At 45.4% G+C, this 71,940-nt stretch overlaps 2 protein-coding genes and 1 pseudogene across 4 annotated transcripts; 1 reads left to right on the forward strand and 2 right to left on the reverse strand.

Moving 5' to 3' along the window:
- The first annotated feature begins 7,905 nt into the window (after window positions 1-7,905).
- Window positions 7,906-8,491, forward strand: LOC123048938 (dirigent protein 5-like; annotated as a pseudogene).
- Window positions 8,492-16,106: 7,615 nt separating this feature from the next.
- On the reverse strand, window positions 16,107-19,253 carry LOC123048939 (uncharacterized). Of its 2 annotated transcripts, none has more exons than XM_044471953.1 (8): window positions 19,032-19,253; window positions 18,858-18,921; window positions 18,211-18,308; window positions 18,036-18,095; window positions 17,897-17,954; window positions 17,630-17,767; window positions 16,795-16,962; window positions 16,107-16,706 (listed from the first exon to the last, which is right to left on the reverse strand). In XM_044471953.1, exons 3-8 carry the CDS (start codon window positions 18,270-18,272, stop codon window positions 16,629-16,631), a joined length of 564 nt encoding a protein of 187 aa, XP_044327888.1. In that variant the 5' UTR covers window positions 18,273-18,308; window positions 18,858-18,921; window positions 19,032-19,253; the 3' UTR covers window positions 16,107-16,628. The 2 variants fall into 2 exon arrangements, with proteins under 2 accessions (XP_044327888.1, XP_044327887.1); XM_044471952.1 differs by having other exon boundaries at window positions 18,211-18,295; window positions 19,032-19,230.
- A 1,667-nt stretch (window positions 19,254-20,920) lies between these two features.
- On the reverse strand, window positions 20,921-36,569 carry LOC123051939 (SWI/SNF-related matrix-associated actin-dependent regulator of chromatin subfamily A-like protein 1). 2 transcript variants are annotated; one of them, XM_044474952.1, is made up of 28 exons: window positions 36,177-36,569; window positions 35,456-35,541; window positions 34,922-34,964; window positions 34,748-34,839; window positions 34,561-34,616; window positions 34,365-34,440; window positions 33,533-33,599; window positions 33,112-33,178; window positions 32,552-32,618; window positions 32,117-32,200; window positions 31,976-32,017; window positions 30,980-31,135; window positions 29,244-29,321; window positions 28,567-28,635; window positions 28,414-28,479; window positions 28,208-28,336; window positions 27,869-27,925; window positions 26,319-26,408; window positions 25,413-25,478; window positions 24,231-24,299; window positions 24,032-24,136; window positions 23,544-23,669; window positions 23,371-23,429; window positions 23,248-23,284; window positions 22,867-23,006; window positions 22,756-22,801; window positions 21,935-21,959; window positions 20,921-21,619 (listed from the first exon to the last, which is right to left on the reverse strand). In XM_044474952.1, exons 1-28 carry the CDS (start codon window positions 36,472-36,474, stop codon window positions 20,952-20,954), a joined length of 2,964 nt encoding a protein of 987 aa, XP_044330887.1. In that variant the 5' UTR covers window positions 36,475-36,569; the 3' UTR covers window positions 20,921-20,951. The 2 variants fall into 2 exon arrangements, with proteins under 2 accessions (XP_044330887.1, XP_044330888.1); XM_044474953.1 differs by lacking the exons at window positions 20,921-21,619; window positions 21,935-21,959; window positions 35,456-35,541 and having other exon boundaries at window positions 22,411-23,006; window positions 36,214-36,565.
- Window positions 36,570-71,940: the final 35,371 nt, after the last annotated feature.

Here is a 71,940-nt window from a genome sequence, read left to right on the forward strand (position 1 = left end):
ATCTGCTTCATATCCAATTGTGGTTTTATATGTGACAACATTGCCGGTAGTAGCAATAGATATTCCATAATGGCCGAGCCTGAATGGTCAACGATGATAGCTTCATTAATAGTATCGAGCATTCCCAGCTTGCTCCACAACTCCTTGGCATGCGTACATTCGAACAGGAGGTGCCGAACATCCTCAGCAGCTTGATGGCAGATTGGACAAGCTCCATTAGATCCAATATGTCTATTAGTAAGTATAGCTTTTAAAGGGATAATTCCATGCAGGACCCGCCAACAAAATATTTGGACTTTACGTGGGATTTGTAATTTCCATAGAGAACTCCATATAGCCGGGATTTGGGACCCTCCTGGCTGCGCCATAGTGTTTGCATGGGCCCTGTATTTTTGTATCCACTGAACATGATATGCTAATCGAACTGTGAATAGTCCCTTTCGGTCTGGATGCCATGCAATGAAGTCTTCAAAGGCTTGAAGATTAACAGGAATTTGCATGATTCTGCGAACATCTACCGGTATGAATATAGACCTGATTAACTCCTCATCCCACGTACCTGTTATAGGGTCTATCAATTCACTAACCCGTGCCACAATCGTTTGTCCTCTGACAGTGATAATTCTTCTATTCGGACTAGCTGGGACCCATGGGTCATTCCAAATATTGACCATCTCGCCAGTTCCGATCCTCCAGATATAGCCAAGCTTAAAAGTTTCAAGTCCCTTCAGTATACTCTGCCAGGTGAAAGAAGAACCATTCTTTGGAGTAGCCTGCAGAAGGGTTCCATTAGGGAAATACTTGGCCTTAAGAACTCTCGCACAAAGGGAGTCTGGATTAGTAATAAGTCTCCAACTTTGTTTTGCGAGCATCGCAAGATTAAAGATTGGAGGTCCCTGAATCCCATACCCCCCTCATTTTTTGGATAGCACAATTTCCACCAAGAGAACCAATGCATCTTCCTATGTTCCTCATCATCACCCCACCAGAACTGAGCAATTAAATTTGTGATCTCCTTACAAATACCCAAAGGTAAGCTAAATACTGACATAGCAAAAACTGGGATAGCCTGAGCCACAGACTTTAATAGAATTTCCTTACCGCCAACGGACAGCTGCTTCTCCATCCATCCCCCGAGTCTTTCCTTTATCCTTTCACAAAAGTGTCTGAAACAATCGCTCCTATCCGCCCCCACCATGGCTGGCAGGCCAAGATATTTATCAGATAGAGCCTCCGTATCAATATGAAGCAACTGGCAAATTTCAGTCCTAGATACCACAGGTGTATTAGGACTAAAAAATATACTTGATTCTGATAGACTCACCATTTGACCTGAACTTTGGCAGTAGGAATCTAGCACATGCTGTAAGGAAGCTGCATTTAGAACATCTGCGCTCATGAGAATTAGAGAGTCGTCAGCAAATAAAAGGTGTGATACCGATGGTGCATTTCCGCACACTCTAATTCCCTCAATGCCACCAGCCTCTTCTTCAAACTGCAATAGACTAGAAAGCCCTTCCGCACAAAGGAGAAAGAGGTAAGGGGAGAGGGGACCCCCCTGCCTAATCCCCCTAGTAGGAGTAAAAATATCTGTTTCCTGAGAATTGTATACCTCACTGAGTTGACGCACGCCATCATCATATCAATCCAATGCTCATGAAAGCCGAGTTTTGTGCATCATATCCCCCAGAAAATTCCATTCAACTAGGTCATATGCTTTGTGCATGTCAAGCTTAACCGCACATAATCCCGTTTTGCCCGACCTCTTGTTTTTGATCTTATGAATACATTCATATGCTATCAAGATGTTATCCGTAATCATTCTACCCGGGACAAAAGCACTTTGCGTTGGGGATATAATTTCCGGCAGAATGTTTTTCAAGCGTAGTGCTAACATCTTTGAAACAATTTTATAAAGGACATTGCATAAGCTAATAGGACGAAACTGAGTAACTAGTTCAGAGGATTCAACCTTGGGGATCATGACAATTGTTGTATCATTCCACTCATCCGGAATTTTCCTAGAAATTATTGCAACCAGTACCTCCTGAGTTATTTCCTCTCCAAGAATATGCCAATACTTTTTGAAAAATATAGCATGCAATTCATCAGGCCCGGGTGCCTTCAAATCTCCAATATTATAAACAGCCTTGCGAACATCTTCTGCGGTGAAAGGTGCCATCAACATATCATCCATTTGATTTGTGACTTTCGGTTGCACTTTAGCTAGCACTTCCGGACTTGTTTGCTGCACTTCTTGTGTGAAAAGGTTAGAAAAATAATTCTGGACATGGGGATTAAGGGCTGTGTTACCTTCTAACACTAGTAGAAAACAGGGCATAGGTCACAGGGCAGTTTTCACATTAGCCCCGGTTCAGTCACGAACCGGGACCCATGGGGGCATTCGTCCCGGTTCATGAGCCCAGGGGGCCGGCCGGGGCCTCGTGGGCATTGGTCCCGGTTCGTATGGAACCATTTGTCCCGGTTCGAGCCACGAACCGGGACTAATGGTCCTCGCTCCTGGCCCACAACCATTTGTCTCGGTTCTTGGCATGAACCGGGACAGAAGGCCCGGATTTAGTACCGGTTCATGCCACGAACCGGGACCAATGAGGTGCCTATATATACCCCTCGCCCGCGAGCAGAGCACTCCAGTGCTCTGTTTTTCTCTGGCCGGCGAGGGGAGGGCTTTGTGGTGCTCTAGACACCCGAAAGCCCCGGGACTGCCGAACCAGCTGCAATTTAGACACCCGAAAGTAAGTACTATAGTAGCATGTTCCGCGCATCTCCTAGTGATTCAAGCGCTAGTTTGATCAATACCATTTAGCATGCTTGCTTATCAGTTTGATTGACCTCTATTTCTTGTAAAGTGGTTGTGGCAGCAACCCGGGAATAATTACTGTGGATACTACGTTTGCGAGTCCATCCGCTATCATACCTGTGAGCGGGGCTACACTGAAGAACAATATGAAGTGCGTAAGCAATAATATTCACAATTTTATTTTATTACCATCATTTGTGTTGAGTTTCATTTATTCATATATATATATGTATTGACCCCCTTCTTCAAATTAGATTTTTCGGAAGCGGGATCAACTCCTAGCAGAAGATCGTATGCGAGGAATTCAAGAGGAATTGGCGGCATTCTTCCTTGACCACGTGATCGCTGAAAACGGAGAATACTATGTGGACCCTGTGTTCCTACAATATAATTAGGAGATTGTATTGTAAGAGATAATTATTGTATATATGTAGCCGGTAGTGTCGGATAGATATACGAGAACTTGTTGTTCGACCAATATCTCGGAGAAGGAGAGGTGGTCGATATCACTTCTCTCTGTCTGCATATGTTCATGACGATCTTCTGTTTCCTTCATTTGATTACTAGCTAGCGTGTCTACTCCTCTCCATACGTATATAGTACGTAGCGTCGACCAAGCACGGAGATAAGAGAGGACACTTCTCTCTATTAATTAGCTAGCTAACACAATATATGAAACACCTAAATTAACCCCCCAAAACCCCTAAACCACCCCCTTTCAAAAAAAACAAAAACCTCAGCTCCTGCTAGGGGCTGACGCGTGGATGCCTATTGGTCCCGGTTGGTGGCACCAACCGGGACCAAAGGCCCTCCTGCCTGGGCTCCCCGCACCGGCCACGTGGACGGCCTTTAGTCCCGGTTCGTGTAAGAACCGGGACTAAAGGGCTAGGGCATTAGTAACGACCCTTTAGTCCCGGTTCCAGAACCGGGACTAAAGGCCCTTATGAACCGGGGTAAAAGCCCCTTTTCCTACTAGTGTAACCAATTTCCACCTTCACTTTTAAGTTTCTTGATGAAATTTCTTTTCCTTCTATCAGATGCGAACGCCTGAAAGAACGCGGTATTCCGGTCACTGCTAGTTAGCCAGGTCGCCCGTGAAATCTGCCTTGCTTGGATCTCCTCTAATTCCAATAAGTATTCTATTAGTTCTTCCAGCTCTTTCTTTTTCTCCTCATTTTCCGCATTCATCGGCCCGGACAATACTTTTTCCATGTCTCGCTGAGCTTTACGCAAACGCTTTTTTGTTTTTTTAAGACCCGCTGGTCCCAATCATGAAACTGGGTGTGCATCATATTAAGCTTTTTATAAATATTTGTTGCCATTGGATCAGAGCCAACCTTCGCCCAAGCCTCTAGTACCGTCTCATTAAACTTCTCTTCCCGTAACCAGCGAGCTTCAAACTTTTTCTGTTGGCCACTTCCACCTGCAACCGGCTGGGAATAATACTCCGTGTTAACTAACAATGGCCGGTGGTCTGAATGGTTAAATTCCAAGTTCTCTAATGCCGCCTGTGGGAACAATCTTGACCAAGCCTCATTTACTAATCCTCTTTCGAGTCTTTCTCTGATCCTTCCTCTTCGCCAGGTAAATGGGTCTCCCACAAAACCCATGTCACACAAATTACAGTCATCAATAACTTGTTGGAAGGCCTGCATGTACTGCTGGGGTCTCGGATTACCCCCCTCTTTCTCATGCAAAAATTGTATCTCATTAAGATCACCAATTAGAAGCCACGGCAGATCATAACTATGCTGGAGCTGTCTTATGCGGTCCCAAGTTTTATGTTTGTTCTCCCATCTAAACTCTCCATGCATGCCAGTGAGACGCCATTCTCTAGCATCCGCATCCATTATTCTTACATCAATGAACATAGGATCCAAAGCGAGACGATGAATAGACACTTCCTTTTTCCACATCAACAGTAAACCACCTTTCCTTCCGTCACTTATGCACACAAATTTCTGGTCCATCTTCGTCCTCTTCCTCAAGCATTCAGCCGGATAGCTATCTAAGTGAGTCTCCGACAAAAACATCACATCAGGATTGGTTCTTCGCTGGACATCCAGCAAAGCTCGAACTGCCTGGGCGTTTCCGAGCCCGTGACAGTTCCATGCTAATATCTTCATGGCAGTGAAGCGATGAAAAAACTCTCGGTCGGCGGCGCCGTCGGAGGACAGAAAACCCTAGCTTTTATTTGCTAGGGGACGGCAAATTGGAGACGGAGCCCCCTCCAGGGAGGGTTATGAGCACAGTCTCAAAACCTCAAAAAATCCATGAGCAAGCTGCAGATCCGAACTAGATAGACAGGGAAGAAAAGCTACACCAGCCCATCCTCATCAGCCATGCAACTCGTGTTGGAGAAGGAGACCAGCGACGACGCTCCAAAGCGCCGCCCTGGGATAGCAACCACGCCGGCCACCGCGCGGAGGAGGCGGCCGGCGGCTGACCAGCCGAAGCCCTAGTCGCTTGGTGAGTCGCCTCTTACGGAAAAAACGTTTACGCAGGATCGCAATGGCTCATTACCGAGGGCTACTTCTACTTCCGCCTCAAGATGGACATCAAGCTCTACGAGTGCTACGTCTGATGATCTGTCAGGTTATCAAGAATTCAAGATGGTTATAACACGCACGTACGCGTGTACCTATCAGTATTGAAGGGTGATGTGCCGCTGTTGTTTTTGCTTGCGTGATGAGTTGCATGCATGGGCATGTGGATTGCGTGTTATTCGTGTATGTTGTATGCCGACAAGAGCTTTAATTGTATGGTGCTTTTATTCTGTTTATTTATGAATTTGTTTTGCGGGGTTATGAAATTCTATTTGTACCTTCAGTATTTTATTTTATTTTTTGAAAAGGGGGGCAAACCCCAGCCTTTGCATCTGCATCGGCTCATGCACACAACCATCTATATCTATACCTACTAATACTAATAATGATATACTAATACTAATCTAATACTAATACTATATTGATTACTGATTACTAATATTATTACTATTTTTTATTTTTATTTTTATTTTTATTTTAATAATAATAAAGTAAAGGTGTGTTTCTTCGATTGTTTCATCCGTTCACCCATTTTCTTCTATGAGATTTTTTACTATCCGAGGTTGTACTATTTTAATAATTTTTTATTTTGTTATTGGGCTCTGAAAAAATTGTTCGGTGCTGATATTGGGCCATATTTATGTTACTGGGCGCAGATAAAAAAAATCAGTGCTGCCTCAAGAAAACTGCTATTAAATAAATTCTATGAGCTAAAAATTAAAAGAGGGAACAAATTTGGCAGGAAAGAAAGGAATTATAGAAGAAGGAAATAAGAGGAAGGAATTAGAAAAACGAATAAATTCCATGGTCTATCTCTGATGAGAGAGAGGACCCATTAAATAGGGGTTCATCGCACATGCACATAATGCTTTTATGCTTGGCCATGTTTATATATACTATAGCAATGATATGAATTATTTAGGGTACTGTGAAAGTCAACTTTCTTTTCTGGAGATGTGAAAGCAAAGTTAGCAATTGATTGATTTGCAGCCAATGGGAATGAACCACGTGAATATTAATTTTCACTTTTTTCATGCATTTTTTGTCGGTTTGAAACTGCTTTTACCACGCTTACCGTGTGGTCGCTTTTTTCATACTTGATGGTTAGAACAATAAGTTTACTCTCACATTGCTTTGTCATGGAGTTATCATCATGTAATAATAATGATTCCTATGTATGTGAGAGCCTGGTGCGACAAGACCAAAATTATAGTGTTGGAGAATCAGTGTTGACATCAGGCATATATAAGTTAGGGATGCTCACCGTTCATTTTTTAAACTATGGATCGATGGGTAAGGCGGAAGAACACAATATAGTTCGCTTTCGGAAACATGCCCAAGTTCATGGTAGAGATGAAGAAGGTGAACGGTAGCGACGGTGAAGTATATGCAACTTATATTCAGTCAAGAGGTTGAAAGCCTCACACCTTAACACAATTTGCATTAAGAATTATTATTGTATGCAGTCAATAAGGAAATGCATCGCCTGATATGCCAAGACATGATTGATGTTCAACCACGTGAAGATGAATGTGGCAGTTGCAACGCACAAGGAATTACAAGTCAATGCAGGAAGGGGCTCGAGACATCGGCATGGTAGAATGTGATGACCAAGCTCACCACCTAGGGATTGATCACATTTGTCGTAAATAGGTAGACGGGTGACCACCATCAACGATGATGACAAAGAGGAGAAGTGACAACACAGATGACTTGTTAGGGGTGTGCTAGTTTATTTCTTCCATCGCAACACACGGACATCTTTATCAGTTATACCCTAAAATACACTACTAAACGTTAAGAGTTGTCAAAGAGTCAGTTTTTCCAAGATCGTGCGTCTAGTTTTGGAAAAGCACGGGGCCTAGTTGGTTGCTTTTTTTTTGTAAGTATAAGATGCCGTAGCAGCCTGTGTCGATCAACAGTGTCTAGCTACCGCGGATAGGGCACTCTGTAGGACTACAGTACTATCAAAGCCACCACTAACTGTGTACTTTGTACAGGGAGTCCATATCGGTCCCTATGGCGTACCCACCGTTGCTTCCATTTTAGGTGAATCAACTAACTTTATCCATTATTAAGATATAATAATATATAACTGTAATAGGGTTTGTTATCTAGACGAGTAGTTGCTACTACTTCGTCCCAAGCTGCTTGCAAAAACGTCTTATATTATGTGACGAAGGAAGACTATAGCTAGTACAGCAAATTTGTGTATAGTTTGCAAAAATGTCTTATATTATACTTCCTCCGTTCCGAATTACTTGTCGCAGGTATGAATGTATCTAGATGTATTTTAGTTCTATAGTTCTAGATACATCCATTTCTGTGACGAGTAATTTGGAACGGAGGGAGACTAGTTAGTACAGCAAGTTAGTGTATTCCTACAAGAGATTTGAACATGATCCACCCACACACTCACCTCCATGTATATATAGCATGCGCAAGTCGAGTTCTCAACACCACAACAACAGGAGCTGCACAGTTAGCTGCACACTTCTGGCATAACATATACACTCAGCAAGAGTTGCACTGACAACAATGCAAGGCCTCGCGGCATCTTCCAAGCTGTCGCTGACCGTAGTGGTCGTCGCGGTGTTTCTGCTCGGCTTGGCGGGCGCCGCCCACGGCAGGAGGAAGCTCGTCTCCAGCGCCAACGACGAGCCGTGCAAGAAGATGACGCTCTACTACCACGACATCCTCTACGACGGCGGCAACAACACGGCGAACGCCACGTCGGCAGCGGCCACGGAGCCGACGGCGCTGAGCAATAGCACCTACTTCGGCATGCTGGTGGTGTTCGACGACCCCATGACCAAAAGGAAGGCGCTGCCCGTTGGAAATGAGCTGCCCACGGCGCGCGCGCAGGGGTTCTACTTCTACGACAAGAAAGGGTCCTTGAACTCGTGGTTCGCTTTCTCACTCGTGTTCAACTCCACGGCGTACAAGGGCACCCTCAACCTCATGGGCGCCGACCTCATGGGCGAGAGAACGCGGGACATCTCCGTCGTGGGCGGCACCGGCGACTTCTTCATGGCGCGCGGCATCGCCACGCTCCGCACCGACGCCATGGAGGGCTTGTACTACTTCCGCTATGGACATCAAACTCTACGAGTGCTATGTCTGATGTCGGCAAGAAGGTGGGATATATATCTGCGAGCGTGTGCCAATAAGGAGTGATGTGCTGCTGCTACGGTGTTTGGTGTGGTGTAGAGAGTTGCATGCAGAGGCCTATGTGTGTCATTCCCCAAGTTTGACTTCACTGTATGTTTATTCTGTTTTTGAAGGATCTACAATATATAAAAGTTCATTGAAAGTACAAAGCATCTCAAATATAATAAAATTACATTAAGATTATGAGACCACCGAACAATCACTATTGCCGTCAGAACGAGTCGCCGACGCGCCGCTATCTCTACTCCCTTACAGTCGATGACTGACAGGAAGTCTTCGTGCACGTGCCGCTAAGTACTAGGTTAGGGTTGACCTTGTCGATGACTGACAGGAAGTCTTAATCGTGCACGTGCCGCTAAGTACTAGCGCCCAGGAACCACAGTCGTGGCCGTTGAACCCTTGCACAGCTATGAAGCACGTGACATCAAATCTCGCCGCATGACGAAAAACTCTAACCTCACCATCCAAAGGAGATGGCAAGAATCTACGTCGGAGCTCCGTCGACTACGTCCAGACAGATGAACTCGAGGAGGATCGAAGCTCAGAAGACAAACTAGAAGAAAAAACGTCGCCATCCGCGCATGCCGCACCTGCGAGAACTAAAAAACCCTAACCTAAACTACTAACCGGAGCAAAGGCACCGGGATTTCTCTCCCGGCCATCGGCCGCCGGAGCGACAGACAAAGAGGAGGCGAATCCATTGGCGTGGCGGTACATATTCGCCTAGCGCAAGGACAGAGGGCTAGGGTCGGGGCGTGCTCAGTGGTGGCCATCGGCAGTCACTGGTTTGTGCCCCCCCCCCCCCACCACCCCAATCCACGAGGACTGGGTGGGGATACAGGCGTGGGCGCTTCCTACCGTGGAGGCGCCGCCCCAGATCCCAGATCCAGTGATTGACGTCGGACTAAGAGTGGATGGAGATGCCTTCCGCTCTTTCTACCGTGTTTAATGTGAGGGGATGCGGGCGTTGGCGGCGTTTCGGGATATGGTTGCCAGGGTCGCGGCCCCATATGGCGGTCTGCATAGTTGGCTCCCTGGGGTACCATAGCGGCGATGGTGGCTATGCATCTTGGTCGTTTGAGCGGCAAGCGTGTATGGTGGGTGGCTCAGGCTCGTTCTCTGTCGTCGACCGTGGCGAGGTGCAAATCTGGATCTCATGGTGGATATCCTGGCAGCCTCGTGGTGGCACGGGTGAGCTGTGGAGTGAAATTTCTGCGTTTTGGCACCGACGGCGGCAACACCCGGGATGCCGCTATCCTCCTAAGGACGTAGTTGCAGTTCTCATGCCCGTGTCTGGGTTCCGGGTGAAGACCCTTTTCTGTCTCGAACTCGGCAATGGCGATGCTTTGCACCGGTACCCTTCGGGGTGTTGTCGTGGAACTTAGGTGTCATAGGGCATGTCATGGCATAGTTTTCAAGCCTACTTGTGTTATATTTCGGCAATGAGTCGCTTGCGTTTATGTGGTTATCCCAGGATCGGCTTTGTAAGTGAGCTTCCTCACTATCTTATATTGTTCGGTCATGTACTTTGCTTTGTGCTTTACTTATAAAGTGGAGTGAGAGCCTCTTGAGCTTAATCATAATGCACAAAGATCAAAACACAATCGCTTCCCCTTTGTTCTACAATCTTTCAAACTTTTTCTTTCAATGAATTATCATTACTTTTTTACGTTATGATTTACAGTACACAATATGCATAAACCTCATAACACAAGCACTTCTCCCTTGTTCTAGAATATTCCATATTTCAATTATCTAAGAAAATCTTGTAGATGAATTATCATTCCATTTTCACTTTATGTTTATAATCACAAATCAAACCCCCATCATAGTCTTCATAAACATTTTTTATATGTTCTAAACTCTTCCATACTTTAACTTGTTCATGTTTTTTCTTCTAAAAGAATCATCATTCATTTTTTACTTTACTAATTTTTTGTTCAAGGCTACGACAACACGTTCATATATTCCATTTTTATTTGAAGATGCAATAGTAACTACTCAAAACTGCAACGAAAACTAGAGGTGAAAAGCCTCACGCCCGCGTCGCTCCTGTGGCGGCTAGGGCGGAACCCTAGCCCATCGCCGCCGCCACCTCCTCCCTGCGCCTCCTTCCCCCTCGCCGCCGCCAAAAGATGTCGGTGGGTTAAGCCCGCCGACGGATGACGGCGGCGGGGAGCTCCTTGTTGGGGAACGTAACAGAAATTCAAAATTTTCCTACGTGTCACCAAGATCAATCTAGGAGATGCTAGCAACGAGAGGGGAGGAGTGCATCTACATACCCTTTTAGATCGCGAGCGGAAGCGTTCAAGAGAACGGGGTTGATGGAGTCGTACTCGTCGTGATCCAAATCACCGATGATCCTAGCGCCGAACGGACGGCACCTCCGCGTTCAACACACGTACGGAGCGGGGACGTCTCCTCCTTCTTGATCCAGCAAGGGGGGAGGAGAAGTTGATGGAGATCCAGCAGCACGACGGCGTGGTGGTGGAAGTAGCGGGATCCCGGCAGGGCTTCGCCAAGCGCAAGCGGGGAGGAAGAGGTGTCACGGGAGGGAGGGAGGCGCCAGGGCTTGGGGTGCTGCTCCCATGCGCCTCCCCACTATATATAGGGGTGGAGGGGGCTGGTTTCTTGCCCTCCAAGTCCATTGGGGCGTTGGCAAAGGTGGGGGAAAGAAATCCCATCATTTCCCTTCCCCACCGATTGTTATCCCCTTTTTTAAGGATCTTGATCTTATCCCTTCGGGATATGATCTTATTCCTTCTAAGATGGGATCTTGGTGCGCCTTGACCAGGGGTGTGGGGCCTTGCCCCCACTACCCACGTTCATGTGGGTCCCCCCATGCAGGTGGGCCCCACTTCGGAACCTTCTAGAACCTTCCTGGTACAATACCGAAAAATCCCGAACATTTTCCGGTGGCCAAAATAGGACTTCCCATATATAAATCTTTACCTCCGGACCATTCCGGAACTCCTCATGACGTCCGGGATCTCATCCGGGACTCTGAACGACTTTCGGATTTCCGCATACTAATATCTCTACAACCCTAGCGTCACCGAACCTTAAGTGTGTAGACCCTACGGGTTCGGGAGACATGCAGACATGACCGAGACGACTCTCCGGTCAATAACCAACAGCGGGATATGGATACTCATGTTGGCTCCCACATGTTCCACGATGATCTCATCGGATGAACCACGATGTCGAGGATTCAATCAATCCCGTATACAATTCCCTTTGTCAATCGGTACGTTACTTGCCCGAGATTCGATCGTCGGTATCCCAATACCTTGTTCAATCTCGTTACCGGCAAGTCACTTTACTCGTACCGTAATGCATGATCCCGTGACCAAACACTTGGTCACATTGAGCTCATTATGATTATGCATTACCGAGTGGGCCCAGAGATACCTCTCCGTCATACGGAGTGACAAATCCCAGTCTCGATTCGTGCCAACCCAACAGACACTTTCGGAGATACCTGTAGTGCACCTTTATAGCCACCCAGTTACGTTGTGACGTTTGGTACACCCAAAGCATTCCTACGGTATCCGGGAGTTGCACAATCTCATGGTCTAAGGAAATGATACTTGACATTAGAAAAGCTCTAGCAAACGAACTACACGATCTTGTGCTATGCTTAGGATTGGGTCTTGTCCATCACATCATTCTCCTAATGATGTGATCCCGTTATCAATGACATCCAATGTCCATGGTCAGGAAACCATAACCATCTATTGATCAACGAGCTAGTCAACTAGAGGCTTACTAGGGACATGTTGTGGTCTATGTATTCACACATGTATTACGGTTTCCAGTTAATACAATTATAGCATGAACAACAGACAATTATCATGAACAAGGAAATACAATAATAACCATTTTATTATTGCCTCTAGGGCATATTTCCAACACTCCTTTGTGCGCCCGTGCGTCCTGTGGTGGGAGAGGCTCCACCCTCCCGATCTGCTCCACTCCGGCAACCAGCGTCTCCCCTAGCGCGATTCGACGGCCCCTCGACGGCGTGCTCCTGTGGATCTGGCGTCCCCCTGGCACAGTCCTGTGGAGGTGGCCTCGGGTGCTTTCGGCTGTGACATCGCCTCTGCCCTCCGGATCCAGCCGGGCGGGCGGGGCGGGGCGGTGGCCAGGGTTGCACTAGCTAGCTGGTGTGCGCCCTTTAGCTACTGACAGTGGCCGGCTGCGAGGGTCTTGTGGTGCGGATTCTGGAGGTTGCTGGTTCCGATCGGGTGGCTGAATCTAGCCTGACGATGTTGGTTGGCGGTGAGAAAGAGGTTGTGGTGGCTCTCGCAGGCAATCGGCGCAGTGGCTTCGCTGGAGGTGTGCGGGCTAGCGGAGGCATGGTGCGTGGGGGTGTGGTGTTGGGCGATGCTTCGGGCGAAAGCTTGCCGGCCGACGGCGGTGGCCGCCGCGGACGTCATTGCACGTTCTTGGAGGCGTCGTCATGAAGTTCACCCTCTGCTCACTCTCGGATTCAGTTCTTCAGGTGAAAGCCTATGGCTCGGTCAGGGCGGGCGACGGCGTCGGCATCGTCGCTTCCCTCTTTGGGGTGTTGTCTGGAAGACCTTTGGATCTCGTTCGTGTTTTCCATGTCATAGACGCTCATGACATTGCGGTCGGCAGGTGCCCAACCGGCAGTGTGGTGGTGTGACGTCCAGTTTGAAAACGATGATGGTGGCCAGCGGTGCAGGGTCGCAGCAGGGCTTCGGTTGTCGGTTCTTCCCCGACGTGCTCGATAGGTCTCTTCTATGTCTCGCCATGCCGTCGCGGAGTCGGAGCTGCCCTGGAGTGCTAGATGGTGACGATGACAAGTGGCTGGTAGTCTTCGAGGAGGTGCTGGTTGGCGCCAACTCTGGCCATTTCTCCTGTCTTCTGGTGGTCTTCTCAGTCGGAGATGTCTGGCGCCTGCATCGGCGGTCTATTGTTTGCCATGGGCCGGCATGGGTTTCGGCGCTTGTGGCGACGAGGGCTTCGTTGGCGGAAGTCGATGGTGAAGACGGAGTCACTGGCTCATGGAGGAGTGATGACAATGACGCTTGGTGACGACCTCGACTTTGTGGTTCTTCTCTACGGTGTTTGTGTATCTCCGTGTGGGTGGCCAGGTCGGCCGCTTTTGAACTCCGTGGGTTGTTGTAACATTTTTAGCCCGGTTTTTCATTAATTAACCGGGCGACCCTCTTCTTTTTTAATGAAATCGAGATTGTTAGGGGCGGATTTTAAAAAACTGCAACAGAAGATACATAAAAAAAAGTTGTGTTAGATATATTTAACATTAATTTCATGTAGTATTAGACCATGCAATTCTTAATATTTTATAGGTATAATATGATTTTTAATGAGATGAACTACAAGAATTAAATCTACATTTATGTCATGCATGCATGACTTCAAATTAAAATGTTTACCAGAAATCCAATTTGGCTCCCAGGTGCACGTGCTCCTGGTCGCGAAAATAATTTTTGAAATCTCAAAAAAATCTCAATTTTTTTATGTATTCAGTCACATCCAAATGCTATCCGCAAATTTTTAGGCGAAAATGTTAAGCATTTTGGCACGTGCAAAAAAACAAATTGAACACCAAATGTCACCTTAATTTTTTTCACCGACAAAACACCGTTGCTTCGTTTCGCATGAAAATTATCAAGCATGCTTGTGACACTAACATGAACATCAACAAAAAAAAACAGAAGTTTTAAAAACATTTTTACTACTTTTTCTGAATTATTGTTCATCCGGGAGCAAATGTTCCCGGGAATCAAAACGCCTCCCATGTTTATATATTATATTGTGGTATGTAAATATTCAGCATACTTTGGTTATCTTAGCTCCTACGTGCAATGCATGTGTACCTTACTAAGTACTCACTCCGTTCCTAAGAGCATCTGTAGCAGACCCCGTATAAAGCCGACCTGCATAACGCGTTTACAGTTCAAGGAAGAACTGTTTTGCTGTGCAAAATCGTGCGCTGCAGAATAGACCCCGTATATGAAACTGCATAATTTAAAGAAGAAGAAAACTTTCATGGCAGAAATTGCAACCACACTGATCATTCATAGTTCATCACAAAGTACATGATCATACATACATTGTACTACTACTACTAGAGGGAGGTGGGGGATCTGCGGGCTCGAGGCGGCTACCAAAATGGACGAGCTCGTGCCGGCGAGGCTGACACGGTGGAGGAGCTCAATCCGAGCCGTCCTTGTCCTTCGCGGCGAGCTTGGCCGCGGCCGCCTGCTTGAAAAGGAGGTCTTCGAGCTCCTCGTCATGGCGGCGGCGCTCCTCCTACTCTTGCAAGATCCGTTCGGCAATGCCGGACACGACCGCGTCGACATCGGCCACGAAATCTTCGGGCCCGACGACGCCTCGGTGCGCGATCTCCTCCGGCTCCTGCTTGACGGGGACGAGCTCGCCCTCCTCCGGCTCCTGCTTGACGGCGACGAGCTCCGCCCACTCCCTCTTCACGGGGAGAAGCGCCGCGCCGGAAGAGGAAGAGGCCGCGGTGGAGGTGAGCCACGCGGCAGAGGAAGATCCCTCGGCCGAGGAGGGCGTCCGCCCGTGTTGGCGGTCGTACTCCTCCGTCTCGCGACTAAGGAGCCTTGCCGGCGGCTCGAGGCCTTGGTTGGTCCACTTCCTAGCCGCGCGCTTCCTCGCGCTGTCCGCGCGGACACACCGCTCGCGCTCGGGGTCGCCGCCTCCGCCGGAGCTCCACATACGGCCCCACATGGCGGCTGGAGGCGGAAGTGGGATCACCGGCGGCGAGAAATGCGAGGGTGGGAGTGGGGAATTGCAGCGAAACGCGGCGGCGGGGGGATAGGGTTTCAACCTGTATCTGCCCCGCAAACCCGTAGTTATACGGCTTCAGGGGTGAGGTTTGCGGGTCGTATAAAAAAATTACGGGCGGGCGAGTATACGGGCTCTGTTCTGGCCAGAAAATTGGGCCAAGCCCGTATACTCGCCGGAATTATGCGGGCTCGCGCGTTATATGGGGTCTGCTAGAGATGCTCTAAATATATATATTTTTTAGAAATTTCAATAAAGGACTACATATGGAGCAAAATGATTGAATCTATACTTTAAAATATGTCTATATACATCTGTACGTAGTTTGTATTGAAATCTTTAAAAAAGACTTATATTTAAAACAGAGGGAGTAGATCTGAGCGACATGAGTCGTGCATAATGCCAGAGTCGTCCAGCAGTGGCACGCTGATAATCGATTGAGGTCGTGTAGCGGGAACACACGGCTACAAGCCTGCAACTCGATTAAGTGACAGAGCCTTGGAGCGACGGCCGCCGGCTAGCTACCGTGGGTGATCGACCGAACCGTTGTATGCATATCTCTACTATATAAAGGAGAGTTTGTTGGTTTCACTTTTATCGTTTTCACCAGTCCAACGGATCAGTACTGCCACCGATACATGCTCCTCCCCCACCATTTTCTTTTAAATCATGCAATAAACCCTATTACTTCTCCGACCACCCCCCCCCCCCCCCCCCCCCAACCTCCTCGTTTCCGGGGAAATAAATCCCTTGCAAATCAATCAACAGAAATCAAACAAATCGCCAATTGTAAGAAATTTCCGGGGAAATAAATTCACATTGTCAGAAAATCATCCCATCCTAATATACAACTTAACATGAAACTGGATTAATCGGCAACTCCACAAAGAACAAAAATGATTTCCGCGAATAGCTTTGCTTCGCGTAATTCATACGGAAAAACTCAGCATCAGCGACCAATAAAACAGCATTGTGGTATAGTGCAGTGTTATAGAAAATGCTGTTCCAGGCACATCATCTTCTTCAACCGAACTGCACCAACCCGACAGACCAGCCACAGGCCACAGGCCACAAGCCTACTCTTCATGAGTTTTGCCAGCAAAAGATGTCACCCAAAAGTCGAGATTAGACCAATGCGCTACAATTCGACAACACTTGATCTCCTTCGGAGACCTCTCCCGTATCCCCGCAAAATGGGAAAGCTTCCTCTTCGAGATGTTCTTGTAATGTTGAGCACACAGAGTTAAGATCTAGCTTATCATGGTACTGGACTGGGAATGGGGGATAATTTACTGTTCATCGGCCACTGGCTTATAATAATCCTTCAGTACTTCATCAACAGTCTTATTGATTATGCTGTCTCTGGCCTAATATCAGTTGAAACAAAGATTTCATGAGTGACTTTAAGAGACAGTATAGGGCACTGCGGTCAGTGAGAGAAGAAAGAAAGGTGACCTTTATCCCGATGGCCAGCGCAGTTCGGACATTCGCCACTTGACCTAACCTCAGTGAGCTTCCCTTGTTGTCCTTGAGGCACAATACAGGGACTTGCCGTGTGCTTGCCAGGGTTGGAATGTGCTTCGTTAGCCATTTGGGATTGCAATCAGCAGCTATAATGACAGCCTACACAGCAACATGAAGCAAGATGTGAGATACTTCTTTTTTTTGCTCTTGAATAAACCTGACAGTAAAATATCCCAAATTGAACCAATTAATTGTTGACATGACATTCAGAACTGAGTCAGTTTAACTGTTGGTTGCACAGCTGAAAGAACATTAGTGTTCTATAGAAGACAACATTTTCACTTTGCAGCTGACAGCATACTAAGGCCTTACATCCCCGTATCGGTGGTATGTAATCCTGACTATAGTATTTTAGCCATTTATGAATATCTGACCAGATAAGCAGTAAAGCATTCATGCCTTTCTTTATATTGAAAGTAACAGCTAGAGATGTTGTAATTAGACCTAATATACTTTTTCAATAATGGAGACTTTACATCCACAGCTAGAGATGTACTCCATCCATCCCATAATATAAGATCTTATTACATCCAATACGTGAGTATTTTGGATGTAATAAGATCTTATATTATGGGATGGAGAGAGTAGTAATTAGGTGCGCATTGAAATGTAGACAGACATCATTATACCAGATACATGCTGCGCTTAGTCGTTTTGACCTAACAGATGTACATAATGGAGCTCCAAGTCCATAAGAAGACAATGGTTGTCTCTACTCTCTAAACTCTTAAGCCAGAGCTATAGCAAGTTAAGAAACAAAATTAACCTGAAGTGGCACCAAAGGAGCTCTCCGCCTAGCTGTGCTGGTCGGTGCTTCAGTGGAACAGACAGAATGAGAAGCAGCAGCCGCGGGCATCCGCTCCAGAACCCTTGTCACGTCGTTGACCCCAACAGAAAATTGTTGCTACAAGGGCAAAAATCATGAGTGCAAAAGAACATCAGAATATTCTGAATTCACTCATGATAACAGAAGTACTCTATCTGCAGTAAATAACTCTATAAACTTCATGAAATTAAACAAGGATGGCAATACCTTCATCCATATCTTCTCTGGCAAACCTCCCCTTGAAGCCTTGGCAGCCTCCACGCTCCTACAATAGTAACTCTTTTCAATATTGGAATAATGCAACACAAAGAAATGTTGGGAGAGTAAAAGGTATTTGCCTACTAACCTGATAAGTTTCGACAATAGTTCATCAAGGGAATCTCCTGTGATGTAATCTGAAGTTACTCTGTTCAGGGGGAAATACCGAGTGATGAGTGAACTGAACTACCTTAACTTGAATAAGAAGAAAAATAAAAACAGCTACAAAGATCACTAAAAATACAACAGGGCAAAGAGTGTACGTTTGTTCAGCATCTTTCAGCAACTTGATTGACTTTTCAGGTTTGTTCTTCTTCTTGCTCATCGACACCAAAAGAGTGCTACCAACTGAGGAGAAGACCTATTAAATGAAGCAGTAACATAACCAAACTATAATTTCACTTATTTCTACCTTCACTACGTAGCAAACACAGTACATGCAAGAAAGGAACATCCGAAATGGGATAAATATAAAGAACTTCAAACATACTTAAACGTGACATACATCAGCACCGTTTACATTGTAAAATTGAAGTTCAGTGCTAACAGAGCATTTTCTGATGGTATTATACTAGATGTACAATAATTTCTACATTCATCTACCAACAGTGGCAGATCCCGAAATGGAGTACGTCCAGCGCAAACTTATACAGACTAAACTTATTCCAAAAACTGCCACGAACTATTTAACACACTTACATTCAAGATTACAAAACAACATATTGGCGGGGGCAAGATTTATGATTTGGGTACACGGAGTTACAAAAAAGAAGATTCTGCTACAGCATATATACAAAACATAAAGAACAACCGTAATGACAATTAAAGAAAAAATTGTACTCCGTACTTCATAGCGATAATGCCTAGACTACTTTAGTGCAGTTATTACAAATATCAGAAGAAAATTCACCTTCCACCTGCAGCGAATTGGTTGCTGTACTGATGCTCCCAGCCTCCTCTGGTCAGCTGCTGACCTGCCATATCAGTATGAAAACACATTGGCATGAGAGAAGAGTCTCAGTTGAAATGAGTGGATGCAGTCGTGAATGGAGACATGGAGGGAAACTGAGGAAGGGCCGAGCACCGGCACGAGACGGCGTGCCGCGGGGGTGACGCTGCACCCGCAGAACAGACAGCTGCTTAGGGGCGCGAAGTGGTCCTTCGGGGAGCGCGGCACGGGGCGGCGGCAGGTATTGCGTCCGGTGGCGGTGGCCGGCGAAGTGACGGCGTCGGAGTCAGGGGGGCTAGGGCGTCGGCGCGGCAGGGGATATGCGTTCGGGAAGTCAGTGCTTTCTCGGGGTTTTTTAGGGCCGCTCTCTCGGTGTGTCGGCCTGTTGGGTAAGCCAATTATGGGCCAAGAGCCCAAGACATTCTGCATAGGAAGATTAAACCCAATGATCCAACTGCCCCAGCGATAGAGAGAGTGGTTTTTTTTTAGGGGTTAAACCAAGCTTTTCTTATTCAAAGTCCACATGGCGTGGAATACAAATCGGATCATGGGGTTGCCCTAGCCAGACATGTCACCCCCGATCAAGAGAATGTGCAAACTTGGCTAACCTATCAAGGTCGGGCTTCCAATGAGAGTGGAGAGGCGGTGTCGGGGTGGGCTAAATTAGTCCGAGTACATTATTGCTAAATCAGTCTGAATTTTCTCTTGAAAAACGAAAATAGCATATCCGATCAGATAACAACAGTCTCAACCCAAAAAAGGACTAATTTGCATCGTCGGCACAATGGAAGTAAAGAAATATGTTGGTTTAAAATGGGCACACTTCAACTGCTATTTTAAATGGACATCGCTCTCCTCTCCGCAAATGTGTCCAGAACATTCTAGGGCTAGAAATGGGATCATGAACCCCAGCGGCATCAACAATCTTCCTCTTACCCCTACCTTTTGGCGTGGTGTGGTCAACAAACATGGGCCACTATGGCTGATGTCGACAATACTGGGTTGTATCCCATTCTCGAACCATGCTATACGGGCGGCAAATATTGCACGATTCCTGCACGACCTTGTTAATCCGTGGCATATGCATGGGAGTCAAAAGGCAATGGCCGCTCGATTAGCTGGTCGTCCAAAAATCAGGCATTAGTATTGTGTCCCGTCATGCTCTTGGATCATCGGCAAAACCTCCCTTCATGGTCTTAAAGAAAAAAGAACCTCGCTTCATCATGTTGGCAACCTCTTATGATGATGCGAGGGTAACCCTAAAAATCAAAACCATAACTATGTTGCACGCTTTATAAAGGTGAACAGAAAGCTCGAGACTCGTGGCTTGGCTCGGCTCGGAGGTCAAATGAGTCAAGCCCAAGCCTCCTTGCCAGCTTGTGAACCTCGACGAGCTGCTCGGAGGTTCGGCGCATAGAAAATTTTGACATGAGCATTGTTGATCTCAGCCTAAACACCGAAAGAGTCTAAACTTGAGGTATAGTGTTGAAATTGATTGGTACATGCATTCACCGTACCGAAGGTGGAAGGCGTGTTATCAACTTCTTCTCTTCTTTTTCTTTTTCTTTTTTTTGCTTTTGGATGAACTAGGGAAGGGGAGCCTTGGCGCAGTGGTAAAGCTATTGTCAAGTCTTGAAGACAGTCTCTTACAGAAATGTAGGGGAAGGCTGCGTACTATAGACGCAAAGTGGTCGGACCCTTCTCCGGACCCTGCGCAAGTGGGAGCTACATGCACCGGGCTTTTGGGTGAAATAGCTGGTGTGTGCTTCTACAGCGATAAGCTAGGGCTGTTATCGTTTGCAAAGTGAGTTTTTATAACACAGAATAAAGGTGCGGTACATTTTACACTCGTATTGGCGTAACACGACAATGACACACGATCCACATGCCCACGCATGCAACGCACATCACACCACGAACACATCGGCAGCAGCTTCAGCATACATGCATCACTCCTAAGTCCTAATCGGCAGTTCCGCACACGCGTATGCTAGCATATTAATCCCACCACCTCCCTACGGCATCCCATGATCTCATCAGGTGATATTCAGGGCCTCAGACGTAGCACTCGTAGAGCTTGATGTCCATCTGCAGGCGGAAGTAGAGCAACCCCTCGACGGCGTCGGTGCGGAGCGTGGCGACGCCGCGCGCCATGAAGAAGTCGCCGGTGCCGCCGACGACGGAGATGTCCCGCGTCTCCTCGCCCATGAGGTCGGCGCCCATGAGGTTGAGGGTGCCCCTGCGCGCCGTGGAGTTGAACACGAGCGAGAAGGCGAACCACGCGTTGAACGACCCCTTCCCGTCGTAGAAGTAGAACCCCTGCGCGCGCGCCGCCGGCTCCTCCTCGGCCCCGGCGGGCAGCGCCTGGCCCTCCGTCACCGGGTCGTCGAACACCACCAGCATGCCGAAGTAGGTGTCGTTGCTCAGCGCCGGCGGGCTCGTCGCCGCCGCCGACGTCGCGTTGGCCGTGTTGTTGGCCCCGTCGTGGAGGATGTCGTGGTAGTAGAGCGTCATCTGCCTGCACGGCTCGTCGGGGCTGCCGGAGACGAGCCTCCTCCGGCCGTCGGCGGCGGCCACGCCGAAACCGATCAGGAAAAACGTCGCGAGCACGACAACCCTTGAAGATGGCGCGAGGCCTTGCATTGTGAATTTGTGATCGACCGGTGCAACTCTTGCTGGTGCAAGCGCGCGGCTAGCTGATCGAAGAGCTCGGCTCGTGCATGCTGCAAATATATAGTGGCGTGGGGCAGACAATAATAGTGGGGTTGGTAATTCGGTGAAAAGGACCGACCCGGTAAAAGGGGTCGGCCGGCCGGCCGCCCATAAATCGGAGTGAAAAGTAACGGTAGCGATCAGACACACATGGCATGGTTGGTACACTGTCGTTGTTCCAGCACCATGCTGTGAAAACTTGTGCAAAATAACATGGCGTTGGTACCATTTCAGCGTCACTTTGAACCTCATCAACAACTACTCTCTCTAGTGTAAAAAATGCTCTTATATTATGGGACGGATGGAATACTATTTTTGTCACTGACATGGGAGCACCCATACGTCAGATACCTGCAAAAACAATTCATGCCGGTCACTTCTATTTATGGTCATCAGGTCAATATCCAACGGTCAGGAATGCGCCGCCACCTGTTCATCTTCTTCGTCCTCTCCCGCGGCCTACCTAGTTGTAACCGCCTCTCTAGCCCTCGCGGCCGGCGGCCTTGCCACCCCAGCCTCTCCTGGACCTCCTCCCATCACGGTGCTAGCCGTCGCCCTAGCCATCCCTCTTACGTCCCGCCCCAAATGAACAACTCCGACTAGATGCGCTTGAACATGTCACCAAAATGCACATTTTGTACGCAACATGATATCACAAAACAACAACACTACTCTTTCTAAGATAAAAGTTTAATGATATTTACTCGTCAGTAACACTCGACTGTGACTTGGCATGCCAGCAATATTTGTCTAAGTTGGTTTGGCCGTACATACTGGCATACTTGCACCAGCTTTAGAAGAATAAAAATACTTGCCCCAGCTTTAGAAAGGCAAGTGTTGACAGTGAAGCAAATAGCCCCAACAATGCATTGATATTTTTTATAAAAAATTGAAAAGGAGGTTAACCCCCGACCTCTGCATTATTGCGATGCACACAGCCATAAGATGTCCACTAGAGAACAATGAAGCATGAATATTCTCATTGTCATCTAATATTACTAGTGAAACTCTACCATGTCCACAGCTTCGCACATATTCACCATTACTAGAGTCACTGAGATGGTAAATACTCTCACATACTACTGATATCCAAACTACAACAAGGCAACACTGCCCGATCACGGCCGGTGCTGCCATACAGACTAACCAGGCACCGCATTTGTTTACGACGGTGATACACGGCAGGACCAATCCTGTCAAGAAACAACAAAAGCATGCGCTTGATCACACTGCGACACGTTGATCCCTCCGTCAAAACCTGCGGCTTTTCGGGCTGGGCTGGGTTTCCGTGGAAGTGCTGCACCGCTTGAGGTAGGTGTCAAGCGTCTTCTGCTTCGAGGGGCTTGGTCTTGTTTCACTCTGCGAGACATTCAGCGTTTTCTCCTGCCCGTCCAGCATCTGGTGACAACATAACATCGCATTGTCAGACCTATTCATGGCATATCAACCGTTGACATGAGAAACCTCAATGGACATTATAACTGCCGAACAGTTTCAGGGTAATTGTAACTAAAATTACTAGAAAAGCCAACGGGGTCAGCTATCGTTATGCGCTTATGATGGAATGAAATGTTGGTTAACGTAGAAGAAAATAGTGTGCGAGTGCAAGGACAGAGGGAGAGAGGGACAAATAGCAGACCTGCCCCAAATTCTCAAGTTTGCCTTGAACAACATCCCTACAGAGCAATAAAAGTGGAAAAGACACTTCAGTGCATGATCTTAAGTACAACAGTTGTGTACGAAAAACAAGATTCAGGCATACCATATAATATCATCTACTGTGTCGTTTGCGAGAAGGTAATATATGTTCACTGAAGAAACCTGGAAATTTGGGAAGAGAACAAGAGAAAAAAAAATGGTCAGAAAGGATGACCCACAAATTATCAACTGCAGAGAAGCCACGCATTAGGCTAGAACAAGAAACGCGATGTTCACCTGACCAATCCGGTGGGCACGATCCTCTGCTTGAATAATGTCACCTGGAGTCCATGATAACTCAGCAAAGATAACTGTACTTGCTGCTGTCAAAGTTAGCCCCACACCTCCAGCTTTGATGGATAACTGCAATGTTAGGCTTCCATGAGGTTACACACAATAAAGAAACAGAACTTTCCCTCCAGAAATTTTATAACATGATATATGTGTGGTTGGAGCATTGCATTATGCTGTGTGATCTCTATTGTGACTTAGCTACATCTGCTTTCAAATCTTTGTGATTGTTCGCCTTACTTATTATTGAATATAAGGCAAACATATCTACCCTGGCCTAGACTTGGTGCTCTCTTCCAGCTCTATAAGCACAAAGGCTTTCTTCAGAAAAAGTCATAATTCACTGGCAGCTTCAGTCAGCATTGTGCCACCCAAGGATCATTTTCGTGGGCAAGTGAACATAATGCACAAAATTAATAGGAATTAGCACATACCACTGCTGCCTTGATGTCATCCTTGTTCTGGAAATCCATGACCAAATTTTGCCTTACAACTACAGGTGTTTGGCCATCAATTCTTATACATTTGACTTTCTTTTTCTGAAACATGGTAGTATGTAGGTATAACTAGGTATGTAGTAGCTCCAGATGTATCATAAACAGGTCAAATCGAAATAAACTCTTAGGAACTTACCAAGAGATGTTGGTGAATAGCATCAATCATGGGTTGATGGTGTGCAAATATTAAGAATTTGCAGTCAGCCTGACAAATAAAGCCATCAGTCAAATGTGAATGACTTGATAAAAGACATATCAAAGCCAATTTCGCAGAGGGCGTCTACAATTCCTGGCTGGGTGATGATTATGCCATACTAGCTAAATTCCCATACTTTGTTACCCATAAAAAAATTAATTGATCAATTAAGATATCATAGTCAACTAAGCTGGATTTTCCCTAGGCGCGGCTACTATTACCCCCCTGTCATGCTAAATTTTCATTAGAGATTTTTCAAGAGGTGGTTAAGTTAGTCTGTGAGAAAGCTTCGTTCTATTTTATAGTTGGTTAAACTGTGCGAAATATCCCTTGGTTCCTGGTTGTATCTACACCCTATAGGGATTTATTTATTAATAATTACAAAAAAAGTCGAAATAGTTCAGAAGTTTTTTTAGAATAAACTTGACTTTCTTTTGCATAGTATATAAATTTTCACGAATAAAAAACCAGCGTTGACTTCAGGGCAAAAAAAAACAAAATTTATTTGTTATTATAGGTCACTATTCACACTATTTTGGCCGAATTTTTTTTTTACAAGTCAAAGGCGATTTTTCTTTTTGTCGAATTTTTTTCACAGGTACAATGGAAGGTCAAGTTTATTTCAAAAAAAATCAGATTTTTTTCACTTTTTATTTAATTACTATTTTTGTTAATATAGGGTGTATATACACCCATAGACCAAAAGTTCCCCTCCATTAAACTGTTAAGTTTTGTCAAACTTTCTCGCATAGTGGGAAAGAGGTGAAAGATGTGGATGAACTTTGCATCACCAGCTCCCACTTATAATTCACTCATTTAGTTCAGCTCAGATTAAAGTTACTAAACTGAAACAGGTAGGCTATAAAAATGGATTTTATTTTTCATATGGTATCATGCAAGTATGCACGAATGTGGTCCTGCCGAAGTGTGAGCACGCATAGTTCAATATAAATTAGTCAAAAACTGTGGGTTGTCTAATGTCTACTTCAGCTAGCCAAGTTATGATACTCAATTTGGGACCCAAAACTGGCAGCAAGTGGGCAGTTCATGACAGTTTTATCAAAAAGTCTGGTCTTATTAGAGTAGCTAAGAGGACAATCTACAAATATCTCATATAGTTACCTCAATTACAGTGGCCAGGTAATCAAGCACTGCTGGAATTTTGGCTTCAGCCGAATCATTATAGATCTGCAATTAGGCATGAAATATGAGCACTGATACCAATAATAAATCACTTTAAGAGATTAAAAATACAAGCCTGTGGTAGTAAATAATATAACAAGAACTGTGGAGAGAATTATTTATTCTATTTCAAATGCATGCCCTCAATGTATCTTCATGTTAGGCGCATATAAGAATATTAAATATAAAGATATGGCATAAAAATATGTTCCAAGGTGTTAGCTTCACCACATTCAAAAAGGAAAAAATTGTCCTCAATAAAGGAAGAAAATATGGCAAAATCTATGAATTTACTAATGACGAACCTAAAACCCTATCCATGTGCTGAATGGCTCCTAATATTGGATGGATGGAGATGAAAGTCGAAATCAAGTCTAACAGATAACACTGTAACAGTGTAACTGCATGCTATTAAATGCAGATAAAAAAAGAATTAACTATCCTCACGCAAAGCAATGCAGTTGAGCTGCATCAATTGTTGCATCAAATAGGCATCAGTCATATATAAATTATAAAAAGAACTATTTAATTATCATAAAGTTGCTCCTAATATGGGCTAAGAAGATTATTTGTCATTCCACAGTCTAAGGCAAAAACTTCAACTAGGAAAATAAAAACGCAATTGTAAACAATATCTCTTCACATGCCTAGGAAAAAAGTAAATCAGATACGGCAACAGTATATTTTTCCTCTATATTTTATGCGGCTTAGTTTACTAAGTTCATAACAGAAAGGGTAGAATATTTCAAGTTCATCAAGAAAAAAATTCAAAAAAAAAAATCATCAAGAAAATGATGACCAACTTTAGAGTAGCATAAAGGCATACAGCATACATATTCAGATTACCTTATTGATAATATTCTTTTGATTAAATTTCAGAGAGTCAATCATCTCCTGTGAGTCACATGACTGCATTTTGATCTTGACAGTCTCCAACTACAAAAAGGCAAACCACATCACGACTCTGGCACTAGAATATTACCTTATCATATAACTGATCTAACCATAAAATGATGGACTAATCTATCATATATGATATCTCTCTTTTCTTTATTAAAAACAAAGCTTAACCATTTCAAACATCCATAACATTTTTGTTAGCTTAACTTGAGAAAAAGATCACGAAGTTTCAACTTCAACAATTTCTGGTATATAAATCAATTATAAAGTTTTAACTTTGATAATTTCGGTATATATGAATTAAATGTTTCATAGGACTGCACCAGGGGTCAACTTTGAGCCCTTGTCTTTTTGCTTTGGTGATGGATGAGGTCACAAGGGATATACAAGGAGATATCCCATGGTGTATGCTCTTTGCGGATGATGTGGTGCTAGTCGATGATAGTCGGACGGGGGTCAATAGGAAGTTAGAGCTTTGAAGACAAACCTTGGAATCGAAAGGTTTTAGACTTATTAGAACTAAAACTGAGTACATGAGGTGCGGTTTCAGTACTACTAGGCACGAGGAGGAGGTTAGCCTTGATGGTGCCTCAGAAGGACACCTTTCGATATTTGGGGTCAATGCTGCAGAAGGGTGGGGATATTGATGAAGATGTGAACCATCGAATCAAAACCGGATGGATGAAGTGGCGCCGAGCTTCTAGCATTCTCTGTGACAAGAGAGTGCCACAAAAGCTAAAAGGCAAGTTCTATAGGACGGCGATTTGACCTGCAGTGTTGCATGACGCTGAGTGTTGGCCGACTAAAAGGAGAAATGTTCAACAGTTAGGTGTGGCGGAGATGCGCATGTTGAGATGGATGTGTGGCCACACGAGGAAGGACCGAGTCCAGAATTATGATATACGAGATAGAGTTGGGGTAGCACCGACTGAAGAGAAGCCTGTCCAACATCGTCTGACATGGTTTGGGCATATTCAGCGCAGACCTCCAGAAGCTCCAGTGCATAGCGGATGGCTAAAGCGTGCTAATGGTGTCAAGAGAGGTCGGGGTAGACCGAAATAGACATGGGAGGAGTATGTAAAGAGAGATCTGAAGGACTGGAGTATCACCAAAGAACTAGCCATGGACAGGGGTGCGTGGAAGCTTGCTATCAATGTGCCAGAACCATGAGTTTGTCACAAGATCTTATGGGTTTCACCTCTAGCCTACCCCAACTTGTTTGGGACTAAAGGCTTTGTTAAGTTGTTGTTATATGAATCAAATGTCTCACTGGATGATAAAATAAGTGGAGAGGACAGGCTGTCCCAGCACCCATATAAAAGCTCTTCATTAATCCAAAGAATTAAGTCCAACAATCAAACAATGTGGCTAGAAGTGCCGACGCGTTGAGCTACAAGAAGTGATTACTACAAGTTTCATATGCTATGACTACATGTCTACAGGGTATCATTTGCAGGAAAAAGATAGTACATTAAAGTAATACTGACATACTGTACCTCACGAAAAAGAGCGCGGATATGTTTCATCTCTTTCTCACTTAAGTCTAGAAAGACCTGAAAAGATTGGCAACATACGAACATAGGTATAGATGTTAAAGGATCATCCACATATTCTGTATAAGATAAATAAGAAAAAGAATGAGCATTTAAAAGAGACAACAAATCAACACAAGAAGGCCCAGAAACAATTGGGGTTGGTGATCAACAGATCTCATGCAAATCATTCTGAATTGTTTATCGTAAACTTTGATGTAAGGCAAAAATGAAATTTTGTAGATACAGTAAGTCCAGTTCTATTTTTCATCTTTATCTCGGAAATAAACCCAATGAGGTTACCTGTTGCCTACGCTTAACAGGCAACTCTGAAAGAACATCTTTCTTCAACCTGCGGATCATGACGGTTGCTTTCATCAAATTATGCAGCTCCTCATGATTGCTAGCGCCTTGATATAACCCAAAATATCCCTGGGAAAGAATCACAGTAAATAGTCATAATTGGTGACAGAAAATGAAGAAAGCAATTTCGTTAAGCTAGTACTTACACCTTTGCAGTATCTATTGCCATACTCATTTACATTATTGTAGACAGTAGGATATAAAGCCTGGAGCTGCACAAGTAGACATTAGTTGCTTCTCTACAGTGGAAAATCTCCCGTCGTCAAGTATGTGCAACTAAATCTCAAAACAGCCTGTACCTGAGTAAACAACTCGATGGGGCGAGATAAGGCAGGCGTTCCACTTAGCAAAACCACAAATTGAGCTTTCTGTGAGTATGAAGTCACAATTGGTTAATTTTGTTGATACTATCATGTGATTTATCTTTTGGTATGCTGTAATTAGGCAAGAATTGATCAACGGAATGAAATTGATCAGCATGTACTCTCTCCATTTCACTGTAAATTTGTTCACACACACCATGCACCTAGACCAAGGAAGCACCAAGTCTAAGAAACATTTAATGAGAGAAATGACCGTGCATGGCCCCAACTAAGCGACACACTAGAGCTACTTAACAATCATCTAAGATGTTTTACTATGATAGAGAGCAGCGACATTGCAATAACTATACTCATAATTCCCTCAATGAATGAATTGGAGACGGAAACCTGAGACCCTCGAGGTCATGGACAAATGTAGCAAAACGAAAGCAGTAAATTCTAATGAATGTTTGGAAATTCTGGTCATCAGAAGGGCGAAATAACTAGACAAGAACACCAAACGATCAAAATGAGAGTGGCATTTGGTTGGGATAAAGTGATGCAGACTACCCAAATTTACCCAACCTATTCAACCAAATTAAACCGTAACAACGTATACATAAGAAACTTCTGCTCCAGAAATAAAACTCATTTCCCCATAAGAGACATCAAACCTGCAGAACAGGAAGTGAAGCGATTGTTCTCTTCGCTTGGCCATTCTTCAGGAAGTGTGACTCATCAGCTATAATTATCTGAATGAAAATAATTCAAAAGCAAGTATAAATGGATTATGAATAGCAATATTATGAGTTCATGGTAATTAGGACAATTACGATAGAGGTCGCTATATTCACAATACAGAGTGAAAGTGAAAATCCATATGATGGGGGTAAAATGGAACATGTTGATCCTTTTACTTTCCATTGGCAAGAAACATAATTGATGTGCTTGCGTACGGAAGCACCAACCAGAGTCAACAAATGAATCATCACAAAATGGAACTTATCAGTTTCTTCGCAAGGTTTAGATGGAACTCATGTGTCAGTCCCATAGGTGAAACCTCAATCCCCTAAGTACTCCTGATTTAATGAATTCGGGTAAATGATAATTAATCCTGCTAACAGGCTACAGTGCTCTCAACACAATAAATTCTTGAGACGTCAAATATATAGATTGCTCTATCCGATGCTAAATGGCGTCCCTAACAATAACTAAAAATATCTTTATAAAAGCAGTCTTTAATCTACATGCACGGCCCTTTCCATCTACTTGAAATCTGTGTAATCATGTTCATCACTTCAGTGTAAGTGCAAATATTGGATGCAGGATTATGCTCTGCAATCAATCATATGGCTGGGTGCCGCGTCAGTCATTTGGTGAAAGACTTAAAAGGTTCATACTCGAATAAGTTATTTTTCAGCTATGGCAGGCTGTGCAGCACACCACCCTCTCCGATGAGCCAGACCAGCTGATCTGGAAGTGATCAGCCAATGCCACCTACTCTGCGCAATCCTGCTATTTGGTCGCCTCCCACGTGTCCACGCTGTGCTACTCCTGGAAGCTCTTCTGGAAAAGCTGGGCGCCGCCGCGGGTAAAATTCTTCCACTGGCTGGCCAACCAGGATAGATGCTGGACCGCTGATAGGCTTGCTTGCCGTGGACTCCAGCACCATCCCCACAGCCTCACCAAGTCCCGGAAACTATACGGCATCTGCTGCTGGACTGCCCCTTCGCCTGCCAAACCTGGCATGAAATCCTAGCTTGGCTCAGAATGATGATGCGTGCACCAGACCATGAAGCTACGCTAATGGATTGGTGGCTGCGTGCGAAACAGGACACACCAACGTTGCAACGCAAGGGTCTGGCATCTATTACCCTGCTCGTGCCTTGGATGGTCTGGAAACACCAGAATGAGTGTGTGACCTTTAATCGCTGCACTAGTTGGTATGATCAAAGACGAGGCCTCCACCTGGGCACAGGCTGGCGGTCGAGGGCTCAGGGTTGTACTGCCCTCAACCTGTCCAGAATGAGTGTGTGACCTTGAATCGCTGCACTAGTTGGTATGATCAAAGACGAGGCCTCCACCTGGGCACAGGCTGGCGGTCGAGGGCTCAGGGTTGTACTGCCCTCAACCTGTGATGTTCACTAATTTTCTTTCATCTTTTGTACCCCACACCTCCTCGGAGGATTGTAACTGAACCTCTGCCTTTTCAATGAAAAGAAACTCAAAGGTCTTTTGTGTTTTCTCGAAAAAAAGTAAGTTATTTTGCAAGAAATCTTTGGTTTATGTGTTCAGCAGCTAAATGATAAAGAACAGCCTGTGTACTGGGAAGTGGGAACACATTCTGTGAAAATTTAAAATCACACAGCCCATATCCATAAATGAAACAGAAGATTAGATGAATCCATACCTTAAAATCCAAGTCCAGAAGTGTGCTTTGTATCTTGGGAACTACATCATAAGATATGACATTGAACACCCCATCCAAGTGAAAATCTCCTTTGGTGTTTGAATATACCAATCTGAATCCTGCCTTATTTGATCCTCCAGTTTGTGGTAACACCACCTGAAAAAAATGTTGTTGATATCCATGGATAGAAGGAAATAAGATGTATATAGTCTGTTTCCTTAAAGACTTGTCTAGCTATGTAAATTTACTTCCACAACAAGTTCCAATTAACAAAAAACTACCGTATGATATGAACTATTAACATGCAGTACAACTACCATAAATGTGGTTTAGTTGGGCACTGCTTATGATTTAACAGTTCCTTCATTTCTTCAGCGAGTGACACCATCAACTGTAGCAACTTATCACCTTGTGCGATACTAGAATTTGCAAACAATAGAGCACTAGACTACACAAAACATGGGGGTTAACATCAGCTTCTTATAGCCAGTGCTTTGAAGATACATTTTAATGGCATAAGAAGTTAAAAACACTTCAAAGAAAGTGCAGGGTGAAAAGTAAAGAGTTAAGTTTTGTTCACCTAGGAAATGAAATATTGGAGCAACATATGTTCAGAAAATATGGTAAGAGATGGTTATGATTATGCTCAAATATGGTTAAGGGGAAGAATATGAATAGAATGTTCAACTAGTAAAAAAATATCCATCCTTGTTCACCTGACCACACAAATCAACCTAGCATTCAAGGACACAAACATGCAAGACATATGATGTTTTTTCTATGTGCCACAAGATCATGTCCAATAGAGATAAGGGGCAGATTCGCTGTTGGAAAGAATTTGACACAAGTACAGTTCCTGGTAAACCAGAAATGGGGCAAGGGATTTAGAACAATCTAGTTAAGAATATTTATGATCAAGCAACTGATGTAGGTGAGAGATTTTAAGAGCAATGAATCTGAAAGAAGTGTTTACATTGAAAAACAAAGAGGATATACCAGGATATCTTCCGTAGGGATGTTGAGCCACTGCTGAATCATCTGTTATAATCGCAAAACAGCAAGTTCAAATCTCCCTTGAGGATAAAGGAAACTGCTGTTCAAGTATAAATATGAGTTCTAAAAGTCGGAGATACTTACAGAAGCCCAATGTAATCGCAATGAAGATGGAGAGATAACAAGAACTGGCCAGGCATCATGAAGGCAAGAAGCAACAGCAATTGCCTGCATAGAGAAAATTAGGCAACAAAAAACAATGCCTGAAAGATTTGGACGTTGTTGTCTTGTGCATTTTTGCTCGCCAAGTTTGAAAGTTACTGACTGCATGCTGCCGAGCTAAACGAACGACACAAGTCCTTCCCCTGGGCGGGACGGTCATGTGCATCTGTATGTGTGGCGATCCTTTGCTAGTTTTTCAGGATGTGTGTTTGGGGCGGGGGTATTTTGACAACCCCCTGCCCCCCTCTCTCTCTTTCTCTCTGTGTACTTTTTTTCATCTTAATGAAATGATAAGGAGCTCTCCTGCGTGTTGTAGAAAAAGAAGTGATGATGGTCCAGAGAGAATGTATAAATTACCTGCAATGTCTTTCCAAGACCCATTTCATCTGCTATCAGCACTCTGCCCCCATGTTGCAAAGCGAACCTACAATAACGAGAAAGAAAGGGTACGGTGTTCAACTATAGGAAGGTACCACTGATCTTTAGTTCTTTACAGCCGAGCCAAATCCAAATGTGCTGAGTGGTTGGGGACCAAATAAGCAACCTACATCCCATTTTACAACCTAATAATGTTACATCCCAAGTAATTGATGTTGACGGGTACCCTCAGCACCATACTGTGATGGCATGACCAGGAACCATGAAGGTGTCAGTGGTACCCAGGGAGGGAAGACGTACTTGCACTGGGGACGGATGAAAGCAACCAGGATTTCAGGATCAATTTCTTGCTTAATCTATTAGGCTTAGTTTATGATTGATGTGCCACTGCCTAGTCTTGATTAAGGGCCATGGTTATCTGCTACATTTAACATCCTATAACTGCACGACAACTAAGTGATTAAGTTCAACATTACACCACATGTATGAATCTAAGAAAAGACATTTCCCACTGTTATGAGCAAGGATGTTGGATATACCTGACTCCGTCACGCTGAAAGGGCATAAGCTTCGACTCGACATCCGTTGGAATCTTGTCATACAAACCTTCCGCAAAACAAAAACAATAAAAAAGAACAGTTAGATTAGCATTTTAAGAGAAAAATAGAAAAGTGACAAGGCAATGGAAGCCTCACACCTGAACGCAAGACCTATCTGGGAAAATTAAATGTTTGCACAGGTCATTTGGATTTACGCCTATGCGATACTGTTGAAGAAATATTCTACTTCTGCATAGTTTATTATGAATCTAACTGGACTAGAGGTTACGTAGAAAGTAACACAGTTCTTAATATCTCAAGTGCATGTAATTTTGTCCATTCAAACAGCATCTTAGCAACGAGTGGATGAAAAAATATAAGCATGTGGTTTTTCCAATGTTTACTTTAGAAATTTAGATACCTCGAAGATCTTTGGCAGCTACAGCAGCAGCAAAAGCCCGCTGAACTAACGGGTCCAATTTTTGAACCTGACAGATAAGTAAATGTACATGTTATGGTCAAAAATGAATTGTCTCTAGATGCACTACCAACATAAAAATTAAAACATCAAAATAACAACCAATTTGGTGGATCCAGGAACCAACAGGTTATTATTCACAGGCCAGAAACTGTTAGTTACTCTTGCTTGAGGTGTAGAAAAGGCTCCAATTGCACAGACGACAGCACACTGAGGCCTATGTCTTGGGCCTTGTGGCTATGGAGTTCTTTTTTCCAAGAAACTGAAAATACAAGCTTCTCAAAGTTCCTTGAAATAACAAGAATAGTGGACCTCGCACACCAATGTCCTCACAAACAATAATACTTGACACTTTTGACTTTTCAAAGTCTGAGATGCTACTTACAAACTTTCGCCATTAATTTTTACAACTTTACATTAAGATGTGCTAGTAGAATTATGACTTCACAGAAAAATAACCAATCTAATGGTATATTCCGTATATAGCAAACCTAGATTTAAATTTGTTGCCAGTCAAACTTTAGAAAGTCTAATTCTAGGATGTCAAGTAAAACCAACAGGGGTAGTATTTTCTTCAACATCTAAAAAACTTGTATTATATATTCTCAAACCCGGAAGCTAATTAACATCATGAGAATGACTCAGTGGCTGAGTAGGAACGGAGCAGTTCAGCCAACCAGTCAATAAGGCAATAGAACAAATTCAACGAACAAAATAGAAGATCACTACTAGAAACAGCAACACGGCTACTCGAAGTGCATAAAATAACTGTTACCTCAACAACTAATCCAGGTACGGCATGAAGAACTTCCTCCGCTATTGATAAAGATGTCGGAGGGAACATCCACACCCTAAGAATTTCACAAGTAAAACCGAACCAGGAATAAGTTATGTGTTTTACACAAGGCATCAAACTTTACTATGCTATAGAAAACATCTGGTGAAACTGTCAAGTAATAGAATAAGGGAACCTTTCTTTTCCATTCCAGCTAGCTTTCGGGATCTTGTGAAATGCACCCACGAGTTTCTGAGAGAGAAACGGAAGTAAGAAAATATATTGTAGACTATATAATTCATGGCAACTGATTAAAGATTTGGCCGCTGGTGATAAAGCCAAAATGAGATGTACAGATATGTTAGGCAATAAGGGAAATGTACCTGGTTATAAGGGAACTTCGCTGCAATCACACCACTAGAATGAAGGAAAAGATGTATAGATATCTTAGGCCAACTGCCCTGACTATGATTCCCTTCAATGACAATTGATAGGAAGAATGAGATGGGCCACAATTCATGTTAGAATAAGCAGAAAACATAGAGAATGTTGTATACCTGCGTTTGGTTGACTAAGCCGAGAAGGTGAAAGTGATTCTACCTGAAAAATAATGAAGGAATAATAAGGAATAGTATACAGATTTCCTTTGTCGGCAAGATGGAAGTTGGTAATATAACACACAATAGATAAATTTCTGCTTCCATCGAACATGTATATCTCCATAATCAATTCAAAACTATGGAATCACGAATGAGGCCATTAATGGAATAATCCCAGATATCCAAGCTCTGAAGAACAAAGAATGCATTTTTCATTGCATGCCCCAAAGGCTATCAGAGTATTGTGTGCAGTTCAAAATAAAATGTTGACAGTATCTGCATCAAGATTTATCATGATGAGCAACTCAAAACAACAGAATAGCAAATGATACTCCTAAAAATGTCCAATGCTCTGAAGAATTAAGAATGAATTGTTCATTGCATGCCCCAAAGGCCATCAAAGTATTGTATGCAGTTTAAAAAAAATGTTGACTATAGCTGCGTCAAGATTTATCTCATGTTTAATTTGTATCAGCTTATTTCAAAAATTACCATCTTTTGACAAGAAAAGTTGTACTTAACAAGGCTTCCAATCCATAGAATTTCAATTCTCAATGCAACACGGTCAGCAAGAGAAACTGAAATGCGCTTGAGAAAAAAAAATGTTAACTACAGCCATCTAAGTTTGTTCCAGACCACCAAACCCAGACCATTGGACCATGTGACCCAAACTCCCAAGTTATGGTTCAAAGGTGCTAGATAGTTCTTTTCCAAAAAGATGGAATCAACTACCTTGAACATTTCAAACTTAATGCTTTAGTAACGCTAGGCTCAGTTCTTGACTTGCTGAAATTATGCTATGCACACAAAGGTGAGCCTAAAAAGTAAAACCAACGTCCAACTTCAACATACTTCATACAGAAAGCTTAGTTTCTCTTAAATCTAAACTACAAAGAATAAAGAAAAATTTCGTTGACAGATTTACCACAATACAAACGCATTAAGCTAAACCCCTGCCACATTTCCGACCAAATCACCAGCCCACGAATCTTGGGCAAGAACATGTCGATTTCTTTCAAGAAATCACTACAGAATTCACGAAAGCTAGGTAAAAGAAAGAAGGGGATTTACCACGGTGAACAGTACTGCATTCACGAAATGGCCCGTCATTCCAAATTCATTGGACATTAGAGCAACAAAGATTTCCAATTTTCCGTGTCACGCACAAACCCAATCCCTAGTATTCAAACAATAAAGAACTCCCAAAAAATACCTCTCCCAAACAGCAAAAGAACAGAGGAAACCCTAACCTTGCCGAAGCGAGACTCCAGGGAGACCCTGGAGGCGGGGTGCTCGTTCCTGAGCGGCGAAGAGACCGTGGCCGCCGGCGATAGGGCGCGGTGGGGGAGCGGCGAGATTGCGGGGGCGGTGGAGGCGGCGGAAGAGGAGGCCTTGCGCTCCGCAATCGCGCGGTAGGCGTCCTGCTCGAGCTTGGCGTACTGCTCCTCGCTTAGGCCCCAGTCATCGTCGTCCAAGCCGCCCCAGCCGCCGGCGCCGCCTAGGCCCGCCATTTTCAGGCGGGCGTTTTGGGAGGGAGCTGTTTTGGCGAGGGAGAGGGTCAGAGGGGGGAAAGGGAAGTAGGGCGTCTCAAACGGCGGTGCTCAACGGCGGGATCCCGATATAGGGGAAAGGAAAACAAGTCTTCACTTTTTTATCTAATTTTTTGATTAAAAAACAAGTCTTCAATTTGCACAGTATTTACCACGTTTTCACTCTAGGGCACTTTAACGATCGACCCCAAACCTCTCGCGTCGGAACGTCCGAACACCGCAAAGCCATCCAATAAAGTCCCACATTGTTCGTGGACCAGTTTGGATGTCGGTTTTCCTGTAAAGTAAGGGTATTTACGAGTTTAGACATGAGCCAGGTAGAACTCCGACACAGCAGCCCACACAGAACTAAAGTGGAGCACGCACACTTGGAGTTGGCCACACTGTTTCCACAGCAAAAATAAACTTTCTCAACCCTCTCCTCTATCATCCCGCCGTTCTCTGCCTCAATTTTCGCCCCTTTTATGTCGTTGTCGTCGCATGGACCCGTACAAAAAGATGTCGGAGACGTCGATGGTGGAGGATCAGTGAAGGCAATCGCCCGAAAGATCAACTCGGCGACACAACAAGCATGTCGCCTCTGACAGAAGGCAAAGGAGGCGACGACACTCAAAAAGAAGGGAGGTGGGCGTGACCGCGAACATGCAGGGGGTGGGCCTGGCTTGGGACGGGTGGCGTCGCCGTCCATGAAGATGTCGTCCTGGCCGAAACAATACAAGTCTCCCTGCTTCTACGTTACCCAGCAGCTCGGCAGGCAATGCGTGGAATCCGCCGCCATACACGTGCCTTATTGTGTCGATGTCTACGCTGCAGTACTCCTTTTTTCGAGTCTGCATCGCCTCAATTTGTCCGGTCACGGATGTAAGGTGTGGAGCAGCTCGGGGTGCGCCCTCGATTCGCCGTTTTGTCCCAACCGGGCAAGCAGGTGGATGACTCAGAGTATTAGGTGCACGCTCAATAGTCGAAAAGGTACACGCAGCCCGACACGTGCACCCAGTCGGGCACGTACACCGGCCAGCAGGAGCGGGACAGCGAGGAAAACCTTGATCCGGACGAATCTGCGACCGGTCCAAAGAAGGGTAGAGAAGAAAGCTTCAGCATGCGGGAGGACGAGTTGTTGTGCGATGCGTGTTTGGCCACTAGCATTAATCCGATACATGGCACGAAGCAAAAAGGCGTAATATTTTGGGCCAACATTCATTTTTGGTTCCATGACCACAAGCATTTCGAGCCCTACCGCGACGAACTCATTGATACATCCCAAACGTATCTACTTTTGCAAATAATTTTGCTCTTGTTTTGCCCTCTAATCTGCATGATTTGAATGAAACTATCATGGTGTTGTTTTTTGTGCATAAATAAAAGTGTTCAGAATTGGATACGGATTTTTGAAGAATTGTTTTAGAATAAATAATGATTTTTGGAGTGAAGAAGTACCAGAGGGGGAGCCACCAGGCGACCAGACAAGCCGGTGGCATGGCCACCCCCCCCCCCCCCGGGGGGGGGCTACGCCACATGGCCTTGTGGGGCCCCTGGCCACCGCCTTCCGACAATTCCAACGCCATAAGTTTCCATATATCCCGGAAAAATCACATAAAATTATCATTGCATTTTACGACACGGAACCGTTGCCACCTCCTATTCTTCATCGGGAGCCCTGATCTGGAGTCCGTTTCTGGCTCCGGAGAGAGGGACTCATCCTTGTCATCATCAAACATTCTCCATCAACAATTTCATGATGCTCACATCCATGTGTGAGTAATTTTCTGTAAGCATATGGAGGTAGATGAGATTTGGATGAGGGTTCATATGTAATCGTTGTCTGATTTGTGAGGGCTTGATGCCTGCTATCCACTATGTTCTAGATTGATGTTGTTGTGACTTTGTTATGCTTAATGCTTATCACTAGGTGTCAGTACTAAAACCGACAGATCTCGGGTAGGGGTTCCCAAGTTGTGGATCTTAGATCGATGATGAACACGAGACAAAGGGCACGATATTTACCCAGGTTCGGGCCCTCTTGAAGAGGTAAAACCCTACGTCCTGCTTGATTATATTAATGATGGAGTATCGAGCACAGGTTGATCTACCTTGAGATTGTATGTTGTGTTCTAAACCCTAAGGCTAGTAATTGTGATTGTGTCTCTATGGACTAAACCCTCCGGCTTATATAGGCACCAGGGGTATCTAGGGTTACACACTGTCGGTTACTAACTAGGGATAAACATGTCGATAGTTGAAGTAGTCCTTGAAGTACACGCCAATTCTTCGGCTGAAACCGTCTAACGTTTGAGTTCGAGGCTTTCGGAGTCATTCCTTGTGAGATCGGTGGGCCATAAGCTCGGCCCATGGATGATGGGCCAACTAGTTTGGTAACCCTTGGTCCAGGACACCGTCAATAGCCCCTGAACTTGTGTTGACAATTTCCTCGGACGGATGACTTCGGCTTGGGGTCTTTGGCTTGACAGGCGAGTTCTTCTCTTCGGATGATTCTTCATGTGACCCGAGGTCTTTTCGTATTCAGAGCATTTATCGAGCTTGTCCTTAAAGGGACTGCCCATCAACCACGTGCTTTTGAGGTTCCCACTTTGGCACCCGAAGTCTTTAGATAACTTAGCCTCGAAGCTAACCGCATAGATGTGAACAGTGTTCTGGCCTGACAACTTTTACCGAACCGTCACCACACATGGCATGTGAGCTAGTTATTCTAGCTCGGATCGCGGCCCAAGGCAGCACTCTTATTAACATGTCTCATCAAAGTAGAGATCGTGCCCCGTATTTCGGGGGATGTCATCAAGGATTGCTTCACCACACGCGCACATAATGACACCAAGGATTGAGATGTGGTGATTAATTCGGCGCAGTAAAGGGGACCTTTGGTCTTTTACTAACCTATAAAGGCAAAGGGTAGTAATCCCTCTTTTCCCACACTTCCATCCTCTCGCCATCGCACACAACCTCCAGAGCTCTAGCGCCCTAGATCCATTCCAAAAGCCTCTGTAAGCCTTCTCCAGCGCTCGCAGCTCTTCTATGGTGATGGCCGACACCGACTTGAAGGGCCAACGGGTGGCCTCCAACGTCACGGAGGGCATCATCCAGGAGCTCCGGACCGTGGGGTACATCCCCGCCGATGCCGCCTGCCGGGCCCTAGAGCCCAACCAGCGAATCCCTTCTCCCAAGCCAGGGGAGAGGGTAGTCTTCCTCTCCCCACCTTGTCTGAGGTCTGGGGTTCCCCATGCACCCTTTGTGCGTGGGGTGCTTTTCTACTATGGGCTAGATTTCCACCATCTAGCCCGAACTCTATCCTTCACCTCGCGGCGTTCATCACCGTCTGCGAGGCTTTTCTCCACGTCGAGCCACATTTCGGCCTCTGGCTGAAGACGTTTGGCATAAAGCCGAAGAGCAGCGGCGCCCAACTTGCTGAATGTGGTGGAGCCATGATCAGCAAACTTCATGACTTGGCCGGAGGGCACCTTCATGGATACGAGCAAGCAGTGGCAGCGGGAGTGGTTCTACATCATTGAGCAGCTCGTCGTATGATACGTCCCAAACGTATCTACTTTTCCAAACACGTTTGCTCTTGTTTTGGACTCTAATTTGCATGATTTGAATGGAACTAACCTGGACTGGCAATGATTTCAGCAGAATTTCCATGGTGTTATTTTTGTGCAGAAATAAAATCGGATCGGGCTGAAAATTTACAAAGAATATTTCCAGAATATATAAAAAATATTGGCGAAGAGAACTACTGGAGGGGGGCACCTAGGAGCCACAAGCTGAGGGGCACCCCCCCCCCCCAGGGCGTGCCCTGTGGGCTTGTGGGTCCCATGAGCCTTCTTTTGTCCTAGTCCAACTCCATAAGTACTATCTTACGGTGAAAAAAATCATATAGAAGGAATTATCATGTTTTACGATACGGAGCCACCGCCACCTCATGTTCTTCATCGGGAGGGCTGATCTGGAGTCCATTCGGGGCTTCGATGGGTGGAATTCATCGTCGTCGTCATCATCAACCCTTCTCCATCAACAATTCCATGATGCTCACCACCAGGAGTGAGTAATTCCTTCATATGCTTGCTGGAAGGTGATGGAGTTGGATGAGATTTGCCATGTAATCGAGTCAATTTGTTAGGGCTTGATCCCTAGTATCCAGTATGTTATCAGATTGATGTTGTTATGACTTTGTATGCTTAATGCTTCTCACTAGGGCCCGAGTGCCATGATTTGAGATCTGAACCTATTACATTTTCATGCATATAAGTATGTTTTGGATCCTATCTTGCAAGTTGTGTGACCTATTACGTGTTATGATCCACATACCCCAAGGTGACAATAATTGGGATTCTTTCCGGTGATTACCATAGTATGAGGAGTTCATGTATTCGCTAAGTGCTAATGCTTTGTTCTGGTTCTCTATTAAAAGGAGGCCTTAATATCCCTTAGATTTCCTTATGGACCCCGCTACCATGGGAGGGTAGGACAAAGATGTCATGCAAGTTCTTATTATAAGCACGTATGACTATATACAGAATACATGCCTACATTACATTGATGAAATGGAGCTATTGTGTATCGCTCTAGGTTGTGACTGTTATATGATGAATATCCTCCAACACAAATATCCATCGCTGGTCCAATGCCTACGCTTTTCTCATATTGGTCTTTGCTAAGTTACTTTCGTTGTTGCTCTTGTTACAATCATCACAAACTGTTACTGTTCCTGTTACCATTGCCACTGTTGCTGCTATTATCAAAACTATCATACTATTGTGCTACTAAACACTTTGCTGCAGAAATATAATTTCCCAGGTGTGGTCGAATTGACAACTCACTGCTAAGGCTCATAAATATTCTTTGGCTCCCCTTATGTCAAATCAATAGATTTGGGTGAAATACTACCCTCGAAGACTGTCGCGGTCCCCTATACTTGTGGGTTATCAAGACCTTTTTTTGGCTCCCCTTATGTCATATCTCTATGTATTGAGTTCACGTGGGATTTTACACGATGAAGAATCTGAAAGATACTAGAACCAAGATCGTACCCTCTAAGACGAGGGAAGGTAAGGAACTGCCATCTAGCTCCGCACTTGATTCACCTTCTGTTTTGAGTAGGCTTGTGACACCACCACCTGTTATTCATTCTGATATGTCGCAAGTAATTGATGATACTACTTCTGCTATAAATGAAACTCGTGATGATGTTAGTACTCTGCTTGTGATACTGTGCCACTAGGTGAATTTCTTGATGAACAACTTGCTAAAGCTAAAGAACTTGAAAATGCTAAAACTAATGAAAATTATGATTCACCTATTATACCTAGCTCTCCTACTAGAGTTGAAACACCTAAGATACTTGATGGTTATGTTATGGACGGGGAGATAGCTGGAGAATTTATTGCTTGTAATGATAGAGATGATGTTAAGAAATTACTGAGTAAGCTGAAGGAAAAGTCTTTGATGGAGAGAATGAAATATGATCCTAAGTTTGCTACTTCTCCTATCTTTGTTACTGATAAAGATTATGAATTCTCTATCGACCCAAAGTTAATTACTTTGGTTGAATCTGATCCTTTCCATGGTTATGAAACTGAAACTGTTGTGGCGCACCTTAACAAATTAAATGATATACCCACCCTATTTGCTCATGAGGAAAAAATCGTTACCGCTACATTCTTAAATTGTTTCCTTTCTCATTAAAGGGTGATGCTAAGAAATGGTTTAATACTCTTGCTCCTGGTTGTGTGCATAGTCCCCAGGATATGATATATTACTTCTCTGAAAAATATTTTCCTGCCCATAAGAAACAAGCTGCCTTATAGGAAATATTTAACTTTGTGCAAATTGAAGAAGAGAATCTCCCTCAAGCTTGGGGGAGGCTTCTCCAGTTACTTAATGCTTTGCCTGATCATCCTTTAAGAAAAAAATTGATATCTTTTATAATGGACTAATCGATGGTTCTAGGGACTACCTAGATAGTTGTGCTGGTTATGTTTTTAGGTAACAAACTATTGAAAAGGCTGAAGAACTATTGAATAATATATTGAGAAATGTCAATGATTGGACACTTTGTGAACCACCTCCTAAACCAACTCCAAAGAAGAGAGGTATTCTATTCCTTAGTCCAGAAGACATGCAAGAGGCAAAGAAACCTATGAAAGAAAGGGATATTAAAGCTCAAGATGTTAAGAATTTACCACCTATTAAAGAAATACATGGACTTGATACCCCGACACACGTAGTAAAGGTAAATTCTCTTTGTAGATTCTATGAGGGTGATATTCCTTATAATAAATCTGCTCGTCAATGCATGGATGAATTTGACAACTACATTGTTAAGCAAGAACACTTTAATATGTATGTTAGTAAACAATTGAAACGAAATGCTTTCATGATTGATCGTTTGAGTGATTTGATGTTTAGAGTTGCTAATGATGTTAAAGGTTTAAGTAAACATGCATCCATGGTTCATACCCAGTTAGAACAAGTTGCTAAGTCATAAAATGATTTGCTCAATGAAATGAATAATAAAATGAATGATCATGTTGTTAGGGTAATGACTAGACACTGGTACAACGAGGTGCTATACAAACGATTTTTAACCCCTTTCCGCGACGGTGTTTTGAACCGTCGCCTAGTGAGTGAGTGCAATAGGGGGGTCCTTCCCACACAACCCAGAAACCATCGGGGATAGGGAGCCTTGATGCATACAGTTGTCCCTATAAAACTGTTTCTGATATCTCGAATATCCCAAACGCTTCATCCTTGCTACTCGTTTGTGATCCAATTGCCATCGCAGTCGGAGTTCTGTGGTTTTACCTAAAACCAAGTGCAGTCCAGGCACATTCCAGGCACGAGATTTTTCCACACGCAGTCCAGGCACGTACCAAACTGGCTCTACGTTTACGATGCCTGGCACATCACAAACAGTTCATCATTGTAAACCGTCTACGATAGGTCAACAATCACACACATTTAGTTTTCCCGCACTGTTTGTGATATTGTCTGACATCACACATGGTTTGCAAACGGCAACTATGTGCATGGTTACACACGTTTCCTCTTTGTGAACCGTGTCGGATTATGATGTATATCACACACGCTGTGCTTTATAGACCGTGTGCGCCGTAATGACCCGCGGAGTGTAATTTCACCCTAATTTAATTGCTGCTATTTAAAATTGTACCTAATTTGTATTTAAAGTAGGCTATAGCTTTATTCATATCCATCAGGTTCAAACAACCAATGCGTTATTCGATTCACAGGTACATATGTTCAAGAATTACATAAGCACCAAATAAAAATGATGAACCACCGTTGTATACTTGTACTATTACATATGGTAAAGAAAGAGGCGAGAGACAATATGATTGCTAAACAAGGTGAAGCAGAATGGCCCTATTGTGATCCCGTCGATGCAGAAGGCACGCACAACTCTAGTCCAACCCCTTGTGATGACTGGTCGCCAGTCATATAGTTTGAGAGGTAATCTTGAGTAAACTCTTTCAGGATCCACTACAAAGGAAAAAGATTCAGACATTGCCATCTAACATAACTCATTCCTGGCAGTAAAAAGAAGGCTACAGAGTTCTTACTTACCATCCTGTAGTTCACTGTTGTCTTGCATAAAGTGTAAAAAAAGTTTGATTGACATCTTTTGACCCATTTTAATAACAATCTTTATCAGTCTCCTCACTTGATGCTGGTTCATGAATATCTCATTGCCCCATACGCAGAAAGGGTCGAAGTGTGGATCTTTGGCAATGACATATGTACCTAAGAGCACCAAGTTAATATTAGAACCTAAACAACAATTGCAAAATGATGTAGTACAACACTCCCTCCATCCCATTATATAAGATCTTATTACATGTATATCTAGACATCATGAGAACATTAAGGTAACACTCTTCCTTGTTGATATGTAGCCTGGGATTGCATATTTAGTCATTCAGCACAATGCATGTTGCTATGTAGCCTCAGATATATTAAATATGCCCTTAGTTAACCTACCGATAAATGGGTTATAGATATATTCAGTGAAATGTACGATTCAACGATTAATCCCTTATCAGCCCCTAGGCTATATGGTATCAGCTACCGATATCCTGAACATTGAGTATATATAAGCAATGCGATGGAACTAATCTCGATGGAAAACAACAATTGTTCTCAATATTGTCCTGTATGAGTACATATAAAGGCATGTTAAGCACAACAGGCTAAACATCAATCAAATATATCCATGGTAGACATCATAATCTACAAAAGGTAGCTTCAGTGTGCATGTTTAATCATGCTAGTTAAGCAAAATAAGAAGTGGAAAGGTGTGTTAACTGCAACAGGTATAACATTTAAAAACAAGCAAATATAGTCATTCAAACTGGTATTGTGCAGGTCTAAAGTACACTAGTTATTGTTAAAAACAAAAAGGCATGTTAACTGCAACATCCTTAACAACAACCAAATATCATAATTCATAGTGGTATTGTTGAAACTGTTATTGATGAAATTGAACTGCACGGCAAATAGTTGCACATATAGAGCATCACATTGTGAAGAACTGAAATAAACAAGGAATTTTCTCAAAAAAAGGCATAAGGCCATCTCTAGCCGATCCTTTAAAAGTTAACGGACTAAAACCCTTAGTGGATATATATATACTCCAGCAATTTTTGGCCGTTTCTAGTCGATCCCCTAAACTTAACATTGTAAACTTCAATTTGATCAAGTTCAAAGCAGGTTCAACTGAAAGTAGCATGCATTCAAACATAAACATAGATAGTTTTGCATAACCGAACATAAAACATAAATTTAAACTAAGCTAAACTACTTTCGGTCGAAGTGGAGGTCGAGCCAATCCTTCCTCGTCAGGTATGGTGTGCCGCGAGCCGGGTCCGGGCCGGTGCCGTCCTCGGGGTCATTGGGGAAGACACTCCTCCACTCGTCGACGTCGATCTCCTCATCCTCACCGCCCACCTCGACGCCCTCCGCGGCGCCGTCCTTGCCGCCTTCGACCACGCCATCAGAGGAGAGTACGATAACCTCGCCGCCCTCCATGCCGGCAAAGATCACCCACTCCGCCTCCACGAGCTCCGGGTGCTGCCGGCGGAGCTCTTACATGTAGGCCTCATTGGCGGCCTCGGCCTTGAGGCGCTCCCACGCCTCGCGGTCCTCCCGCGCCATAGCTAAGCTCACCACCCGGGCTCCAGCGGAACGAGGTCGACCCGACGTGTGCCGAAGGGAAATTGAGCCTAGCCGCCGCGCCGTGTGGTAGTGGATCTGCCAGCGGTCGTACTCCATGGTCACGAGCTCGGCCGTGTGGAAGCTACCGAGCCACCGGCAGCCGTGGGTCTCCTGATCCGTAATCTCGGCGACCCACGTCCCCCACCGCCGCTACCGGACCCCGAGGTAGGACCTCGTCGGCGGCCAGGCCCAAGGGAGGACGGGGAAGTCCTCGAACCGGCATAGGGGCACGGCAGCGGGCGGATCGGGTGACCGGTGACAGCGGATCGATAAAGAGCCCGCGAAGGACGACGGGGACACCTTGGCGGCCACCTCGCTGGCATCGGGCAAAGAGGCTGCGATAAACCTCTTTTAGACCATTGGCTCCTCGAACTCCCTGACACACATGCAGAGGTTGAGGATGGAGGCGGTGTCGGTGTCAAAACCGACCGATCTCAGGTAGGGGGTCCCGAACTGTGCGTCTGAGGATTGAAGGAAAAAGGAGACAAGGGTGACACGATGTTTACCCAGGTTCGGGCCCTCTTAATGGAGGTAAAACCCTATGTCCTGCTTGATTGTATTTGATGAGTATAGGGGTTACGAGAGTTGATCTACCTCGAGATCGTAATGGCTAAACCCTAGATGTCTAGCCTGTATGAATTCTGATGATCTCTACGGACTAAGCCCTCCGGTTTATATAGACACCGGAGGGGCCTAGGGTTATACAAAGTCGGTTTACAGAGAAAGGAAATAATACATCCGGACGCCAGGCTTGCCATCCACGCAAAGGAGAGTCCCATCCGGACACAGGGGAAGGTCTTCTGTCTTGTATCTTCACGGCCCATCAGTCCGGCCCATATCAAATAGCCCGGACACCTGAGGACCCCTTAGTCCAGGACTCCCTCAGTAGCCCCGAACTTGCCTTCAATGACGATGAAATATTCAGCCCATGTCTTCGGCTTTGCAAGGCGGGTTCTTCACCATAATCCGGACCAATAATAATCCGACGATAACCTCAAGGTCTTTTACAATTTCCCCCTGATGACGCTTCGATTTTCGCGTGCAGGGTGAATACGAACGGTCCATGCTTTTTTCACAAATAAACCCTCCACCACGCTCGAGCGGTGCCTATATAAAGGGATATGGATCTCCTAAGGCCATCTCACACCGCGCAGAAGGAAAAAACGGCCAAGTCTAGCCACAAAACAAAGCCTTCATCATGGCCAGCGCCCCAGGCTCCTCCTCGCGCCCCATGGCCCTCAAGAGGGCGATTGGCAGAGTTGCTCCATGCCCCATCTTCAACTAAGCCGGCTTCAGACGCAGGGCTACCTCCCCCTCGCAGATCTAGTTCCCGTTCAGGCGGGACTATATTCAATCGGTAATGACACAATGGCCGAGAATTTCCCCAACCCCAGCAAGGAGGAGAGGGTGTGCTTTGTCCCGTTCCTATTATGGGGGCTGGGATTTCCAATCCATCCCTTTCTCCGGGGGTTATTGGATTTTTACGGCATCCAAATGCACAACCTCACCCAAGGTTCGATTCTGCACATCTCAGGCTTTGTTGCCCTCTGCGAGTTATTCCTAGGCATCGAGGCCCATTTCGGTTTATGGAAGAAATTCTTCTGCCTCATTACCCGTCACAAAGGAGGTTCTATATTTGAAGTGGGAGGCACCGAAGTATGGCTGTAGGATCGAAAGTATCTCTAGAGGGGGGGTGATTAGACTACTTGACCAAATAAAAATCTAGCATTTTCCCAATTTTAGTTCTTGGCAGATTTTAACAACTTAGCACAAGTCAAGCAATCAATCTACACATGCAATTCTAAGAGTATAACAGCGGAATGTAAAACAATTGCATATGAAGGTAAAGGGATGAGTTTGAGGGAGCAAACGCAATGTTGACACGGAGATTTTTTATCCGTGGTTCCGATAGGTGGTGCTATCGTACATCCATGTTGATGGAGACTTCAACCCACGAAGGGTAACGGTTGCGCGAGTCCACGGAGGGCTCCACCCATGAAGGGTCCACGAAGAAGCAACCTTGTCTATCCCACCATGGCCGTCTCCCACGAAGGACTTGCCTCACTAGGGTAGATCTTCACGAAGTAGGCGATCTCCTTGCCCTTACAAACTCCTTGGTTCAACTCCACAATCTTGTCGGAGGCTCCCAAGTGACACCTAGCCAATCTAGGAGACACCACTCTCCAAGAAGTAACAAATGGTGTGTTGATGATGAACTCCTTGCTCTTGTGCTTCAAATGATAGTCTCCCCAACACTCAACTCTCTCTCATAGGATTGGATTTGGTAGAAAGAAGATTTGAGTGGAAAGCAACTTGGGGAAGGCTAGAGATCAAGATTTATGTGGTTGGAATGGAATATCTTGACCTCAACACAAGTGTAGGTGGTTCTCTCTCAGAAAATATGTATTGGAAGTGTAGGCATGTTCTGATGGCTCTCTCCATGAATGAAGAGTGGGTGGAGGGGTATATATAGCCTCCACACAAAATCTAACCGTTACACACAAATCACCAAACTCGGTGGGACCGATTCAAAGAACTCGGTCAGACCGATTTGGTTCATAATGTGACCGTTAGGTGTTTCGGTGGGACCGACATGTCAACTCGGTGGGACTGATATCATTAGGTTAGGGCATAACGTAATCTCGGTGAGACCGATTACACAAACTCGGTGGGACCGATTTTGGTAATAGTCAAACAGAGAGTTGGTCAGGCAAACTCGGTGGGACCGATTCGCTCATCTCGGTTGGACCGAAACGTTACGAAAAGGAAACAGAGTGTTTGCATTGCAATCTCGGTGGGACCGATCGCTCATCTCGGTTTGACCGAAACGTTACGAAGGGAAACAGAGAGATTACAATCCCATCTCGGTGAGACCGAGATCCCTATCGGTGAGACCGAAAAGACTAGGGTTTCTGGCAGTGGCTATGTCAACTGAACTCGGTGGCGCCGGATAGAAAGAATCGGTGGGGCCGAGTTGGACTTGTGGTTTGGGACATATGTGGATATGAGAAAGTAGTGGAGGGTTTTGGAGCATATCACTAAGCATTTTGAGCAAGCACCTCATTAAGCAACACCTCATCCCTTCTTAATAGTATTGGCTTTTCCTATAGACTCAATGTGATCTTGGATCACTAAAATAGAAAATGTAGAGTCTTGTGCTTTGAGCTTGAGCCAATCTTTTGTCCTTAGCATTTTGAAGGGTCCACTTTCTAATCCATGCCATGCCAATCATTGAGCTTTCCTGAAATATTTATCTTGAAATAGCATTAGCTCAATGAGCTATATGTTGTTAGGAATTACCAAAACCACCCAGGGATAGTTGCACTTTCAATCTCCCCCTTTTTGGTAATTGATGACAACATATAGATCAAAGCTTCGACAAATGATAAATAGTATTGAAAAATATCGCCGCTTTGAGAAGTATGTGATAAGCAAGAGCTCCCCCTAAATTTGTGCATTATTTAAAATTTGCTTTTGAATGCAAATGCACAATCGATTAGGATCATGGGTTACTTTTCCATGTCACATACATCTTGGTGGAGCGCTCAAAATGATAGAAGTTAAAGCATGCACTCATCACCAAAACAAGTGAATGATCATCTAGGATATAAGAGATAATATCATCTAACAAGCATTAAGGGTAGCATATGATCAAACACAAGATCAAACAAGTATCTCACAAGTAGCTCACACAAGCACACAATAAAGTTTCAAACCAAACCAAATAAGTGCAAAGAGAGATAAAAAACAACACACTCTCTCTCGAAGCCTATGATCTATACATTTTCTCCCCCTTTGGCAACAAGTTACCAAAAAGTTCAAAAATGCATAGTGCTAAACGACTCTCAGGCTTGATCTTCGGGAGGTGGTGTTGAGAGAACTCCAAGAACGAAGGCTTCTGATGAAGTAGCTGGAGCTGGTGGAGTAGCTGCTCGAGGTGGAACTGGAGCTGTAGCTGCTGGTGCTGATGTTGTGGCTCTAGTGTCTGTCACTGGCACTGCAGCAGATCTCTGTCCTCTGGGCACTCCGGCAAAAGCATCTGTGGTAGACTTGCCCTTCTTCTCCTCAGCTTCCTCCTGAAGTTGCTCAACTGCAGTTTGGATCTCTGTCACCTTGACATCAAGGTCATAGAATTTCTGCTCAATGATCCTCTCCAGACTATCCTAGTTCTTGGTCAGGGTGGCCAAGCCCTTCTCAATCCTCAGGGTGGATTGAATCAGATATCCAAGCTGATCTTGCTTGCTCTTCAAGAATACCTGGGATGCCTCCTCTGCTGTTGGCATCTTTGCAGCCTTCTCTGCCTTAGCCTTCTCTCTCTTTTCATGTGCTTGAGATGAAGATGGTTCATTCTCATTCATCACAACAGTGTTGTCTTCAAATTCAGGATAGACGGGCAGGTGCTCCTTATCCAAGATGTACTTGCCTTTGCCCATCTTTGAGTTGATTAGCTCCTGAATGTGTGGGGCATACCCACAACTTCTCTTCCGATCAGCTGTAGTCCTCTTGATTGTTTCAACAATCAGGCTCATGACTTTGAACTTCTGTGGGACATCAAATATGTGCAGCAAGTTTATAGCATGTCCTCTGATCATCTTGTGATCACCTGACTTGGGTAGCAGTGTGTGCCTTAAGATCCAGTTGATTGTTGGCAGACCCGACAACAGATAGTGAACTGATCCAAACTTATGTGTATCCAAAGCAGCATCTGGGATCTCCTTGTACATGTTAGCCATACTGTTGTGGTCTTTCTTCTTCTCTGCATAAATGTCCAAGTCATCCTCATGTTCCTCAGGAGCATTTATAAGCTTGGCCCATTCATCAACTGTAGATTGGTACCTAGTACCCTCAAACATCCATACAATCCTTCCATCTGGATAGAAGTGGGCAGTGGAGTAAAAATGCATGATGAGCTCATCATTCCACTTGGTGAGCTTCTGGGCAACAAAAGTATCCACTCCACATGCCTTAAAGCTATCAAGCACTCCAGGGAAGTGATCCTCATTTTCCTTGATGAATTCCCAGTCAACCCATCTCATATCACACACAATGGGCTTCTTTTCAAGCAAAACAGTCTCATAGAAGTCCTGCTGTTCCTTAGTGTGGAATCTGTAGTCCACAGCAGTCCTTCTCCTGATAGCATAGGGATCAGACTCTCTCCATAGTCTCAATCCTGCATCCTTCCTGATTTTCATATTCTCTGCAACTGGGTGTGCATCAGTGTGGTCAGGGATCTTGGGCTTCAGCTTCCTCAACACAACAAAATCATCATCTTCTTCTTCAGCAGCTTGAGGCACTGGGGCCTTGTTCTTTTCTTCAGCAGGGATATTCCTAGTGCTCCTTTTGGGTTTTGGCTTTGGAGCTGGAGTAGCAGTCTTGGGAGCATCTTTGGGCTTTGATGGGGTAGCCCTTGCTTTGATTGCATCTCCCATAAGCTTTTGTGCTTCAGCATCCTCTTCCTCTTCTTCTTCTTCTTCTGAATCTCTCATCATTGATGGCTTCCCAATAACTCTGGCAATGGTCTTTTTGACCCTTTCTTTTCTCTTCTTGCCATCTCCAGTTTCCTTGGGTTCAAGAGTGAACTCCATTGTTTCTCCCGTGGCAACTTTTCTTGGCTTAGACATGGGCTGTCTTCTTGCTGGCATCTTTGTTTTCGGTCCTGGCTTAGTTGTAGCAGCTGAGCCATACTCTTTCTTCAGCACTTTCTTCTTTGAAGTGGCTTCATCTTCAACAGCAACATAATCTTCATCCTCAGAGTCATAATTCCTCTTCTTCCTTGTCCTGGTGGCAGCCTTTGGCAGATTGCTGGGTGTGCTCCTGCTGCCTTCATCATAGCTGCTAGAGGGATCTGAACCCTCACTCATCTGCACCTGTTGCTCAGACCTGTTCTGACTATCACTCTGGTCAGACATCTCTGCAAATACTCTGACAGCAGACCCTGTGAATAGGTTATAGATGAGGTAGAGTAGATGAGCATCACAAAGTACAGGAGTTTTGCAAAATGGATGACTTAAAAACTTAGTTTTAGTTCTTCACAGAAAGCATTTCGGATCTACCGATTTGTAAACTCGGTGATACCGAAGCAGCTTTTGGTACCTAAACTAGTGAACTCGGTCAGACCGAGTCACAGTTTGGTGGTACCGAGACTGCTAGGGTTTCACAAAGAATCGAACTCGGTCACACCGATTTGCAATTTTCGGTCAGACCGAAAACGCGTGTGCTTTGGCCTAAGCCAAAATCGGTGAGACCGATTTCTACAACTCGGTCGGTCCGAGATGAATTCGGCGGAGACCTAACCCTAAATTTTCAAATCAAAACTAATCTACGGGATGTTTTCGCTGGACAGGATGATTTCAATCGTGGCAAGAATCATGTCAAAGCAATGTGCTAAGAGTCCGATTTAAGGATTAGCACAAAGATCAAGTTCGTACCCTAGTTCGGCGACGAACTTGCTACGGCGGCAACGGCGGTGAAGATTTCCGTTGACGGCGGCGGAGACCAGCGGCGGGAGGTCGCTGGCGACGAGAGGACGATCCGGAGACCCGAAGAGGCAGAGCAGGTTATGCGCGGGCGAGGAGGTTCGGAAAAATTTCCAAAATTTGGCCCGTCGGTATATATAACCTGACCCTGTCGGTGTGACCGAGTGGAACGACTCGGTGGCACCGAGATGCAAAACTGCAAGCAGTTACTGCAACTCGGTGTGACCGAAAGGTTCTAATCGGTTGCACCGAGATTGAAAACCCTAGATCAACTTAGTGACTCGGTAGGACCGAAAAGGATGAATCGGTCAGACCGAGATGCACAAAGAGGTTTTGGAGGTTTAAGTCTATGACGAATCGGGAACTCCGAGTGCTCCTCACACAGAGTGGTTCGAATCTGACTTGATCAAACTTTGTGATGTAGCATGAATAGAGTTTGAGACGAGGAAAGCATAGATAGCTAGAGGGAGTTCTTAGGCATTCTTGTCCATCCATTTGGCAAAAGAGAAAGAGCCAAACAATCAAAACAACAAATGGATGTCCTCGAATGAGTAAATATGCAACCAACATGCTCACACAATAAAATGGCAAATGAAATATGTGACAAAGCATGCACAAACACTCTAGCATCTATCAAGCAATTTGGCGATGACTAGGTCATCTATATATGAGTATATTGACTTAGGAGTCAAATGAGAACATTTGATCATAGGTCATACTCATCGTTTAAGCACAAGTGGGGTTACCACTTTTACATAAAGCATTGTTGTGTTCACACCATTAGAGTTGCTTTAGCTCAATTGATTAGAGTAAAGCTCCCCCTAGATGTGATATCCCCCCTTAGAGGGATGAACTAACCTTGGGTTTTGTCGATGATGACTTCATGTAGGTGTTGAAGATGTAGATGCTCAATGTTGATGTAGATCATTTGGAGCAATCCTTTGGAGTGAGTTGCACTTTCAATACCTACACGGGTTAGTCCCACAAGGAACAAACAAGGATATCCATAGACATAGAGTGATGCATACACAAGATGATGTCCATGAAAGCATTGGGTTACCTTGTCCCTTGTCTTACCAACAAGAGGGTTTGTGACTCCTTGAACTAGTGCAAGATATGGAAGTTGTTTGCACTTGTTCTCGCCAAAATGATAAGAGTGAAGTATGTTGGCGGAGTCACCCTCAAGAACTCTCTAGTTCTTCTTCTTCTGGATCCACACCATCTTGATGGGAATCCTTGGAGTTGTAGTTGTACTTGATGAAGTAGAACTTGATGTAGTCTTGGGAACCCACTTGACCAAGGCCTTAGGTGCTTCTTCAAATGCATCAATTTCCTCTTGAAGCTTGTCCTTGCCTTTTTGCTTGTGGTCTTGTGGTGGAAGATCATCTTGAGCTTGTGTCCCCTTGAAGGAAGTAGGATCATACTTCTCTTGTTGAGGAACAAACTTCGTCTTGGGGTATTGATCTTCTTCCCACTCAACTCCATTGGCATTGAACTTTCGTTCAAAACCAACACCTTGATTCTTCCGGTGTCTTCCTTGCTTGCGTACAATTTCCTCAAATTGCTTACTTCCGGCAAGGCTCTTGTAAACACCTTTCTCTATAATTCCCTTCAATAAGCTATTTTCTTGCTCAAGTGTAACTTGGCTAAGAGAATCATTAGTGGAATCAAGAGAACTACTAGAAGCAACAACATTGGATTTAGCATGATTGTTGTTACTACTAGATGAAGCATCTTTCTTGTTCTTGTTGCTAGATTTAACTTGTGGCATGTAAGTAGACAAGAGTAAACGCTTGGCAATGTAAGAAGAACTTTTCTTGCGAAGATCATCATTGATTGCCTTTAAAAACTCATGCTCTTGCTCAAGGTTGAGCTTTTCAAAGCGTAGCTTATCATGAGTCTTTAAAAGTTCTCGATGATTTTCCAAGGTAGTTTCATGAGCTAACTTAAGAGTGTTTAGTTCTTTAGTTAGACGCTCAATCTCCTTCTTATCATCATCATTCGTTTTATCTTGATTAGCATGATTAATTGACGTTTCATCATAGTTTTCATCACTAGAGTTGTCAACAAGTAAATCATCATCACCTAGCAAATCATCTTCATCACTATTGAAATCAACATACTCGGGATGTGTTACCTTTGGACCTTTGGCCATGAAGCATCTTCCAATTCCTTCATTTGGTGAGTCAAATATGTCGTAGGAGTTGGTTGACACAAGTGCTAGACCGGCAACACCTTCATCTTGAGTATATTCGGAGTCGGAGTGATAACTTCTTTCGGAGTGATTGTCGGAGTCGGAGCCGGATACCCATTCACCAACATGAGCTTGATGTCTTCTTTTTGTGTAGCTCCTTGATGACTTTTCCTTCCTTTCCGAGTCCTTGCTTCTCCGAGAGGGTCTTCGTTCATAACGATCATCTCTACTCCTCCTTTCTCTTGGTGGTGATTCTTCTCTTCTACTTCTTCTTTTGGGAGAATCTTCTCTTCTTTTGTAGGGAGCCGTACACTCATTGGAGTAGTGTCCGGGTCTTCCACAATTGTAGCAATTACGCTCACGACTAGAAGATCTTTTGTCATTGTAGGACCTTGACTTGGAACTTCTTTCTTTGCTTCTACTCTTGTAGAACTTGTTGAAGTTCTTTACCATTAGGCTCAATTCTTCATTGAAGGTTTGTTTCTCACTTGATGATGTGGGAGCATCACACGAGGCTTTGTAAGCACCACTAGACTTGTTGTGAAGCTCTTCCTTATCCTTGAGTGACATCTCATGAGCAACAATTCTTCCAATGACTTCCGTTGGCTTGAGATCTTTGTAATTGGGCATCATTTGGATCAATGTGCACACGGTATCATATTTTCCATCCAAGGCTCTTAGGATCTTCTTGATGATGAATTTGTCGGTCATCTCTTCACTTCCCAAGCCGGCAATCTCATTTGTGATGAGAGCAAGCCTAGAGTACATTTCGGCGACACCTTCACCATCCTTCATTTTGAACTTGTCAAGTTGACTTTGAAGCACATCCAATTTGGATTCCTTGACGGAGTCGGTACCTTCGTGCATATCAATCAAAGTATCCCAAATTTCCTTTGCATTCTCAAGACGGCTGATTTTGTTGAATTCTTCGGGGCACAATCCATTGAAGAGAATATCACAAGCTTGAGCATTGTATTGTAGCATCTTCAACTCTTCCGCGGTAGCTTCACGGTTTGGTTCTCTCCCATCAAAGAATTCACCTTGCAAGCCAATACACACAATAGCCCAAACGGCGGGGTTATGTCCAAGAATATGCATTTTCATCTTATGCTTCCAACTAGCAAAATTTGTACCATCAAAGTAAGGACCTCTACGGTGGTAATTTCCCTCGCTAGACGCCATACTCTCCTAGGTTGTGAAACCAAGGCTATGACCACCAAAAGCTATGGAAATCAAAGCAAATGGAGACCAAAGCTCTGATACCACTTGTAGGATCGAAAGTATGTCTAGAGGGGGGGTGATTAGACTACTTGACCAAATAAAAATCTAGCCTTTTCCCAATTTTAGTTCTTGGCAGATTTTAACAACTTAGCACAAGTCAAGCAATCAACCTACACATGCAATTCTAAGAGTATAGCAGCGGAATGTAAAACAATTGCATATGAAGGTAAAGGGAGGAGTTTGAGGGAGCAAACGCAATGTTGACACGGAGATTTTTTATCCGTGGTTCCGATAGGTGGTGCTATCGTACATCCACGTTGATGGAGACTTCAACCCACGAAGGGTAACGGTTGCGCGAGTCCACGGAGGGCTCCACCCACGAAGGGTCCACGAAGAAGCAACCTTGTCTATCCCACCATGGCCGTCGCCCACGAAGGACTTGCCTCACTAGGGTAGATCTTCACGAAGTAGGCGATCTCCTTGCCCTTACAAACTCCTTGGTTCAACTCCACAATCTTGTCGGAGGCTCCCAAGTGACACCTAGCCAATCTAGGAGACACCACTCTCCAAGAAGTAACAAATGGTGTGTTGATGATGAACTCCTTGCTCTTGTGCTTCAAATGATAGTCTCCCCAACACTCAACTCTCTCTCATAGGATTGGATTTGGTAGAAAGAAGATTTGAGTGGAAAGCAACTTGGGGAAGGCTAGAGATCAAGATTTATGTGGTTGGAATGGAATATCTTGACCTCAACACAAGTGTAGGTGGTTCTCTCTCAGAAAATATGTATTGGAAGTGTAGGCATGTTCTGATGGCTCTCTCCACGAATGAAGAGTGGGTGGAGGGGTATATATAGCCTCCACACAAAATCTAACCGTTACACACAAATCACCAAACTCGGTGGGACCGATTCAGAGAACTCGGTCAGACCGATTTGGTTCATAATGTGACCGTTAGGTGTTTCGGTGGGACCGACATGTCAACTCGGTGGGACCGATATCATTAGGGTTAGGGCATAACGTAATCTCGGTGAGACCGATTACACAAACTCGGTGGGACCGATTTTGGTAATAGTCAAACAGAGAGTTGGTCAGGCAAACTCGGTGGGACCGATTCGCTCATCTCGGTTGGACCGAAACGTTACGAAAGGGAAACAGAGTGTTTGCATGCAATCTCGGTGGGACCGATCGCTCATCTCGGTTTGACCGAAACGTTACGAAGGGAAACAAAGAGATTACAATCCCATCTCGGTGAGACCGAGATCCCTATCGGTGAGACCGAAAAGACTAGGGTTTCTGGCAGTGGCTATGTCAACTGAACTCGGTGGCGCCGGATAGAAAGAATCGGTGGGGCCGAGTTGGACTTTTGGTTTGGGACATATGTGGATATGAGAAAGTAGTGGAGGGTTTTGGAGCATATCACTGAGCATTTTGAGCAAGCACCTCATTAAGCAACACCTCATCCCTTCTTAATAGTATTGGCTTTTCCTATAGACTCAATGTGATCTTGGATCACTAAAATAGAAAATGTAGAGTCTTGTGCTTTGAGCTTGAGCCAATCTTTTGTCCTTAGCATTTTGAAGGGTCCACTTTATAATCCATGCCATGCCAATCATTGAGCTTTCCTGAAATATTTATCTTGAAGTAGCATTAGCTCAATGAGCTATATGTTGTTAGGAATTACCAAAACCACCCAGGGATAGTTGCACTTTCAATGGCGCATTGCCGGATCCGGATACCCCGTAGGAACTCCCAAAGAAGCATACCCACAATGGTCTTCGGAGTGGTTCTATATGGATGATGTTCTGTTGCCAGATCCAGTTAGGCGCGGTCTCCCTGAATTTTCCAGTGCTCCTCTAAAGAAGCGCCTCAACTGGCGTCCCCGAAGTCCCAAAGAAGAGGACAGTGCGGAGATACAAAGGTTGGTCAGCAAGGTCAGGCTGCTGGCCCATTCCGAACTCTCAATAGTAGAAGTCATGGCGATCACAATAAAGAGGTGTGTGCAGCCTCTTCAATCCAGAGTAACTCCTTTATGGTGTTATAACGGAGAAGACGATGCATCCCATTACAGACGCAGGCAGGGTTCGGATACCCCAACTAAACTGGCTTCAATTTTGGCTAATATGTACAAGGGCGAAAAAGAAGACTTCCTCCGGTTAAACTGTCGGGAGGCCTATTCCATGTACACCCCTATTGAATGGGTAAGATTTCGATTCGTCTGTGCTTATTTCACTGCATTACAGACACTAATCGAATGTACTTTTTGTTACCACCAACCAGTCATGGAGGAGGATGATGGAGGACGTCCATTGTCCTGCTCCCCAGCCGGGGATCATAATCGCGACAAAGATCCTGGCTTTTGCGAGGATCCGGATATATATATATATATATATATATATATATATATATATATATATATATATAGAATTTGACGATAGGGTATTCTTTCAGGCGAGCCTTGACGGTTCGGAAGTGGCCATCATCGCCGACTACCCTCGCCTTTACCCATTCTGCATTGTGAGTATCCATAGGTTTCTTGAAAAGAGGTCCTTATCTGTACCCTTATCCGCCGTACTGATCTGGATTTTAACAGGATCAACACTCCAAGGACCATGTCTCCTCGAGGGTGGCCCCCACGCAAGGTCGTCGTTCAAAACGAAAAGGGACCGGGAGTACCGCAGAGACCTCACCGTCTTCCAAGAGGTATGTATACTTAATGCATGCCTAGGCATGAGTCCGAATTGTTTAAGAGTCTACCCTTTTTTATCTTTCGTTCTTAGGAGGAGCACGCGGCAAACGGTGGGAAAACACCCGATTAGCCAAATGTCCACTAATCCGGTGCCGGACTCGTCAGCTAGGACACAGGAAAATGCCGCGCCCATTCCGACTCCTCAAGAGGATTCAGATGACGTGTCGGTCACGAATTCCGAAGTGGAAAGCATGATGAATCACTGTCGCTTGAAAGAAGCTATACGCGCTCCAGCCTTGTCCGAACAAGAGTTCACAGCACTGAGTTCGACAGATGCCTATATCCGAGCTGCTCGAGATGGCCTTGCAGGAGTTATTCAGCTGTTCTCAAAGAAGATACAAGTAAAATTTGATATAATTTTGCATGGTCATATGCCAGTAGCCCCCGAGACTTGAAACGGTGAAGCAAACCGATTTAAGGATCGATAATTTGAGCAGGTTCTACAAGAAAAGAACACTATGTTGGCTTAGGAGCTGAACACAAAACAGATGCAACTGAGTGCAGTTACTGCCGAAATAGCGGCTTTGAAAGAGACCACAAAGAGTGCTTCTAGGGAGAGAAAACTTGAGGAGGAAAAGGACAAACAGTCCCAAGAGAGAGAGCTTGAAGGCTCGGCTATCGGCCGCTCAGAAAGAAAATGAAAAGTTGAAGGGCTGCATGTTTGGTATGTCTTCCCCTCACTCTTGAGAGAGAGAGACTACTACTCCTTTGGAGACCAAGACCTCCATCTAGGAGAAGATCATGCGGGATATATCATCAAGACTCCCTCACGGGTGGACCCCCTTCAAGACCTCCTCACGGAGATGAACTCTACCTTGTATCTTTCCCTTTGTTGTTCATGTACCTCGTGGATCTTGTGTGTTTGATTGTCTAGTGGATGTGTGATTGGACTTGTTCTTGAGTGTTTTCCCTTGTGTTTTCTCTCCGTTATTCCCCGTGTTCTTCGTGTTCTTCGAGGGATCCCACTCCAATAGTGAAAGATCGGCCTACACCGGGTTAGCCCCGTATCATATGGAATCAGAGCTTAGGTTTATCACGGATTTGGAACCTCCCCACTTTGTTTTCTAGCCTTGTTTTGTTTGATTTCATCCTAAATTCGAAAATCCCCACAAAAAATAGCCCCAATTTTTTTTGTGATTTGTTGGTTTGATGAAGTTTTGTTGATTTTGATTCATGGATTTGCTTGGTTTCAAGTGGATCTAGCATCTCCCCAAGTTTCCCCATCTTTCATCCACAAAATCTCGTCAATTTTGGCCCCAAAATCTCCATTTTCTGCCCAAAATCGCGCCCCGGATCTCGTATATCGCGTTGACCCCGACCCACCGGACGATCGACACTTTTACGGACGTCCGGATCCCCCTCAAAGCACCGGACGTCCGCAACTTTCCGGACGACCGGAACCAGCCAACATAACAGAATTTACGGATTTCCGAGCCCGACCGGACGTCCGACGGCCGGACATCCGTCCTTTTACGCATGTCTGTAACCTGTAGTTTCAGACTTCGGCAGGTTTTTGTTTTGTCCATAACTAATTCATCCGAACTCCGATTTTGATGTTCTTTAGCTCATTTTGAAGCTCTTGACATCCCCCTTCCCACAAAAATACCACCAACATCATTTGACTCCATCAAATTTCGACAACTTTGACATCTTTGCCTAGGGCTTCCACCACATCATCCGCATAGCCACCACCGACTTCAGCAACCTAACTCATTTTGCTTGCCACCGCATTAGTGGTTGCTTGAGTAGTGGTTCGAGTCTCCTAAGGTGTTTCGGCTACTTAGGGACGGTTGCTTCTTCATCAACCACCACCACCACTTCCGCATAACCTTGCCCACCATACACTTTCTTGCACCCCAACTTAACCCGAATTTGTTTGAGCTTGTTTGAGTTGTGGCTTGTGTCTCCTAAGGTGTTTCGGCTACTTAGGGACAGCAACTTCAACTTCGACTCGCATAACCCATCATTCCACTTCCGCATTGCCTAGTGCAACACCACCACCACATTCCGCTACCACCATTTGACATTTGCATTTGGAGATTTGAGTTCGCGGTTTTTTCGTTTCCTAAGGTGTTTCGGCTACTTAGGGACGAGTCTCCATCATCTTGGTATCTACATCAAGAACACCGCCACTCATCATCGCCAAGGACGGTAACCTCGATGACACCATTGTATATTCCCTTGCCATTGCATTGATAACCTCTAGCCCATTTTGCGTCACTTGCCTATCGAGACTAGCCATTTGAGTATTGCCGGCAACGTTACTTGTGCACATTAGTGATCATCGATCTACACCTCCCATTGCATACATACCATATCATATTGGTATCATCATCCATTGTGTCACAAGATTGTTCCCGCATGTACACAATTGCTATCTTGGTTTGTGCATTTCGCGTTGTGGTCATATAAAAAAAAGAATAAGCTTTTAAGCAAAAGAGAAAGAGCAAAGAAGCTTGTAAGCAAGTGCCATAGCATCATACCACATTGAAAATAGGATTGTCATATCCGATCATCTTGGATCATCTTTAGAAACACCGGGAACCATACATACATAGCATACTTGGGATAGCAAGTTGATACATTTTGCATCTTATAGGTTGTGCACAAGTGTCGTATCCGCCTATTGAGCAATCATGCTAGCGTCTCTCTTGAGTTGTGCAACATGAGCATTTTCCGTGGATTCCACATTTTCTGCTCATTCCTTGGTTGCACGACCCCATTTATCTATCCGTGTGTGCGTTTCCATGTGCCATTCATTGCTATTGGTCTACTTGTTTCACTTGCGAATTTGTGAATCTCTTTCAACATTATTGACTCTTGCTAACATTTTGCATTAATTTTTTGTGCCACTATCCTCACCGAGCTACTCCATAAGCTTTACTTGATAGGTGTGAGTGAACAAGTCCGGTACCAATTCCACTATTCGTTCATCTCACATTGAGTGAAATGGGATACATCCTCAACTTTGGGAAAAGGTAACTTGGTATTGTTTATCTCATATCCTACTCACCTCTACTCGAGTCTTGTGATGGATAGGCAAGGTATTTCACCTTCGGTCTACAACAACAACGACGACTTCCATGCCATGAAAAACTCCACCGACGCCAAGATGCATGCTCAAATGGAGGAGATCAAAGCCCTCATCAAGTCCTACAAGCGATCTTCCTCATCTTCGAGAAGATGCTCAAGAGCACATGCTTCCGAGCTACCATCTCCGGCAAGATCACATCGGCATCGACACAATCACCAACACGAACGTGAAGGTCAAGAGCTCAACACCAACAACCGCTCAACGACTTCACCATCTCGCTTGGCATCTTCGTCAAGCGACTTCAGGGCATCTTCGCCTATGGACATATGACATCTTCGCCTACAAGCACCCCAAGACTACGCTCAAGAGAAGCTCCCCAAGCTCAAGTCCGCGACTTCCACGAGCTACTACGACCTCGACATCGACCACGCGATTCCTTTCTATGGGACTCAAGAACCCGAGGAGTATCTCGAATGGAAGCGCTTGATGGACGACTACCTCAAGCTACATCAAGTTCGTTCCGAAGATCAAGTGAAGTGCACCACAAGGAACTTCCACAACTACGCGTACACATGGTGGCTTCACACACCTTCGGAGAGCTACGACATGAGTTGGCCCAAGACAAAGAGAGCTTTGCGGCGAGAGTTCGTGCCTCTGACCTACACGGAACAACTTCTACGCCAATTGGAGAACACCACCTGAGGGAGTCCAGGATTAGGGGGTCCTCGGACAGCCGGACTATATACTTTGGCCGGACTGTTGGACTATGAAGATACAAGATTGAAGACTTCATCCCGTGTCCGGATGGGACTCTCCTTTTCGTGGAAGGCAAGCTTGTCAATTAGGATATGTAGATCTCCTCCCTTGTAACCGACTCTGTGTAACCCTAACCCCTCCGGTGTCTATATAAACCGGAGGGTTTAGTCCGTAGGAAAACAACAATCATAATCATAGGCTAGCTTCTAGTGTTTAGCCTCTATGATCTCGTGGTAGATCAACTCTTGTAATACTCTTATCATCAAGATCAATCAAGCAAGAAGTAGGGTATTACCTCCATCGAGAGGGCCCGAACCTGGGTAAACATTGTGTCCCCCGCCTCCTGTTACCATCCGCCTTAGACGCACAGTTCGGGACCCCCTACCCGAGATCCGCCGGTTTTGACACCGACATTGGTGCTTTCATTGAGAGGAGTTCGGGAGTAGGGCCCGAACACGGCAATAAAGTCCGAACACCTTAATGGAAGTTCGGCACCCCGAACCTATAGCATTATATGCATCAGCTCCGAATCATGTCTTGGGTCAATAGTTGGATTTGCCCGGCTCCCATGTTTTGGTACCTTACGTTCCTCTATATCAGCTAAGGTAGCACTGGGAGAACTACTGCGATTGTGTCCCGGTTCTTCCGGACGAGCACCTCAGTAGAGAAAGCCGAAAACTGACTGTCGTGATACGGCGAGAGCTGGTCAGCTGTTCGAGAGGTTGTAAAATCTTTAAGGATTTCTCCTGCATAATGCCATAACCAATGCAGCGTGCGATGAATCGGTTTTTCTTCTGATCAGGTGCTTATAGAGCCCCTCGTGCGGTCTTTCGAACACCAGGGGCTGCGCCTACCTTCCTAAAGCTCCTATGGCTAAGTGAGAGTGATAAAGCCCTATAGTCCGATTGCCTGGTTCGTTGTGCTGAACACCTCCTTCGAAGGACCCAAAACTGGGATAAAGAGTGATCAGGTTTATCCCGAACACCCCCGTACTTCTTACGTGGGGGCAGAAGCCGACGACTGGCCAACTGTCAGGATTAATATATAAAACGGCTGCGCAGGAGGATAAACTTCTATATAACAGGCAATAAATAATATAAATGACCTTGTTCAAACATTACAAAGGACAACATGATTTGCATTCATGGAAATATAATGTCCTTGGTGCATAGCTCCGCTGCAAGGTAGGATCCTTTCAGGACACTCCCATAATATAATTCGGGCTTGCGGTGCTCCTTCCCCTCTGGCGGTCCTTCGGTCATCAGCTTTTCAGCATCCATCTGCCCCCAGTGCACCATTGCGCGGGCGAAGGCCATTCGCGCACCCTCTATACAGACCGACCGCTTGATGATGTCAAGTCGAGGGCAGGCACTCACGAGCCGCCTCACGAGCCCGAAGTAGCTGCTTGGAATCGGCTCGGCGGGCCATAGCCGGATAATCAAATCCTTCATGGCTAGTTCCGCCGCCTTATGCAGTTCGATCAGCTGTTTCAGTTGATCGACAAAAGGCACCGGATAATTCGGTGCCAAATACTGCGACCAGAAGAGCTTATCTGCAGTTTTCCTTTCTTCGGCTCGGTAGAATTGGGCGGCATCCGATATGCTGCGGGGCAGCTCAGCAAATACCCCTGGAGAAATCCGTTCAAAATTAGAAACATAATTTTCTCCTCAAATACTTGCTTTACATGGAAAAAAGCCTTACCTGCCGCGATCTTCCTCGCCTCTTGGATCCCCTGCAGGGCGCTTTGGGTTTCCCCCCAGACATCGCTCGTGGCCTGATGAGCCTTGGCGAGTTTGGATTCTTTCTCCATTAAACTCTGCTCCAAGGTCTCGCATTTCTTCACGGCCTCTTGAAGCTCCTGCTCAGCTTCAATAACCATGGCCTCATGCTTCTCACGAAGAGCCTGCTCTACGGCTGCCTTTTTCTCGGCCTCGGCCACAACCTTCTTAAGAGCCTCGACTTTGGTCATCATCCCTAGCACAAATCATGAAACATATTTTATCATACTGAAAGTTCATTCGCAATAAACGCGAACAAGACTTGCGCATACCTTGTTTATCTCCCAACTGCATTTTCAACTGGCCAAGTTCTTCTTTGGTCCGCTCTAGACTTTGATTCAGTCCGGAGACCTCCGCAGTATGAGAGGCAGCAGTCGCTACAGACGCCAGCTTATAAAAGAAGAGAGATAGATGTCATCAAATGAGTCTTCCTGCGAACATAAATTTGATCCTCTGTCCGGTTCTTTCCTTCACCGAACAGTGTATCAGGGGCTACTATCCATACCATGACACTCTTTGAAACCCCATAAAACGTACCTCAAAACCTTTTATAAGGCTGATACAGGCTTCATTCAGTCCACTCTCAGCAGACTGAATCTTCTCAATCACCGCACCCATAAGGGCACGGTGTTCATCGACGATGGAGGCGCTCTTCAGCGCCACCAACAAAGCATCCAACACCTCTGGTTGGACAGAGGTTGCTGGTGGAATAGGCACGCCCCCCAGCTGAGGGAAGTTGCCTGCTTGATTCCGGAGCCATATTGGTCTCCGGAATTGCATCCGGCTGGGAGCCGAATTCAAGATGGCCCCCGCCATCAGCTCCCACGGGAATCTTCTCCCCCATGTGTCCGGCCCCTGAAGTTTGACCTCCAGGCGCCGCCTTCATGGTCTTTTCCTCTCCTCCTTGGCCGGGGTCCTTCTGGGACGAAGCCTCGGTGTTATTCACTTGTTTGGGGGAAGGGGCCTTCAGGGGCGTCCCGCTCTCCATAGCATCCGAGCTCAGCGAATCCTCTGATGAGGATTGTTTGGTACGGGACCTCGCCGGACTACAAAAAATATGGCTTAGGTTAAAGTATTATGCCATGATGAGTCTGGACGCATAAACATACTTGGACTTTATATACTCACGAGTTCACCAGGGGCTGGGCCCTGGGATCCCACGCCGGGCCGCTGTCGGCGGCGGCAGTGGACTCCTCCGGAAGAGGAGCTTTTCCCCTTTTAGGCGACTCAGCCTCCAAGTGTGCGGAGGTCGTCCTCTTCTTTCTTCCCCCCGCGGGGGATTCATCTTCCTCCTCCTCCTCGTCCTCTTCGGAGGCGGAACGGGCATTGGAGCCTTCGGATATTGTGTCCGAAGTGTCGCGGCGACGAAGGCCACCCCGGGTCTTTTTGGCCTCCTTCTCGGCCGTCTTCTTCGGCACCTTGTAAGGCGCCGGGACCAGCATCTTCGTCAGAAGTGGGACGGCCGGTTCTTCGGGCAGCGGGGCCGGACAGTGGATCCGCTCCGCCTTCTTCGTCCGGCCCTAGGAGAGTTGTGGAAAACACAATAATCATTTCCTTTGGGTTATGCGGGTAAAATGTATGATGACTTACCGAGCTTGCAGGACGGGACAGTTGGTACCCGCGGTCCTCGGCTGAGTCCGGCCATGATTTTCCAGACTTGAAAAGCACCTTCCAGATGTCTTTGTGCGAGGAGCCAAAGAGCTCTCGCAAGGTTTGGTGCTTGGCCGGATCGAATTCCCATAGATTGCAAGTCCGGTGTTGACAAGGCAGGATCCGACGAACTAACATCACCTGGACTACATTGAAGAGTTCGATGTTCTTGTCTTCCATATCTTTAACGCGCGTCTGGAGCACCAATAGTTCATCGGACGAAGACCAGTTCAGGCCCTTCTTGACCCAGGATGTAAGCCGCAGAGGGGCTCCGGATCGAAACTCGGGAGTAGCGGCCCATTCCGTGCCGCGTGGCTCGGTGATGTAAAACCACTGTTGTTGCCACTCCTTGATGGAATCATTAAAGGTGCTCGTTGGCCATGTGTCGTTGGGCATCTTGCTCACCATAGCACCCCCGCACTCGGCGTGCTCGCCGCCCACTACCTTGGGCTTCACATTAAAAATCTTCAGCCATAAGCCGAAATGTGGCGAGATGCGGAGAAAAGCCTCGCACACGGCGATGAATGTCGAGATGTTGAGGAAGGAATTGGGGGACAGATCGTGAAGATTGATCCCGTAATAATACATGATGCCGCGAACGAACGGGTGGATGGGAAACCCTAGCCCACAGACAAAGTGAGGGAGGAATACAACCCTCTCGTGGGGTTCCGGAGTAGGGACGATTTGTCCCGCCGTCGGGAGACGGTGGCTGATTTTCTTGGCCAGATACCCGGCCTCCCGAAGCTTTTTGTTATCCTTCTCCCGGACGGTAGAGGCCATCCACTTGCCTCTTGCTCCGGATCCGGACATTTTCGGAAGGCCTTTGTGGGCGGAGAAGATGAACGCTTGGGCGCTGGAGCTCGAGCGAAGGGGAATGGATCGGGAAGAAGAAAGCGTGGGTGCGAAAGGGAGTCCTTATCCCCTTATAAAGGCGGCAGGGATTCTGCGCCTCCCCACTTTCCTGGTAAACTCGCTTATTCCCCAAGCGCCGTGATTGATGGCACGGTTGGGTTACCCACGCCCGTATTGATGAGAATCCCATGATAAGGGGACACGATCTCTGCTTCGACAAGACGTGCCAAGAAAACTGCCTCGCAATATGTGCAGTAGCTGGTTGAGAAAAATGGTTCGAGTAATGACCGGGCAGTGGCGTGATGTCATGCTATGAAACTTGTCAGCATATTAGATTTGTGGAATATTATACTCTCTACGGTGGTATGTGGAATTTGTTATGCAGAGCCGGACACGATCCTTGTGTTCAAAATCTTCTAGGGAGTATTTGGAGGAGGAACCCGCCTTGCAATGCCGAAGACGATCTGCGCACCAGACTCATCATCATTGAAGCCTGGTTCAGGGGCTACTGAGGGAGTCCAGGATTAGGGGGTCCTCGGACAGCCGGACTATATACTTTGGCCGGACTGTTGGACTATGAAGATACAAGATTGAAGACTTCGTCCCGTGTCCGGATGGGACTCTCCTTTGTGTGGAAGGCAAGCTTGGCAATTCGAATATGTAGTTATCCTCCCTTGTAACCGACTCTGTGTAACCCTAACCCCCTCCGGTGTCTATATAAACCGGAGGGTTTAGTCCGTAGGAAAACAACAATCATAATCATAGGCTAGCTTCTAGGGTTTAGCCTCTACGATCTCGTGGTAGATCAGCTCTTGTAATACTCATATCATCAAGATCAATCAAGCAGGAAGTAGGGTATTACCTCCATTGAGAGGGCCCGAACCTGGGTAAACATTGTGTCCCCCGCCTCCTGTTACCATCCGCCTTAGACGCACAGTTCGGGACCCCCTACCCGAGATCCGCCGGTTTTTACACCGACACCACCCAAGGATTCAAGTCCATCGACGCGTACTTCAAGGAGATGAAGAATGCCTTGCGACGAGCCGGCGTGGACGACCCCATGTCAATGTAGTTCCACTTCATGATGGGATTGCACAACGACATCTCCATGACTATCTTCCTCGAGAACTACAAGTCCCTCGACGACAACTACATTGGTGCTCTCAAGGCAGAACAAGAACTCATGAAGGCCAAGGCTTCTCGACCCCAAGCACACTTCTCTAAGACCAAGCTCCAACACGGCGAGCATGAGGCTAGTACCACCAATATGTCCAAGCCCGATGAGCTCCAACACGATGCTCCCAAGTTCGACTTCACCATCATCCCTCTTTGTGGCATTGACGATGCCGAGTCCTCAATGACTCTTTTTCAAGATGGTGCAGCGACGAGTACGACTACGGAGATCTTCAAGGAACAAGCTTTGGAGGCGAGCGACATGGTGACGAGCAAGGATGATGCTTCCATCTTAGGAGGCGAGAGTGATGATGTACCATCTTCGTCCTTCATCCACGGCGACGGTGACGAGATGATCGAGCATGGGATTTTCCCTTTGGGCATAGAGGAGAGTGATGATGTGCCATCTTCGGCCTTCATCCACGGCGACAGTGACAAGACGGTTGAGCATGGGATTTTCCCTTCGACCACGACGACGTATGATGACTTGAGTGACTTGTGCCACCATATTGAGAGTGAGAGTGACTTCACCACTAGCCCCATATATGATGAGTTGCCATAATTCCCATGTGAGGAGAGCCCCAACCCCCACCACATGAGTGAGATGAGTGACTCCACCATACGTGTGATTGAGTGCACCTACCTTGAGGGAGGGAGTGAACCACCACATAGAGAGAGGGAGATAGTTGATAGGTCTCGTGAGGCCATTTGCATTTCTAACAACTTGAACTCTACCTCTATTGTGTCTTCTCATTTGGTGCTAGGTCCCATTTATGATGATGCGCCGATTCACGACGACTACGTCCTTCCATTGGACAAGACGATGGCCATGGTGGAATATGATGCACCCCCACATGGTTCCATCAAGATGAAGATGACCACCATTTGGTCTTTCCCACCTCACCTACACCACTTGAGTGGAATGAACAAGGTAACATAGGTGAAGGTGATGCTCTAGTCCCACTAGAGGACATTCTTGACATTGATTGCTTGCATGATGTTGATCAACCTATTACCATGCTTCATGCTAGTGCGATTTCCCCATGCGATGATTTACCCATTTTATGATGAGTATGATGGTTGCCATGTGGAGTCTATTAGTTGTGATGCCATGTTACATAGGATTTCTTGTGATAATTCTCTCGGTCACATCATGTTTGACAACCCGCTTGACTTGTCATATGCTATGCATGAGATCAATCATATGTCATATTTGCAATCTCATCGTAGTGACTATGCATATGCCATTAAAATAAACCCAATTTGCACTTATGGCATAGATGACAAGCCCATGGTTATTGGCATTTGTTTTTCTTGTGATAATATTGATATGCTCCCTTTGCATCATTTATCTCATATGCCATGCCATGACCACCTAGCTTCGGATATGCATTGTTTTGGATGTTGTCCATTTTCTCCCTATGATGTTTCCGATATTGCTCATGAGGAGACCCCCATAGTTTCCTCATACATTGTAGGAGATTTTGATTCATCCCATTCATTGCATGATCCCAATACTTGTGTGCACCATATGCTCCCCATGAATAAACATGCTATTGATGTGCCATATACTTGCATTCTCAATTTATGTCCCCATCATGTCATACACAATAACTATTCTTTGATGATGGATGACATGTTCTTATACCATGCGTCAAATTTCTTTGAGCGATGCTTATCTTGTGCTAACTCACACATGCACATGCACATCATGATGGATGATGTGTGCATTTACCACGCGCACAATTTCTTTGGTTTGTGTCTCTTTTGTGTAGGTACACATGAATACTTGTCAAACTCACAATCCCATGAGTTGACAAAACGAGCTCTAGAGAGCAACGATGACTTGGGATCCCATGGATTGTCTTTCCCACCGCTCTATTGGCGCAAAGACGTCGCACATTTCTTCTACATGGCCCTCAATTGGCTATGGGTTATTGTCCATTACATATTATATGCCCATCTTGCCATGTTCACTTTGCATGAGATGCTTATTCATATGCCTTTACCATGCATTTGTGACCCATTCTTTGCATTACACATGATGATTGATTCTACTACTTGTATGTGTATTTGCAAGCTTGGTGGAGATATTACTTGTTATTGCCATGTTCCATTTGCGAGTTGTGACCCATGCCTATGATGATACTATGATCTTGCTTTGTGTTCGTGCTTGCGATATGTCATGTGCATTGTCTATGCCTATTATTTGCTCACATGACATGATTGCCATGATTTCCTCTAGTATGTTGCATTTTCGCACTACTAGCTTGCACAACTTGATTACTATGATTGCTTGCCTTGTTGCATCACCAATGATTCATACTTGCTCATTTCATGCGGTTGATGACAACCATCTTCATGCTTTGCACATGATTGTTATTGCTTCTTGCCATATATCTCCATGTGTTGCCTCTCTCATGCTAAATGATTTGCCATGTATTGAGTGCAACAATGCTTTTAGTCTTGCTAATGAGATTGCCCCCATAGCATTCTTGCATATATTTGGAGATTTTGACATATTCCTTGCGAAGCATGCTTGTCTTACCTCTTTGCACCGTATACCTAGTGTCATGAATATAGCCATTGTTGCATCTTATTATTCATACACTTGTGCTCCTAATGGTTATATGCTCTTTCTTTTGTTCATGTGTAGGATACTTGGACTTTGTGTCGACTTCCACCTCACGTGAGTTGACCATTCGAGCTCTTGAGAGCGAGCCTCATCCATTCTACCATGACTCGCTTCTACACCACATTTTCTTGCGCTTCGGCATTGTGAAGAATGCACAAGGACACGCCTTCAAGGTGACATCTTTCATGAGCATGGATATTATGGATCATACTACTTGTGTTGCTTGCACCATGAGCCTTATTGGCCATCTTGGACCACTTGATTGCGCACATGTTAGAGATCTTGCTTTGATTTGCCATGTACACATTTCCATGCATCATGATATATATGCCTTGTGTGTTGCATCCAATTCTTGGATTACTTGCTCCTATCATACGTTTGGTTGCAACAATGTCATTACTTCACATATGCCATGTCCCATTGCTTGTCACATGATTGACTTGATTGCCTCACACATGATGAACAATTGCTCTTGCTATTGTGTTGAGTGCCATACTATCTTCATTACACCTTATGCACGTTATGCTTGGATTGTCGTGCACTTGAGCCATGTGTTCGACACTTCATTTTATTTGGTGCTGTGAATGATTCCTATGCCTACCATAGACCTTTCATTGAGCGCTTTGCCCATGTTTACTATAGAACCACCATAGGTATTTCATCTCTAATCCATAATGCGGAATATCATGAATGTGTTGTGACAGGTCTGTTAACTGGTCGACTAGAGGAGTGTCGGGGTTTGGGTGCGACATGTGCCAAGGGATGGCTTATCATGGTGGGAGCGAGTAGAACGTTGCCGGTGCCTGGAAGCGGGATGAGGCATAGACACGAACGCCGGCGTACTTTACCCAGGTTCGGGGCTCTCCTAGGAGATAACACCCCTAGTCCTGCTCTGCGGGGTCTCCGCATGATCACTAAGGCACTAGTGAGTACAATGGTGCTCCTTGAGCTGTATCCTAAAGGTAGGAGAAAGCCGGGCTAGCTCTCTCCTCTCTCTATGTATGAGTCTAGGTCTAACAGGTTGGGAACCCTTTGCATGGGTGCTCTGGGGGGTTTATATAGGCCTACCCCCCAGGGGTACAATGGTAATCTGGCCGGGTGTAGGACCCAGCCGTCAGTGTCTTTGGTCGTTGGCTTCTCCGCCGGCCGCTGGGGCCCGCCGCCTGGTGGTCCATGCCGACTGGTCTGGTACGGAGCCAACAGGCCGCCTCCGCCGCTTGCGGGTCCGGCGGGCTGCTTGTCACTGTAGTCATAGTGCTAATGACACATGCTTGGTCGGGGGGGGGGGGCGTGGGTACAGTCCCGCCGTCTGGTGGGAGATCACTGTAGCCACACCGTGTCTCATCTGGTTAATGGCGCATGGACCCCGAGGAAGGAGTGGGCCGCCTGCTAGAGGCCGGCCTCCCTCGGGTCCGACTGGTCAGGCTCTGTCGCCCTCCGGTCTCTCGCTGCCCGGTAGGGCCCGCCGCCTGCAGGCCGTCGTGGGAGCAGGACTCCGCCTGACAGGGGTGACGTCAAGGATGGAGTGGCAACAGTGACGCGCCGTGTGGAGATCTACGCCCGTACGGGGCACTGTGGCTACGCCGTGCCCTGGATATGGGGTTGATGGGCTACACTGCAGCCACATCCTGTCTTATCTTCTTAATGGGGGCGCAGACTTTGAGGGC

The sequence above is a fragment of the Triticum aestivum genome, chromosome 2D, assembly GCF_018294505.1.
Source record: "Triticum aestivum cultivar Chinese Spring chromosome 2D, IWGSC CS RefSeq v2.1, whole genome shotgun sequence".
NCBI classification, from domain to species: domain Eukaryota; kingdom Viridiplantae; phylum Streptophyta; class Magnoliopsida; order Poales; family Poaceae; genus Triticum; species Triticum aestivum.

What these genes read in the sequence shown, in the direction of transcription:
- LOC123048939 (XM_044471953.1), bottom strand. Translation starts at nt 18,272, where the DNA reads ATGAGCAAGAAGAAGAACAAACCTGAAAAGTCAATCAAGTTGCTGAAA. An exon ending in CTGAAAGATGCTGAACAAAC is followed by an intron (nt 18,096 to 18,210) that starts GTACACTCTTTG and finishes CCCCCTGAACAG; the next exon opens with AGTAACTTCAGATTACATCA. An exon ending in CAGAGAAGATATGGATGAAG is followed by an intron (nt 17,768 to 17,896) that starts GTATTGCCATCC and finishes TTGCCCTTGTAG; the next exon opens with CAACAATTTTCTGTTGGGGT.
- LOC123051939 (XM_044474952.1), bottom strand. Translation starts at nt 36,474, where the DNA reads ATGGCGGGCCTAGGCGGCGCCGGCGGCTGGGGCGGCTTGGACGACGAT. An exon ending in CTGTTAAGCGTAGGCAACAG is followed by an intron (nt 27,926 to 28,207) that starts GTAACCTCATTG and finishes CAATCTTTTCAG; the next exon opens with GTCTTTCTAGACTTAAGTGA. An exon ending in AACTTGAGAATTTGGGGCAG is followed by an intron (nt 23,007 to 23,247) that starts GTCTGCTATTTG and finishes TGTTGTCACCAG; the next exon opens with ATGCTGGACGGGCAGGAGAA.